Source organism: Lissotriton vulgaris, chromosome 1_1, assembly GCF_964263255.1.
Source record: "Lissotriton vulgaris chromosome 1_1, aLisVul1.2, whole genome shotgun sequence".
In the NCBI taxonomy this organism is placed as follows: Eukaryota; Metazoa; Chordata; class Amphibia; order Caudata; family Salamandridae; genus Lissotriton; species Lissotriton vulgaris.
In genome coordinates, this window is record NC_141685.1 from 153,892,986 (window position 1) to 153,965,074 (window position 72,089).

Here is a 72,089-nt window from a genome sequence, read left to right on the forward strand (position 1 = left end):
TCTCGATTTTACCGAGACACAAGATGGCGGCCGCTCCAGACTGTTTAGAATGTTTACAGACACCCAAGAGCCAATCAGCTTCCTGCGCGCAAGTCGCATGTCGCGCCTGGAGCGCACCCCGGTGCGCGCACCGGAGAGCGCCTATAGATATATATATTTTTTTGAACCTAAATTACTCAAAATCCACTGCAGCACATATCTTGAGACATAGCAAAGGCACATCGGGCTACCAGTCCCTTCAATTTTGCCAAGTTTGCTGGAAATCCATTCAGCCGTTCGGGCTAAAAGTGAAATCGACCGCCCTATGGAAATTAACATGGGGAAAACGCGTTTTGGGACCCCCCTTTTATCTCGGCCCCCGCTTGACGTATCCCCCCCAAACTTTCAAGGAAGGACCGGAGCTCGACGAGGCCATTTTCAGGAAATTTTCAGGCAGATTCGTCAACCGGTGCCAAAGTTATTCCAAATAGAATTTTGAGATTTAACATTGAAAAAAATCCTAACTATAACTACCTACTGGCGACCGCCAGTAGGTAATATATATATATATATATATATATATCTATATATATATATATATATATATATATACATTTTAACCTATAAGTCACTCCTATGGCAGGCCTCGAAAATCCTGAAGGCAGAGTGCTTGGTTTTGTGTGAGAGGGTGCCCTAGCATGAGCTGAGCCCCTCTGCAGCTTTCGGAAACCCTTCCTTATAGCTGTTCTATGATACAGCCATGGTCGGCAGTCAGAGATGTGCGTTCTATGGAACAGTCATTGACGCCAATTAGTTGTATTATAACTAGTGAGGCCTGGGTGAATCATTTTACAACTATTTACTGTGCCCCACCGGAATCTGAATTGACTCCTATCTCTGGCGACCCTAAACCACTAGATATTGACATTGCCGAGGTAACGGAGGCTATAGACCAAAGTCTTGGCAATAAAGCGCCTGGTCCCAACGGGCTGCCGATAGACTTGATTAAGTGGATCCCGGCATTCTGGGCCACCTTACTTTTGAACATTTTTAATAACCTGATTTAGTAAGGATTCCTGATACATGGGCCAGAAGCATATTTGTACCAATTTGTAAAAAAGGCGACAGATCACTACCGTGTAATTATCGCCCAATCTCCTTAATAGACAACACCCTTAAAATATTAGGTCGAGTTCTTTAGTAGAATTCCACCCTTCTAGAGGGAGAAGACATGTACACACTGGTATACCCGGTAAATGTTTAAAAGAGCCTCAGCATCACAAAATGGATCCTGCTGCCACAGACACGTGTCTGACCTCCTGCTGCTGGACGAAACTCCGGCAGGGTAGGCCTGGTCAATAGGTTTCCTGTCCAGGGAGTTGCCTGCACCTCCCCAGACAGGCTTTAGTGTATTTGGGCAGGGTGGGTTGCATTCAGTGAATGCTTTTCAGACACTGCCTGGGGCACACAAAGTGGCCCATGCATTTCCCAGTTCAAACCGGTTGCTGGGGCACTCAGCCCCAGCTCTGGCGTGAAACTGGACAAAGGGGGATGGGAATAGCCACCCCTCCCCAGGTCCTCCCATAGGTGGGACCCTAGAGTTAGTCCAACCCCTAAACTTAGTATAAATATCGGAACCCAGTCACTGAGACTTTAGATTACCCTGGACGAAACTCTGAAACATATATCTTGGATTTGTGACATTCCATATCGACTGGAAGATGGAAGAAATCTCCCTTAGGATCAAGGAATGACTCCCCTGTTCAAACAGTCACCAAAGAAGCATCTTGCCGGTCTGCATTTTCAAGGCTCCTCACGGATCCCGAAGAATCTGTGACACAGGACACAGACTTCCAGACATTTCCTGAAGTTGTGCATTGGGCTACTTGTAGTCCAAGCCCTGAGCACCTTTTGCTTTGAAGATTGTGGGCCTACACTCCACGAGTGTTCCGTGGGCCCGCTTTCAGCATTTCCGCTCAAGGTGCATTCATGATCCCTAGTCCGTTGGCTAGTGGGTCCCCCTGAAGGAATCTACTTTGTTTCTACGGCTTCCCTGGTTGCCCCAGATGTGCCCTGACTCCCCTCCAAAGGGTGAGTTCCTCAGACCTTGCTGGTCTGCACCGAAGCCAATCTTGTCATCTTGTCATCTTGATTGGGTTGCTGTTGCCAAGGCTTGTTAGGTTCAATCCAGATTTGTTGTTTGTTTCTTTACTCCTGGGTGGAGTAAACCGGAGCAATGAAATTCTGACATATCAATTTCACTTATGATTGGTGATCATAACTAGCTCACTCTCAATAACTCACTCGCTAACTCTCTCACTCTCACTAACTAAATCTCACTCTCTCTCTCACTAACTCAATAACTCTCTCTCACTAACTAACTCACTCGCTAACTCTCTCACTCTCACTAACTCTCTCACTCTCTCTCACTAACTTAAAAACTCTTTCTCACTAACAGCCTGATTCATGTACATGCCGTTTTGCGTGTCCCTAATAGCGAATCATAGCGAATCGCTATTGAGGACACGCAAAACGGCATTTATGTAGGAATTGCTACTTAAATAGCGATTCCTACATGTTCTTTATTTGCGAGTAGGAATTTGCTACTCGCAAATACTCCCCAATCATTCCTATGGGCCAAGAGGCCCATTGGAATGAATGGGGATTTGCGAGTAGCAATTTGCTACTCGCAACTGAGATAGCGATTTTAAGGGTGCCAGGGGTGTCCAAAGGACTGCCCTGTAGCACCCCTAAAATGCACTTTTGGACAGGTGTTGCGCACACACATGTCCAAAGGACATGTGTGTGTGCTACATGCAACTTTGAATGATGCTTTTAAAAGCATTTTTCTGAGTTTTTGCTATTTACCGACAGGTCTGACCTGTCGGTAAATAGCGGCCCCAAAAGTCCAAAATCGCAATTTTGTTGTGTGTCATGAATAGCATTTGAGGAATCTCTATTAGAGATTCCTTAAATGCCATTCCACGCAAATATGCGAATTCTTACATAGCGATTTTTGCATTTGGTATCATGAATACCAAATGCAAAAATCGCACTCGCTAAGGGCCAGATTCTGAGAATCTGGCCCTTTGCGAGTGCAATTTACCTACATGAATCAGGCTGTAAGTCACTTGCTAACTCTCTCACTCTCACTAACTAAATCTCACTCTCTCTCACTCAATAACTCTCTCTCACTAACTAACTCACTCACTAACTCTCTCATTAACTCTCTCACTAATTTTATCACTCTTACTAACTCTCTCAATTTCTCACTATCTCTCACTAATTAACTCACTAAATCTATCACTCTCACTAACTAACTAACCTTCACTCTCCTGTTATTTATACCCACCCCTTTAACAATAAACACCATAAAAAGCAATGATTAGAACAGGCAGATACAAGTTGCCAGCATTCAAACATAAAAAAACCTCAAATCATTACTTCTAATTAATAGTTTTTTTATCATTGTCATTTTGTTGTACATTATACATCATAAGTAACAAAAATGCTTCCCACACTTCTTTATTATAACATTTCAGCATACTGCAGACTTCTGCACAACACAGCTTAAAAACTAACACAAACTCAATATCTCTACCTTAACACTTATTAGTTCCCAAAGGCAAGACCTATTGGCTATGCCAATGCTTGTTTTCTTTATTCCAGCAGCATTACTTCTAGTGGGTCTTCTAGTGTCACCTTTTGTCACTATTGAATTAGCTTCACACATTCCCTTTATTGCTGGGTTTTGAGACTCTTCACAGCCTGGATCCAGAGCACAAGTCACCATGGGGCTGCTGCAGGAGCCTTGCTGTCACTGAGGGGGCGTGCCTAAGCACCATCATTTGCATACCCAGAAGCCTCTGCGGCAAACTCCCGATTCATTACTACAGGCGACACAGGCATCTGTTTAACAGCAGAAGGAGCGCGTGTAGCTGTGCACCAAGAAAAATTCATGAGAGCGACTGACACGTCACCGGTGTAAAGTCACCCTACTAGTAGTAAGTTATATTTTTTGTCGTGAATGTGCGAACCATCCTCAACTGTAATGTTTCAAATGAACTCGTTTTCGCTGTTCACGCGCACTTCGTGGGGCCGTGAGAAGCGGAGCTTTCATCAATTTTTTGAGGGTTTCTACACAAGAAACTCAGGGCCTCATTTATGAAAAGTGACGCATCGCTGCGTGAAAACAGCGATGCGTCACTTTTCACTGCGCACTCCTTGCGACACCAATGATGCGTCATATTTAATGTATGACGCATCATGTCGCAAGGACTTACAGATACATCAGTATTTCTGACGCATCTGTAAGCGCAAAAGTGACGCATTGCTGGAGTGTGTCACAAAAGTGACGCATCTGCAGCAATGCGTCCTTTCACATGGGGAAAGCCCCATGTGAAAGGGCTTGCGTCAGTCTTACGCCTGCTGTGAGGCAGGCGCAAGATTTTGACGCAACCGCATCCTAAAAGTGACGCAGTGAAATCTCATAGATTTCACTGCGTCACTATTACGAGGCTTTTTGCGGGGGAACGCCCCCTCTGCATACATTATACCCGACGCAGGTATAATGTGGCGCAGGGGTTCAAAAAGTGACGCATCTACCTAGATGCGTCACTTTTTAAATATGGCGCAACAAGGCGCATGTTTTACGCTGCAGATGCGTCACAAAAAGTGACGCATCCGCAACGCAAAACTGACGCAAGACCTCATAAATGAGGCCCCCAGTACTTTGTTAAAATGTGAGTTTACTGGGACGATTGGGCCTCCTCGGCCGCTGAGGAGAGGTGGAACCCGCAGGCGCCACCGGAAGGCGTCACATGGTCACGTGACGCAGTACGAGGCGCCTGCGCGAAGGAGCGGGAGGTGCAACGCTCCCTCCTGTCGCTAGAGGTCGGGAGGCTCGAAGGAAAGAGTCAGCGCATCATTCCTAATCTGCATACCCACAATCCTGTGCGCGCTTCATAATGCTGCTTTACTCTCATTCTAAATGCAGGGCTCTTTGTGGCATTTTGAACACTACTCGTCTAAGGGAAGTTAATGGGTAATTAGCTTCTAAGACAGTCAAAGTTCGGTGGGATGGAGCGGACCGGCTGCCTGCTCGGGATGTCGCACAGCTCCTGCCCTTCATTGTACAGATGGGATTGTTCCTGGGCTGGTTGCTTGGCTGGGTTGTACCACTGCTGGCCCGGTAAAGGGTGAGGATCGGCCAGCACCTGAGGAGCCCTGTTACACTCCCGCTGGCTCTCCATACAACTATATCGCTCTTACATGCCATCTGTTTTTTGCATGTTTCTTTCTAGGACTTCAATTAATTGGGTTGCTTCGAAGAGGCTCCATGTTTGTGTTTTCGCCAGAACAGTTTCAAAGACTTCTTCAAATAAACCCAGACTGGAAATCTTACAGGCTTCTTGATTTAGGAGATGGAGAAGTTACGAAGAAATCTACGTAACAGAGATGACGCAAACTATGATATGGCAACTTCAGAAAAAAAAGTACAGGGGGCCTCATTTATGAAAAGTGACGCATCGCTGCGTGAAAACAGCGATGCGTCACTTTTCACTGCGTACTCCTTGCGACACCAATGATGCGTCATATTTAATGTATGACGCATCATGTCGCAAGAACTTACAGATATGTCAGTATTTCTGACGCATCTGTAAGCGCAAAAGTGACGCATTGCTGGAGTGTGTCACAAAAGTGACGCAACTCCAGCAATGCGTCCTTTCACATGGGGAAAGCCCCATGTGAAAGGGCTTGCGTCAGTCTTACGCCTGCTGTGAGGCAGGCGCAAGATTTTAACGCAACAGCATCCTAAAAGTGACGCAGTGAAATCTCATAGATTTCACTGCGTCACTATTACGAGGCTTTTGCGGGGGAACGCCCCCTCTGCATACATTATACCTGATGCAGGTATAATGTGGCGCAGGGGTTTAAAAAGTGACACATCTACCTAGATGCGTCACTTTTTAAATATGGCGCAACAAGGCGCATTTTGTACGCCGCTGGTGCGTCACAAAAAGTGACGCACCGGCGGCGCAAAACTGACACAAGGCCTCATAAATAAGGGCCAGGGTACTTGAAATAGACGAATGGCAGAACACAGGATTCCAATATGATGCAATCAGCTGCTTGAATCTTCTCGATCGCTGCGATCGACCTGTGACTTTATTGAAAGAAATCCGAAATGTACTGGAGCCAACTAGGGGCCGAGGCATTCTTGCACTGGCTCTTCCCTTTCACCCACATGTGGAAAATGATCTACCGCAAGCTGGAGACAGAACACCACCCACATGTGAGGCACCTGAAACAGCAGAGGCTGAAGATGCGGATGAAGCAGTGCTCTCATTCACTTGCACGTGGGTCATCTCCAAATTCAAGTGGAAAGTGGAAGGGGACTTGGGGGTGATCCTTTTAAGCAAACATGTCACCATTTCAAAGGCCAAAATAAAGATGTGTTTCCTCTTAGTGTGGCTGAAGGACATTGGGGCATATTATCAAGGGAGTTTATCTCCGCTTTTTTGGCTTTAAAAGCCAAGAAAGCGGAGATAAAATTATCTTCCTATTACCAAGCTGTCGCTAACACCAGTTAGTGTCAGCTAATAGGAGATAGCGACCATCTTGGGCCCCGCTTTGCATGTCAGTGATATTTATCACTAATGACATGCAAAGTGGGCGTGCCAAGATGTTAGCGACTGGAAACAGTCCCTAACATCGCTATCTCCTATTACCAATTTTTGGAGATATTCGCGCTAAGCGGGAATATCTCCAAAAGCTAACACCTGCCCTGAGCAGTTCTTAGCCATGTTATCCAATGGGAGGTGGATAACATGGCTAAGAGCATTTGCTCGATAATGCATGAATATCGCTGACTTTTCAGTGATATTCATGCATTTCGGCCGTTTTTTATCGCATTTGCGATAAACCTTGCTAATAGCAAGGTTTATCTGCGATAAAAATCGCCGATGTGCGGCGATAATTTTTGTCTCTAAACAAGTTAGAGACAAAAATTATCGCTAGTTGTTGGTAATATGCCCCATTGTTTTATACGGAATATTCAAACCCAAGAATCATCATTTTTATCAGCTCGCACCCCGACAGTGCAGACTGCGCTCCCGACAAGAGTGGACATATTTTTTATACTTAACCGCACTATAGATCGTAACCAAACAGAATCAATACAGTGGATACAGTGCGACAGATTGCTTTTTCTTTCTTTTTTTTTTTTATTATGGAAAACAAGTGAAGACTGGCACTTACTTCAACGCATTGTTGAATATATAGCGTTTTGGCGAATGTTCTTCCATGTTACAAAGTAGTATTTCTGATCTTCATTCTCAAGCACATGTTTTTAATTATACCAATAAATGTTTTGGAGACGAGAAAAAAAATAATAATTTTCTTTTAGCCATTTAGGAATGTTTGGGAGCGGCCGCCTCGCAATTCACTGGGCAATAAAAACAACAACAGAAAAGTGGGGAAGAAGGGATGGAAATCGATTGACCCCGCTCCAAGTCTGCTGGAAAGCGTATTTCAGAGATCTGGGGGCACATTTACAATAACTGCTCCATCCCTTTACATTCGCAGGGGTGCGCCAGTTATTGTGCGCCACGGCTTCGCCACCATGAATGCGCCGCCACGGGGCAAAAACGGCACAGATGCGTGACGCATCTGTGACGCGTCTGTGCCGTAAACGCAGCTCATTGCTGGAGTTGCGTCGCAAGCGTGACGCAGCTCGAGCAATGCTCTGGGGGCCCTGTCTGTCCAATGCTGCGTCAATCCTTACGCCTGCTTCAAGCAGGCGCAGGGTTTTGACGCAGCATGGACGTAAAAGTGACTCAGTATTTCACTCAGCCACTTTTAGGAGGCGTTCCTGCACCAGAACGACCCCCTGCGCCTGAACGGCTCCTTCTGGCGCAGGGCTTTACAATGTGACGCATCTCCCAGATGCTTCACGTTGTAAATACCCCGCACCATGATGCATCTTTTGCGCCGCCGCTGTGTCACAAAAGTGACGCAACGGCGGCGTAAAAGAGGCGCAAGGGGCTTGTAAATCTGCCCCTTACTCTGCAAGGTGGAAATGTAACTTTTTTTGTATAAATGAGGAGGCATATAATCAAGGGCTTATCGCCAAGCTAGCAGCCAAAGTAGCGTGCTAACATCCGATATCACCAATTTCCCTGCAATAGCAATCGCAAAAAGCTTCGCCAAAGATGAAAACCGTCAAATTGCTAATGAGATGCAGAGTAGGCGTTCCCGTGCAAAAAGACGTGACAACACCACTTCTTAACATTCTCAACGACCAGCCAAATCCGCCATAAGAACACAAAACATGTGATAAGGTGCGATAGCAGCAGGAATTTAACACCTGCTCTTACCTGGTGTAATGTCAGACGACAACCTGAACAAGACAGGGAGCGAGAGAGAGAGAGAAAGAGGGAGAGAGGGAGAGAGAAAGAGAGGGAGAGAGAGAAAGAGAGGGAGAGGGAGAGAGAAAGAGAGAGAGAAAGAGCGAGACAGGGAGAGAAAGAGGGAGAGAGACAAAGAGAAAGAGGGAGAGAGGAAGAGAGAAAGAGAGGGAGAGAGAGAAAGAGAGGGAGAGGGAGAGAGAGAGAGAGAGAAAGAGGGAGAGAGAAAGAGAGGAAGAGAGAGAAAGAGGGAGAGAGAGAAAGAGAGGGAGAGAGAGCCAACACTGAGGACCCAGGCCTCACTGCTCACCTGCTACCATCGGTGTGTGTCCAACCACGTGCCGGTTTAGACTGCAGTCCACCAGGTCCCTTATCTGAAACAGAGTCCAGAGTCATGAATGGCAGAGTCCATACAGTTGCACACGCCATCATCGCTTGCCCGCCCCTGCGCACACTGGCTGCTGCACCCCAGCCCCTCCCACCGCCCAGCGATAATTGCACGCCCTTGCGCATCCAGGCCTCACTGCTCACCTTCCGACACCGGCGGGTGTCCAAGAGGGCCCACCACGCGCCGGTGCAAGCTTCAAGCCTGGGGCCCGTGCCCATGGCAGCCTCAGCATCATGCACCCCGCACCACAGGCCACCAGGTCACACACTTGAGTCTGGGTCTTGATTTCGCAATGGCAGAGATCATATCAGTGCACACGGCATCATCGCAGGCTGCACACCTGCTCAGCCCTTTAGGTCCCACTACCTCTGTTTGCCCTAGAGGCCTTGCCACGTGGCAGTAGACCCGCACTGCCCGCTGGCTCAGGCCTACACTGCAGTCCAGCAGGGCTCACCAAATCCTTACCAGTCCAGACCGCCAGGATGGGGTATCATCGCAGGATGCACACCCGCTTAGCTCTTTAGGTGCCCCTACCTCAGTGCACTGAAAGTCACCATCCCGAAGCAGTGTGCCTGTGCCAGCCGCAGTGTATCCAGTGCCACCAAGTCTGTGCCCCACAAGTCATGGACCCTTTATGATTGAGTCTCGTGGTGCGGACACCATCATGTCACCTCCGGCACTAGGGAATGTGATGTGGTAGGGCCCTAGTCCCTCATGCATAAATAATAACCACACGGATACGCCCAGATAGAGAGTGGAAATGGTGTCCAGCACGTGTGCCCTGCCCTTTTAATTGGCAGGGTCACATGTCCTGTGAAGCATGTCCCGAATGGGCGTGGTGTGGTTGTTAACTAGCCATGAGGGAGTGGCTGTGACATGCTGACAACTAGACCTGTGATCAGCAGATCCCTACAGGGAAGACCTGGGACATGAAGCGTTGTCGCCACGCCTGTGGGCGTAAGAGGAGTGGGCTGGCTTGGCGTATGCCAGTCCAACGCAAGGGTGTGAACAATGACCCCGGGGCTCTGGGCGTGGTTCCATCCTGGGCTGAACAAGGAAGTAATAAATGTGTGTATCTCTGTTTTAGTGCCGCGCCACCCGGACCGCAATTGGCCATGTATCTCCCTGTGACCCAAGTCCCACAACATAAGCAACATTGACGTAAGGGGGAACTACTGACCCTACATTCATCCATACTTCCACACGTGAAAGATCATAGACATGACACATCTGTGTGAATGTGAATGTTTAATGCACATTCAGTGGAGTGTTGCAGCTGGAGCAGTACAGTGCGATGCTAACCCCACTGTACATTGATGGCCCGGGGAGGGCCAGCAGAGTCATTTAGGAAATGACAAGTTCATCAGAAGAGAAAGAGTACAGTCCGCAGTCTGAATGCTGTGTCATTGGTGACCAAACAGAATATGGCAGTCCATGTCGAGGTCCAAGGTGAGTGTCGCAGAGTGTATCGGGGGACAGTGGAAGGTGATGATGCAGAGGGCAGAACCAAGCACAAACCAGCCATATGGCGGAGATGAATGCTCCTGCGTCCTGCTTACCACGAAGGCAGATTCATCCGCATCTTCATCCTCTGCTGTTTCAGGTGCCTCACATGTGGGTGGTGCTCTGTCTGTCTCAAGCACTGGGTGGCAGTGATACCTCAGGGGCTGGAGGTGGAATGTCTGCCACACTGTGTGGCACGGACACTTCAGGGGGCGGAGATGTGGATGTAGTCGTAGCAGCAGCATATATCATCGCAAGGCCTTGAGGCAGCAATGTCATGAGGAGGGTGTTTAGGGCAATGAGGATCCCAGATACCTCTCGCTGGTGTGCAGCCATGGCAGCCGCTCTTTCCCCCTGCGTCCGCTTCATGGTCTCCTTTATCCTCCGCATGTGTGCCAACTCCCGGTTGACATCGCTAGAGCCACTCTGACTAGACAGTTGTTCTTGTCTCTGAGTCAGGACTCCAGCAATGTCAGCCATGGATCATTGGAGGACATGGAGCAGACTGGGGGTGTCCGTTAGGGACTGTGAGTGGTCCCTGATGGGACTTAGATACCCACGTATGGCATCTAGTATGGCTGTCATGCGGTCGAACCCCGCCCGCACCTGTTCAGCCAGTTTCTCCTGGCACCCCAATACACGGCGTTGGAAGGCCAGGTGTTCTTCGTGGGGGTCCTGGGAGGCAGCCGTGGTGCCGCCTGCTGAGTGGTCTGTGCAGGGGGTGGGGTCTCCTAGATGCAGCTGGGCTGCCCTGCTCCTGGAGGTGGGGTGCGGAGGCTGTCAATGAACTCTTGGATGGCGTCGATGTCGAAGGATTGGTGGCCCTCTTCATCATCAGAGAAGAGAGGTTCTGCCTGCTCTGCAGAGGTGTTGGTTTTCCCTCTGCAATGTGAAGGGGAGATGTAGTTTAACATTGTGTTCACATGTATGTTGATGCATGTTGATGTGCTCTGCATGTTATGTGTTTGTGCTGCATTTTGGGATAGTCACCCCTGCAGCTCTGATTTTGCTGCCCCTTATCCTTTTCATGCGGTGTGCCTTTCACTTCTGTGCTTATACAGTGCTGAGATGTTGCAGACTTGGGTACATTGGTCTCTTGATGGGAGTTGGGGGTCTGGGACATGGTTTGTCTGCAGATGTGCTATACTTAGTTGTGCATTTGTGCCATTGTGCCCATCTCTAACGTCCCCCCAGTCCCTGGTTGTTACTCATCCTGGTGCTGTTGTGTCAGGTCATGTTGAGCGGTGTCCGGTCCCCCAACTCCTGCCACCGTCTCCCCACTGATGACGGTGGACACCATTTCCTCCATCTCGTCCAGCTCCTCCTGTGGCGTTGGACTCCCAACTCCAGCCTGCATTGCTGCCTTCTGGTTGTTAGCGAGTTTCTGCTGGGTTTTGCGCTTCACATTCTTCCAGCGCCTCTTAACCTCTTCCATTGTCCTCTTCAGCACTCCGACTGCATTCACCTTGTCCACGATGGACTGCCATATTACATTTTTTGTTGCCAATGACGCAGTGGAGGTGAAAAACTGTTGTTGATGGTGTTCTACCACCTCCGTTATCAGAATCCTGTTTGCCTGCGGACTGAACTGCGTCTTCCTCTTCTTCTTGTCCTTGGCCTTCCCTGACCTGAGATCCCAGGCTGGTCCTCCGGGGGGCTTGTGGGGCTCTGGTTTTCCTCTGTACTTGCTCCGGCTACCTCGATAGTGCTTCGCTGATGTTTTGCTTTCGTTTGTATGTTTTTTTCTACTTTTATAGTGATTTTTCCCACCTGCCGTGTGTGACTTGCAGGCCCGGTGAAGATTATTGCTGATTTATTTATCGCGGTTGAACCCATCGCAACTTCATTTGCATTGGGGTTTACATTTTTATCGCCGTCCTGGTGACTTTATCGCGGACATTTTACGCGTTATCGGGAGCATATCGCATGTAATCGCCGTGTTGGAAATAGAACGTTAACACAGAGTTATTTTCCCATGAAGGACGGCGATATGAAACATTGCGATAACCGATTTCGCCGATGATTATCACACGTTTTTGAGAAGATCCCCCTGAGATGCGAAGAGATAAGCCCCTTACCAAGAAAATGGACGAGGACATGAAGTGGGCTGGACAAATGGAAGACCTACCTAACCCAACTGATAGAGTACCAAAGCGAGTGACTATCATGAACGCAGCCAACGTGGATGCAGAGGACAGAGGCAGGAGGGACCTACCTCTGGCTCTAATGAAGATAATGAATGAATACAGTAAACAAATGCACGGCTCGAACTGGGCTCCCCTGCTGCACCTCGGTTAGACAACATAAAGTATGCACTCTTCACACTCTTACAACTCTCAGAGTTTCAAGATTTATTGCCAGTCACTTAAGGAAAGAACATTTTACTTTAACATTTGATCTACGCCCGGCCTTTAAAGTGTAAGAGGTTAAAGTGTGCAAAACATGTTGGCAGAAGAATCAGGGGATGTCCTTAGCAGACTAACACCAGCTGGACAGGGTATGGAAAGGAACAATGTGCAGGCACAGAAAGACCTGAAATGTGTGTTGCTGCCCCACTGACATCCCTGAGTGCACGCACAAATAGCTAAAAAGACTGGGCTTCATTTCTGAGGCTGTGCGTCACTTTTACGCCACCGGTGGGTCACTTATTGTGACGCACCAGTGGCGTAAAAAATGCACCTTGTTGCGCCATATTTACAAAGTGACGCATCTAAGTAGATGCGTCACTTTGTAAACCCCTGCGCCGCATTATACCTGCACCAGGTATAATGTATGCAAGGGGTCGTATTGACGCAAGAAAGGGTCGTAGAAGTGACGCAGTGAAATCTATGAGATTTCACTGCGCCACTTCTAGGACACAAATGCGTCAATTTCTTAAGCCTGTCTCACAGCAGGCGTAAGACTGACGCAGGCCCTTTCACATGGGGCTTGCCCCATGTGAAAGGACACATTGCTGGAGTTGCGTCACTTTTGTGACACACTCCATCAATGCATCACTTTTGCGCCATACAGATATGTCAGAAATACTGACGTATCTGTAACTCCTTGCGACATGATGCGTCATATTATAAATATGACGCATCCAGCATGTCGTAAGGAGGGCGCAATGAAAAGTGACGCATCGCTGTTTTCACGCAGTGATGCGGCACTTTCATAAATGAGGCCCACTGTACATTTGAAGGAGCAGTTTGCACAAAATGTATCTTATTGTGGTAGGCGGGTGGATTGGTAGGGCAAATGATCTTGACAGTAGGGGAGATGTGTTTGTTAAAAACAAGGGGACCCCATACAATAGAACCTGGGGTAACGAGATGCTTTGGAAGAACAATGGTTCGAGGTAGGCCTCAAGAGGTCCTTAGTAGGGAGTAGAACGGAGAGCGAGTACTTAATAAGTCGCTTGGGAGCAGAAGTAGTAGGTACAAGTAGGAGTATTTTATTTTACTCTTTGTTCAAGGATATACATAAATAGTCATACTGTTTTTCAGGTGCTCAAGTGAATAGTGTAGTGCAGGAAGTGACATAAGTGATCAAAGTGAACGGACTGTCACACAACAACAACAAGGATAAAAACACAACAATTATGTACAGATAGAACGAGTGAAATTCCTTGGGTAGGTCGACGGCGTTTCGATCTATATAGCTTTAGATCATCATCAGGACAGATGAGCCTCCTGAAACTATAAGAATTTCAATTATAATCTGTTTCCTACATGTATGCTTAGCTGGCATTCCTACATGTGTGCTTTAATTTACAGATAAATTTGTGCTCCCGGGGCAATAAAATTAAATTAAAGACATGCACATGTTCAATTCTTATCACATGCGCATTTTGGTGAAGAAAAAATTAGAATTAAACACCGGGCTCCCACTTTTTTCATTTAAAAGGGGTCGTAATTTGAAAGACCACTTAGTGAGAGCAGCTAGCAACCCGACCGTTGATAACACAATTGAAACCAGACTGAATCTACCACGAGTCCTAGGACATTTCAAATGTAATAGGTGCATGGCATGTGAATTCACCACCAACACTAAAGTATTCGAGTATGGAAGCGTTAAGCACACCCTTAATTTTTTCACCAATTGCAATTCAAAAAATGTAATTTACAGTATTGAATGCCCATGCAAACTATTATACATCGGACAGACGACACAACAAATAAAGACCAGAATATCCCAACACAGGAGTAGGATCCGATGCAAGGTGACAACGGCCCCGTTGGTGGAACACTACCTCGAATTGGGACACAATGAAAATGACATGAAATGGCAGGTCATTGACAAACTGATGCCTAATGCCAGAGGAGGCAATCAACAAACAATACTAAATCGCCTGGAATGTAAATGGATATTCTACTGTAAAACAATTGAGAGAGGACTCAATTCACTTGATGAATGGAACATGTGTACCTGAATCACACCAAGTGAAGTTTTATTGGAATCCATTAAGCCATGTATTATGTTTACCAACTGACCAAGCTGCGATGGTACCTTCATGTATGTGATGAATGAATGTTTTTTCCAAGACATGTACTGAATATTATCCATTTATGATTGTGTAAATTGCAGCCCATTATAGATTATCTCTTTAAAACTTAAATTCTTACTTAGAATATTGTAATTCTGGCCCTTCACGATTAATATCTATCCCATTCCTCGTTTAATACTCCTTTTAAATCCTTCCACGCAGGTGACCATCACGAACACTCTCTCCTAGCGCATGCTCGCAAATAGTCCCCACTGCGCACGCTCCGTATGTAACACTACCGTGCTTGCGCGCGCATCCGTTTCCACACGCTGATAATGGTGGACCGGGCGTTCACAAAGTTGTGAGCAGCCACGGAAGCGGTACTCGGACCCCCTTCTCCTGCCGAAGTCCTGCCAGAATTAAGTAAGTGCACCGCCAACCACGGGGCAACGCTTGGCGGTTTGAATCCCTTTTCTAGAGCCACGCATTTACCAAATTGTTTTTTGCAGTTTCAGGCGCCTATATGCTTTTAATGCAATAGCGACGAACGCACTAAGCGGAACCCCTTCACACTAACTCGGAATTTTTTGCCTAATCCCTCAAGTAAGTAGCCTTAACCTAATTCAGCCCAGTAGCGACCGACCACCAGCGATTTAAAGGTCCTAACTAAGTGTTTTTTTCCACTGTATAAGCTCAAGTAGGACCCTCGTCCCAGTAGCAGTGACTGAGCGCTACTTGATTTCCATTACTAGAAGACCGTTTGTTTAAATACAATGTAAGTCAAAGCCAATATGGTTATTCTCTAGCCTTTTTACTAACTGGCTCTAGTTTTAATCCCCTGACCAACCCAAAAACAAGGCTTCCTTAACCTGGAAAGAAGGTTAACTAGTCTATCCCATGTTTAATGTATTTTTTCATTACCTGCAGATCCCATTGAGAACAACGACAGTCAATCAGCTGTACTACCAAACAATCATCCTTGCCTAACTAAGCAAAGGCAAGGTATAATATAATTTAATTCACTTTGTTAAAAATAACTGTGCCAAATAATGCATGCGCTTATATATGATCATTGACTAAAATAAGCGCCACACACCAAGTTGAGGTTAAACTATATACCTCCTCACTGCATCTTAATTAAATTTTTTCTTCACCAAAATACGCATGTGATAAGAATTGAACATGTGCATGTCTTTAATTTAATTTTATTGCCCCGGGAGCACAAATTTATCTGTAAATTAAAGCACACATGTAGGAATGCCAGCTAAGCATACATGTAGGAAACAGATTATAATTGGAATTCTTATAGTTTCAGGAGGCTCATCTGTCCTGATGATGATCTAAAGCTATATAGATCGAAACGCCGTCGACCTACCCAAGGAATTTCACTCGTTCTATCTGTACATAATTGTTGTGTTTTTATCCTTGTTGTTGTTGTGTGACAGTCCGTTCACTTTGATCACTTATGTCACTTCCTGCACTACACTATTCACTTGAGCACCTGAAAAACAGTATGACTATTTATGTATATCCTTGAACAAAGAGTAAAATAAAATACTCCTACTTGTACCTACTACTTCTGCTCCCAAGCGACTTATTAAGTACTCGCTCTCTGTTCTACTCCCTACTAAGGACCTCTTGAGGCCTACCTCGAACCATTGTTCTTCCAAAGCATCTCGTTTCCCCAGGTTCTATTGTATGGGGTCCCCTTGTTTTTATCAAACATTATATGCGCAGTGGCTACACTGCAAGGGTATCACTCCTTGAGTGGTTTTTTTCTTAGAAACGCAAAAAACTAGGTCCATTTATCCATATAATGTCTATAAATACAGCCGTTACTTACACAGAAGAATACATCGCCTCAAAACTTGCAGGCCCTTCACTGTTTAAAGATCCCGTAAGCAACCCTAGTGCACCTACAGACACAGCCAGTGAAAAACTTGCCCAACTAGAACATCTTAAGAAAAAACATATACGCACAGAACTTCATGCTCGAATGCTAACAGATTACCTACGAGCAGAAGTAATCCCAATAGGCCTTCAGGTGCGCAACGTACCAGCTATTTTCATCCAAGATCCCAAATTTAAACTAGGCTTCTCCCATATAGGTACAACGTGTTCACGCCACTGGATGGTTCTGGGCATTGACACCGCCCTTGAACATAGCAAAAAAGAGCTAGAAGAAATCGCAGCTTTAGAACAGGCAATCCGTGATTTAGATAGCCTGGCTGACGCCAAATCAGCCTTAGAAAAAATAGACCGCACTATTAAGGATTTTGAGAGCTTTGAGCATCATAAAAAAACAACAAAAGTTTCTAAAGATATCAATCAATATAATAAAGAAAAAACCTACCCGTACCTTCGGGAGGACTACTTCACTGCGGGTCCATCAGACCAGCAAAGAGTTCCCACCGGATCGTGGGGAAGGTTCAGAAACCGAGCCCCAGTAACATTCTCTAAATCCTCAGCAGAATCAGAAGGCTCGGAGGGTGCAGAAGGCCCTGGGACCTCCACTGGTGCAAATCCCCATTTTTTAGGGAGAGGCCAGTTGAGGCACACAGACCCTCCTCGGGGGAGAGGGAGAGGGAAGACACGCCCCAAACCCAGGTACAACTTCCCCCCGGGGGAACGCCAGACCAGGAACAGATTCTACCAATGGGGTTACCAATACTAGACATGGAACCAGCAACTATTAACAATCCTGAAACAATACCAATACCCAATCTGTCCCAACATCAATTAAATTCACCAGTAACTAATAACAATCCTGAAACTATACCAATATTCAATTTGTCCCAACATCAATTAAATTCAACAGACATAGCCCTGAAAAACCAAATTGGTTCAATATCCAAGCCGAAATCATGCAATTTTTCAGGAAAGTAAGATTGCAAACTTTCTTTAAGAACCGTGATGGCCCAAACAGGAATGACACTACAGGCTTACGCCCACCCTCCTCATTTCGTCCATCCAGTGGCACCATGCCACCAGAAGTGCTCACCTTTGAACACTTAGTGCTACGCGATCTGGATAAAATAAAGGACAGCTATAGATTTACACCTTACAACATCAGCAGGGAGGAGAGAAACAGCCTGATTAAACTCAAACAGAACAACGACATTGTCATAAAACCGTGTGACAAGGGCGGCGGTATAGCTATCCAAGACCGCGCCTTATATGAAAATGAAATCCTGCGCCAGATTAACAATAAAGATCACTACGAACAACTAAGAGGCAACCCCATTAAGAATATAAGTGAAACTATACTTAGTGTCACCCAAGAAGCACTTGAATCAGGATTTCTGAGTAAGAATGAATTTCTATTTCTAAATAATAAAAACCCACGCACCCCTGTGCTTTACACATTGCCAAAAGTTCACAAGGACACGGAACGACCCCCTGGAAGACCCATACTGTCAGGATGTGGGTCAGTTGTAGAACCCCTGGGTAAATATATTGATTTTTTTATCCGAGACATGGTCCAGGATACTGCCACATATGTTAAAGACACTACACAGCTGATCAATCTAATTGAATCACAACCATTCCACCCTGATAGTGAGATCCTAGTGACTCTAGACATAGAGTCACTGTACACCAACATCCCCCAGGAGAAAGGAATTAACGTAATCAAAAAACATCTTAACAAGCGTCCGGCACCTCATCAAGTTCCTACAGAATTTATAGTAAATCTTCTGGAAATAGCTTTAACCAAAAACTATTTCTTATTCAAAGACACCTTCTATAGGCAATGCAAGGGCACTTCCATGGGGGCTGTTTTTGCCCCCAACTTTGCGATTATTTTCGTGGATGACATAGAAACTAATATCATCCTAAACAACACAAATCCCTTTCGCAATCAAATAAAGTCATGGCATTGATACATTGATGATGTCCTCATGATTTGGAGGGGTGATGAAGAATCACTAGAAAATTTCTGCAGATGGCTTAACACCTACCAAACAGACCTTAAATTCACCCACTCACATGACAAACACCAAATCGACTACTTAGATGTGACCATCAAATGCGAAGAAGAACAACTATACACCACACTATTTCGAAAACCTACGGAACGCAATACCCTCCTACAATACCATAGTGCACACCCCAGGGCTCTGAGGGATGGATTACCCTATGGTCAATTCCTGAGAATCAGGAGAAATTGCAAACACAAAACAGATTTCTTCACTGAAGCCGAAGTCCTCTGCAAAAAACTAACGGCAAGAGGCTATCCTAGAAAATTGTTAAGAAGGGCCATGAAGAGGGCCTGGTACACACACAGAGAACATTTACTTGAACCTCACCCCAAGGACACCACTCCTAAAATTACTTGTGTCACTACCTTTAATACAGCTAGCAACAAACTCACGAAAATGATAAAGAAACATTGGAATGTACTAGACCCTTTAGAATTAAACACCGGGCTCCCACTTTTTTCATTTAAAAGGGGTCGTAATTTGAAAGACCACTTAGTGAGAGCAGCTAGCAACCCAACCGTTGATAACACAATTGAAACCAGACTGAATCTACCACGAGTCCTAGGACATTTCAAATGTAATAGGTGCATGGCATGTGAATTCACCACCAACACTAAAGTATTCGAGTATGGAAGCGTTAAGCACACCCTTAATTTTTTCACCAATTGCAATTCAAAAAATGTAATTTACAGTATTGAATGCCCATGCAAACTATTATACATCGGACAGACGACACAACAAATAAAGACCAGAATATCCCAACACAGGAGTAGGATCCGATGCAAGGTGACAACGGCCCCGTTGGTGGAACACTACCTCGAATTGGGACACAATGAAAATGACATGAAATGGCAGGTCATTGACAAACTGATGCCTAATGCCAGAGGAGGCAATCAACAAACAATACTAAATCGCCTGGAATGTAAATGGATATTCTACTGTAAAACAATTGAGAGAGGACTCAATTCACTTGATGAATGGAACATGTGTACCTGAATCACACCAAGTGAAGTTTTATTGGAATCCATTAAGCCATGTATTATGTTTACCAACTGACCAAGCTGCGATGGTACCTTCATGTATGTGATGAATGAATGTTTTTTCCAAGACATGTACTGAATATTATCCATTTATGATTGTGTAAATTGCAGCCCATTATAGATTATCTCTTTAAAACTTAAATTCTTACTTAGAATATTGTAATTCTGGCCCTTCACGATTAATATCTATCCCATTCCTCGTTTAATACTCCTTTTAAATCCTTCCACGCAGGTGACCATCACGAACACTCTCTCCTAGCGCATGCTTGCAAATAGTCCCCACTGCGCACGCTCCGTATGTAATACTACCGTGCTTGCGCGCGCATCCGTTTCCACACGCTGATAATGGTGGACCGGGCGTTCACAAAGTTGTGAGCAGCCACGGAAGCGGTACTCGGACCCCCTTCTCCTGCCGAAGTCCTGCCAGAATTAAGTAAGTGCACCGCCGACCACGGGGCAACGCTTGGCGGTTTGAATCCCTTTTCTAGAGCCACGCATTTACCAAATTGTTTTTTGCAGTTTCAGGCGCCTATATGCTTTTAATGCAATAGCGACGAACGCACTAAGCGGAACCCCCTCACACTAACTCGGGATTTTTTGCCTAATCCCTCAAGTAAGTAGCCTTAACCTAATTCAGCCCAGTAGCGACCGACCACCAGCGATTTAAAGGTCCTAACTAAGTGTTTTTTTCCACTGTATAAGCTCAAGTAGGACCCTCGTCCCAGTAGCAGTGACTGAGCGCTACTTGATTTCCATTACTAGAAGACCGTTTGTTTAAATACAATGTAAGTCAAAGCCAATATGGTTATTCTCTAGCCTTTTTACTAACTGGCTCTAGTTTTAATCCCCTGACCAACCCAAAAACAAGGCTTCCTTAACCTGGAAAGAAGGTTAACTAGTCTATCCCATGTTTAATGTATTTTTTCATTACCTGCAGATCCCATTGAGAACAACGACAGTCAATCAGCTGTACTACCAAACAATCATCCTTGCCTAACTAAGCAAAGGCAAGGTATAATATAATTTAATTCACTTTGTTAAAAATAACTGTGCCAAATAATGCATGCGCTTATATATGATCATTGACTAAAATAAGCGCCACACACCAAGTTGAGGTTAAACTATATACCTCCTCACTGCATCTTAATTTAATTTTTTCTTCACCAAAATGCGCATGTGATAAGAATTGAACATGTGCATGTCTTTAATTTAATTTTATTGCCCCGGGAGCACAAATTTATCTGTAAATTAAAGCACACATGTAGGAATGCCAGCTAAGCATACATGTAGGAAACAGATTATAATTGAAATTCTTATAGTTTCAGGAGGCTCATCTGTCCTGATGATGATCTAAAGCTATATAGATCGAAACGCCGTCGACCTACCCAAGGAATTTCACTCGTTCTATCTGTACATAATTGTTGTGTGTTTATCCTTGTTGTTGTTGTGTGACAGTCCGTTCACTTTGATCACTTATGTCACTTCCTGCACTACACTATTCACTTGAGCACCTGAAAAACAGTATGACTATTTATGTATATCCTTGAACAAAGAGTAAAATAAAATACTCCTACTTGTACCTACTACTTCTGCTCCCAAGCGACTTATTAAGTACTCGCTCTCCGTTCTACTCCCTACTAAGGACCTCTTGAGGCCTACCTCGAACCATTGTTCTTCCAAAGCAGTAGGGGAGATGTGGCCACCACTATGGCTCAGCACTCCTTGCTGCTGACTCAGGGAGCTGTAATCCATCCGTGTAACTTTTTCATTAGTAGATTCACACACCCTGAGCTTTGGAGATTCAGGAGTGATCCACCGACTGCCAGTGGCTAGGATTTTCTGGATTAAAATGGACAAAAACTAATGTCAGATATTACACCTTTAGATAACAGAAGCGTTTCCGACGTCATTAAAAAAATACTGTTCAGGGCTTAGTATGTCAATTAGGGATGGACTGAACTGGGACACCAATGGCACAGAACTGGATGGTGCCTCGGGCCCCAACTGTGCCACATATCACTTTGAAAAATGCATTTTTGTGCATTTTCAAAGCATGTGCAAATTACCATCAACTTGAAGTTGAAGGTAATCAGCGTTTTCTAAATGCACAGTTCGCATTTAGGCTACGCGCATCGGCATTAGGGAATGACAAATTGCAATTTCCTGAATGCATTCGCCATATAGGTAATTTAAAAAAATTGCAATTACCTAATTTGCAAATACAAAGCCTTTCATGCCTCAGAAAAGTCCTTTTTGCCCTCGCGAGGGCAAAGATGCTTGATGCATGCGGCTCTTGGTCTTCTAAAGCTATATCTCTGGGGCTTGACCTGTGTGATTTCCGACAGGTCCATTGAGAGTGTTTTAAGTAGCTTCAAATGTAATTATCCACAACATGATGTTCAGAAAAGCAGTAAACTGAATGTTTTCATATGTGCTTGAAGTGAAATTCCCAAAACGTGCGCACAGAAAATACCAAGAGACAAAAAGGGGTTCCAATTCCCCAAATAGCAAAGAAAGCTTTGGGGATTTATGGCTAGGTTAACAAGATTATAAGCTCTTCGTAAGGAAGAAAGAAAGGAAAGAGGATAAAGGCATTCAAGCAGCATGCACGGGGCTGCTCGATCCAGAGGCAATACTCCATGAGAGTTAACTTGACCCTACCAGGTAGGCCGCTCCCCCTCCGCACATCACCGCCTGTGTGTCCCTGCCCCAGCCGCCACTGCTGATGAAGGTTGAGACCCTCCTCAACCCGCAGGCTACCACCTGTGCCTCATTCCTGGTGGCCAGTGGTAGGCCATAGGTTTGTTCATCTCTGCTATGTTTCCGCTATTTATTGTATTGTATTTACTGTATTGCCTTTATTATCATTTTTTGTGTGCCTGTGACTGCTGTTCTCTTTCTTCCCCTGCTGCCGGTACTCGATCTGCACTTCTTCAAAAACCAAATCAATGATGATAATGATTCTGAGTAAGTCGTCAATACTGGCTTAAGATCTAAATCCTCCTTTCTCCCACCCACACATGCGGTACCCCCACAGGTAGCCACATTTGAGCAGGCGGTGAAAGATGACATCGAAAAGATCTGGACTTCTCCGAAGAGTGGTCATAGCAACTTTCAGGAGTAGAAAAACAAGCATTAAGAGCCCTCACACAAGATCCCTCGATAGTCATAAAACCCGCTGACAAGGGTGGTTCCATCGTGATACAGGATGTAGATACCTATAGGACGGAATGCTTAAGACAACTGAGCAACACTAGATCTTATCGACCACTGGCGACTGATCCTACCACCAGATTGTCGAACGAGATCAAGACTCTGGTGGAAGAGGCTTTGGCAGAAGGCTGGATAACTCCCTTAGAATCACAATTTCTACAGACACAACAGCCCACCATGCCTTATTTTTACACCTTGCCGAAGGTGCATAAGCCCCAAAGGCCACCGCCTGGGAGGCCGATCATTTCTGGCCAGGGATCACTACTTGAGCCACTCTCTGCTTTTGTGGATCATTTCTTAAGACCCATAGTACACACTATGCCCACGTACCTGAAAGATATCACAGACGTATTGAGAGCTATTCAAACTATAGAATACCATCAGGAGACAGACTATCTGGTCTCTATGGATGTCGAATCCTTATACACCTCAATCCCCCAGGATGAGACCTTGGACACCATCAGGTCCATCCTAGAAGGGCGAGATCTCGACTCTAGCACTCCGGTCCCCTTTATAATGGCCCTAGCCACCATTGCCATGAAAGACAATTACTTCAGGTTTGAAGACACAATCTACCTCCAAACCTCGGGCACCAGCATGGGGAGCATTTTTGCTCCTTTCCTGGCTAACACATGTTCGAACAGTCATCTGTGTTAACAACATCTAACCCCTTTTTCACATCTATAGTTTGGTGGAAGCGCTACATAGATGATGTGCTGGTGGTATGGAGAGGTGACCTAGACTCAGTCCTACGCTTCCATGAGTGGTTGAACTCTCAGAACAGATTCCTGCGGTTCACCATTGAGATAAGCAAAGAGAGCATTGCATTCCTGGATCTCTCCATTTATGTCACCCCAACTGGCCTGGAAAGTGAACTCTTCCGCAAACCCATGGTAAGGAACTCGCTTCTATTGTACGAGAGCCAACACCCTAAATCTCTGCATGACAACTTATCGTTTGGTCAGTTTCTCCGCCTACGGCGAAACTGCTCCACCCCGGAGACCTTCTCAAACCACGCAGCTAATTTGTCAGACCAACTGGTAGAGAGACACTACCCCAAGAAACTTATCATGCGCTCTCTCAAGCGTGCTACGAATAATAACCCGGGAGGCACTTTTAGAGCCCCGGATTGCAAAGCCCCCCTTGAACCATCTGACATTTGTAAGCACATTTAACAGCAGGTCCAATTGTGTCCAGAATACCATCAGACGACATTGGCGTATCTTGAACTGTACCAATGAGAAAATCGAATATCCTCTATTCGCTTTTAAACATTCAAGCAACCTACGTGACCAACTAGTACATACGCGCCCCAAAGAGTCACCTAAAAGAGAGATTGGGACACTATGGGACCTTCCAGCAGTGACCGGACATCACCCGTGCAGGGCTTGCTCGGTCTGTCCTCAGACATGTAAGACAACCAGTATCGATATTGGTACCACCCGGCCATGGGAGCTAAGACACTTCACTAATTGTAATAGTACCAACCTTATCTATCAACTGACTTGCCCATGCAATGAAAGGTACATCGGAATGACCACAAGAAAGGTCCGCACTCTGATGCTGGAACACAAAAGCACCTTTCGGTATAAGAAAAGTGTCTCCAAATTAACTAAACATTTCATACAGACTGTTCTTGAAAAACCTTTCATTCCCACCCACGTAAGTGATATATCAAGATTTTTGTTCATTAAGGAACAAAAATGGGTTTACAAACTACATACAGACACTCGAGGGCTGAATGATGAGATTCCTTGGTTTAGCCTTCAGTAATTCCATCTCTGTAAGGAAACCATTGCTGTGGACTTCTGTCTGAACTAAATTTACAATGCACAGAGGTATCTGGTCAACCTGGCAGCAGATATAAGTTGGATCTTGTTCATAGCATTGGGCCCCTACATAAAAACGGGTTACATATATACCTATCACTGTTTGACTGCCCACTTTTGTAGCTTGATACACAACCAGCAGTGTCTCCTTTTTCTGTATGGATGATTTACCCGACTGATGATCATATTGTGCTGCTACTTTCTTGGCTAGGTACTACTGGTGACTTTACTACATTTACCTTATTATACTTCGTTGTATCTGGTAGCTGGGGGACCATGCATCTGTTGGGCGTGACCACTCGCCTTTACCTCAGTTGCCTTCCGTTCCTTACGTGATTTGTGGTTGACAGTTTGTCTGCTGTACTTTTAGAACTACTTTTTTCATTGAAGTGATGTCACTTTGTAGTTCTTCAAATTTCTATACAAGAGCCATGATTTTTAATATTACAATGTCAAGAATTGTTGGGGTACACTTGTTGTATTCATTGAGCTTTATGTAACTTTCAAAAATAATCCTAGCCTTGAGACCCGCGCTACGTTGTGCCCCCTCGTTCTGCGCCCCCGCGACCTAAGGAACTACAGACGTCCATGTTATGACGTCATTTTGTAGTCCCGCTAGTATCGTGAGAGGACGCGTCTCTCTGCTAGCCCGAGCTACCGGCTCGGTTTAGTTGTTCACTTTTCTTTTGCGCTAAGGAATTACAACTCGGAATGCATGGGCAATATCTATGGCGTCTCCAGGTAGGGTTGCTCAGCCTAATATACTGTTCGTTTTACAACTATAAAAGGAGGCGTTTTTTTCGATGAGTAACCTATACTGATTGGCTACATATGGATGCTTTGGACCAGTCTTAAAGGCTGTACCTGTCCTGTTTGTTGCCTCCCCCTGACTCAGTGCCGGCCAGAGGCAACGACGGACAGGTAAGCCACTTGTATGGCCAATCCCTTTGTTTTCTAATAAGTGGTTTTTAAAACATTTTGCAAGCAGGTTAACCTCTCAAGGGTGTATTTAAAGGGGTTTCACTGCTGGACATTCATTATAAAGGGCTATTTTACCTAAAATCTAACTATGGCCTGTTGAACTCAGCACCACATCATAGCTGCTATATTGGAGGTGAAGTGGTCTGTGCCTTGGAGTATTGATCCTTGGGTACTGGACTATGATAGGTAGTGAGGTCTGGGGGTAAGCTGCATGATACACCTGTGCCATGTATATATAAGACAGAGCAGGATAGACTTATATATTCTCTCTGCTGTATTTAAGGTCAGGTTCTTTTACGTCTGCAGAGCGGGGTCTCACATGTCCTGAGCCAGGTCCAGGAGAGGTGAGGTCTGTTCCCCGGGCAATCTGGGTGAGTAGATAATGTCCTTACAGTGTAATATTTTGGACATGCGATCATTTACAATCAATCCTTACAGCGGGGTCACTGTGTGTTTTTTCTACTGTAGATGTAACTTATATACCAGGTGTCACTGAGGAGAGTTAACAGACGTCGGATATATATCCTTTGCTGTTATAGAATGATACTCACGATTGTTTTTTGACATTTTTGCTTTGGCACATTATTTGCACTATTTGCAGTAGCATTACTTTTGAGAACAGAGGCCCTGAAGAAAGCCTGGGTCCCTTTTTCCCATTAGGCTGAAACATGTTGGCCCCTTTGCAGATATTTGGTTAAACTGCTATGATATTGCGCTGTTCTTGTTTTTAACAGGAAGAGACCTTCCCTATTAAAAATTTCCTCTCTAGGCTCTCTATCCTATTTTAATTCACCACTCTTTATTTTCTGCACTGCACCAGATTCCATCAGATCAATACCACATGGTCCAACAGTGATTGTGGGTCGGAACCCTTATCCACCACAGGGTACAATCTTTGTCTCAATGATCCAGAGACACACGACACTAAGGACGACCAAATGATAACATTGATCATCACAAGTCTTTGATTGGAATCCTATAAAAGGTTTTTTTGATCTACAATCACTGGTGGCCCCTGCTTTAGGTTTTTCGTGTCCTGTCAGAACTAGTTAGTCTTGACTCTAACCAGATGTACTATGTTAGACGTCGGGTTAAGTAAATAGGATTTTCCACAATACTGTCCTGTAGTGACCCCTAGGTTTTCTTGTTGTTTGGTACTTGATCTGTGACATTTTTTCCTTCTGTTCGCCTCGATGTCCCAGTGTCTCTCTGCCCGGTTTTACCTTCTGTACCCCTCGCTGTCTCTGTGTCTCTCTGGCCGTCTTTGCCTTTTGTTCCTTAAGCTGCCCCTGTAACCCTCTGCCCTTTTTTGCCTTCTGTTCCATTTGTTGCCCCTGCATTTCTGTGCCCTTTTACCTTCTGTTTCACTCGTTGCCCCTCTATTTTGTGCCCTTTGCCTTCCGTTCCCTTAGTCGCCCCTCACCGTTCCCGACGCTGCGTCCCCTGCAGCCCGCCCCCTGACAGACCCCACCTCCTGCCTCCCAGCTTCTCCTCCCTCCCACCTCGCCATATATGCTGGCCGCTCCCCGGTGAGGAGAACGACCCTTGACCCTACCAGATAGGTCAACCAAGAACACCATCAACGTCTCGACCAGCACCAATGACACTCTCAGCACCGCCAAACACATGCATTTCCAGAACCACACAGACCCCAACTCCACCCTCAGAGGCCCCCTCGTCTACCGACCCCCACGACTCCGCCCCCAGTTCAGCGACTCCATCGCCGACTTTATCAGCACGCACACCCTAACCTCCTCTGACTACATCCTCCTTGGAGACCTGAACTTATGCTTGAGAACAACAACGACAGCAACTCCACAACCCTGATCGATAACCTCACCAACCTCAGGCTGAGACAACTCGTCACAACGCCCACCCACTACGCCGGCCACACGTTTGATCCCATCTTCTCCTCTAGCCTGCACGTCTCCTTCAGCTACACCATCAAACTCCTCTGGACCGATCACCGCTGCATCCACTTCACCTTCCAGAAACCCACCACTCACCACCGCATTCAACAGATCCCCCACCGCTGCTGGAGCAATATCACCGAAGACCAACTACATGCAAACCTCGCTCTCAGTCCACTCACTGTACCCTCCAACACGACAACGCTGCCCACAGCCTCAGACGCTGGTTTGAGGACTGCGCCAACACCCTTGTCCTACTGAAGAAACCCCCCCCACAGACAACAACAAGAGGGCCAGCTGGTTCACCCCAGAACTCTTAGCCTCCAAGCGAGCTTGCTGGAAACTATAGAAGAAATGGCACAGTGAACAGACAAGGACAGCCACGCAGCACACAAGGACGGCATCCGCAACCACCACCATTTCATCAGGGCTGCCAAGTGGACCACCTTCAAAGACTGACTCAACAACACTACACACGATAGCAAAGAGCTCTTCAACATCGCGAAAGGAACTCTTTAACCCCAGCTCCAACACCAACGACATACTACCGTTGCAAGCCATGTGCGACTCCCTCGCCACTTTCTTCCACTGCGAGATAGTAGACATCCAGGACAGCTTCAACACCCAGACAGCCCCAACAGACAGCAACACAACAGACTCTCAGCACATCATCGACCATGACCCCATGCTAGTCTGGGCCAGCGTGAGCACTGATGGCACCATCAAGACCATGAGCACAATCCACTCGGCTCTCCGTTAGACCCACTCCCGCACCACGTCTTCAACAAAGCATGCAGCTCCATCACACCCCACCTCCGCAACATCATCAACCTCTCCCTCAAGACCGTGACCTTCCCAGAGAGCTGGAAACATGCCAAGATCAACGTCCTACTCAAAAAACCCAAGGCAGACCCAACAGACCTCAAGAACCTCCGGCCCATCTCTCTGCTACCATTCCCGGCCAAGGTCATCGAGAAGATCGTCAACAGACAGCTAACTTGATACCTCGAAGAAAACAGAATCCTGGACCCTTCCCAGTCAGGGTTCCGCAGCAACCACAGCACCGAGACCGCCCTCATCGCCGCCACCGACGACATCAGGACCATGCTGGACCATGGTGAGACTGCAGCACTCATCCTCTTAGACCACTCCCTGCCTTCGACACCGTCTGCCACAGCACGCCTCCACGCCGCAGGGATCCAAGACAAGGCTCTGGAATAGACCACCTCCTTCCTCTCCAGCAGGACCCAGAGCGTCTGCCTTCCCCATTCTGATCCGCAGCCTCTGAGATTATCTGCGGCATACCCCAGGGATCCTCCCTCAGCCCGACACTGTTCAACGTTAACATGGCCCAGCTCGCAGACGTCACCCGACAGCACGACCTCAACATGATCTCCTACGCCAAAGCCAACTTCCTCAAATGAATGAAGTCCGTCGCCGACTGAATGAAGATCAGCCGCCTGAAGCTGAACTTAGACAAAACGGAGGTCCTCATCCTCGGTTTCAACCCTTCAGCCTGGGATGACTCCTGGTGGCCGACGGCACTGGGGGCAGCCCCGACACCCACCAACATTGCACGCAACTTGGGAATCATCCTCGACTCAGCGCTCTCAATGATCAAGCAAGTCAACGCCGTCTCAACATCCTGCTTCAACACCCTCTGCAAGCTCCACAAGATCTCCAGATGGATCCAGACAGATACAAGAAAGACAATCACCCAGGCTCTCGTCAGCAGCAGACTCGACTACGGACACACCCTCTACGCAGGAGCCCCCACCAAGGTCATCAAATGACTACAACGCATCTAAAACGCCTTGGCAACCCTGATCCTTGACGTACCACGCCACAGCCACATCACCCCCCACCTGAGAGACCTGCACTGGCTCCCCGTCAACAGGAGGATATCCTTCAAGCTCCTCATCCACGCACACAGGGCACTCCACAAAACCGGTCCAGCCTACCTCAACAGATGACTTTCCTTCTACACCCCCAACCGCCAGCTACGCTCTGCCGACCTCTCACTCCCCACCGTCCCCGTGTCCGAAGAGCAACCATCGGCAGAAGATCCTTCTCCCACCTCGCCGCCAAGACATGGAACACCCTCCCACTGAGCCTACGTCAGACCCAAGACCTGCTGACCTTCGGGAGGGCACTGCCTGTTCGATCAGTAGCGGCCCTCCCAGCGCGTTGAGACCCTCGCGGGTATGTAGTGCGCTTAACTAATTACTTTTTTAAGTTCAAGAAAATTTTATTTGATAATAGTAAAAGAGAAAGCAGGTGTCAGATCAAAGTACAATATGTTATCAAGTTAAAGACTCTGAGCAAAATAATACAATCATACAAATGCAAGCATTATAATAAAAGAAATCTGGGTACAAGATGAGAGAGGAGAAGAAGGCATAGAGAAAACATGTTAAGCATAAAATATGAAAAGCAGGAGAACATTGGAAGGAAATTAAAAAAAAATGGTACAATGAAGGATAAGTGGAATGTATCAGGCTGTTAAGGAGGTTTGGGGACTTCCTGCTGTGAAGGCAGAGGGTGAAACAAGCTTTTACTACATGAGTCCAGATAAAGTGTAACTGGAGTCCATAAATCCATGCGTTTAGCAGCCATACATGCCGGGAAAACATGAGCGGTATCTAGTCTATGGTTATGGCACACATTAAACCACCATGCCTTGAAGGAAATTTTGGAAAAATCTTTCCAGTTGACTGTTATTTGTTGGAAGGCAGCGGCAAGTAATAGGTCAACAATCTGAGGCTTTAGATCAACGTCATCCCAGCAAGGGGAGAGGCTACCCAAAAAAACATGTGTGTGAGAAAAAGGGATAGATGTGTGAAAAATTAAATTAATTTGAGCCCACACCTGTAGCCAAAAATTACGAACATGAGTGCATAAAAATAACATATGAAATAAATCAGCTTGTGGTGACAAACAGGACCAGCATGTGTGGGGAGTACTGGGGAAGCGTTTGTGAAGGTTAGAGGGTGTGAAGAGAAGTCTATTGAAAATGAAAAACAAAGTCTGAGTGAGGGTTGCTGCTCTGGAGGATTTGCGAAGTTTGGTCCAGATTTTGTCTCAGAAGGAAACCGACCAAGAGACAGACAAATCATGCTCCCAGGACTCCTCCACCTTAGATTTAGGTCTTGGAGTCTCACCAGCGTGGAGATATTTGTAAATAGCAGCAGCTTTTGATGCAGTGCGTAGGAAGGAATGAAGTGTGGAAGAGGGAGTGGATGAAGCAGGAGGAGGGCAGGCCTGAGAGAGGTCATTGTATTTCGTTAAGTTGTGTTTTTAAGCAGTTGATATTTGCGTGCAAAGGAAGCGGGTAAGTCATAGAGGGAGCGAAGGGTGTCAAAAGATAAGAAAGAGGAGTGAGAAAAAAGTTGGGAGATCCACTGCAGCCCTCGAGTATGCCAGGTTTTCCAAAAAAAGGGTCTGTCACGTATAAGTAAGGACGTGTTATGCCATATGGGGGAGGAGAGGAGATCAGCAATGGTAGTAGGAGGTGAATGGGTGGAAGAGAGGAGTATTTCAGTGGTAAACTTATGAATCGGAGTAGAGATAGAAGTGGGTTTGCGAGAGAAGGAGAGGTATTCAGCAAAGGAGAAGGGAGAAAGAAGGAGGCGTTCAAATTTGGCCCATAAAGGACATGGGGTGTCAGGATCTTGAGGCCAAAAAGAGGCTTGCCTCAATTGGAACGCCTTGTGGTAGGCCGGGAAGTCAGGAAAGTTAGCCCCACCTTCTGATTTAGGACGAATCAGACGTGCTAGAGACATCCGTGGTTTCTTTTTATTCCAAAGGAAGGACATTAGAATAGAGTTGATCTTTTTGAAGAATTTAGAGGGGACAGGAACCGGAATATTGGAGAGGGTGTAGAGAACAATAGGAGACAGCATCATTTTAATAGTGTCAAGGCGTCCCCACCAGGATAGGTAAAGGGGATGCCACTTGGATGTTAGATCCGTTAATTTTTGAATGCATTTGGACATGCACAGGGAAACAGTGTCTGGAATGGTGGGGGTAACATGCATTCCAAGGTACTTGATATTGGAAGGTTTCCACGTAAAATTAGAGGTGGCAACATCGGGTTTGAATGTGAATTTAGTCAAGGGGAGGATCTCACATTTGTCGTTATTAAGTTTATAGCCAGATATTTGGGAATAGGCATGGACTTCAGTGAGAAAGGCGGGAATGGAGACGGAGGGGTTGGAGACAAATAGCAAAATATCGTCCGCATAAGCAGCTAGTTTGATGTGGGAATCTGACAATTGGAAGCCCTGGATGGAGGGATTTTGACGGAGCTTGGAGAGGAAGGGTTCTAAGGCCAGGTTAAAGAGAAAGGGAGATAAGGGACAGCCCTGGCGAACACCTCTTTGTAAATTACAAAAGGAAGATATTTGACCATTGGCACAAACCGCTGCGCGTGGGTTAGAATAAAGTAGTGAAATTAAGGATATAAAAACAGGACCGAAACCAAACCAACGGAGGGTGTGAAATAGATAAGTCCATTCGACCCTGTCAAACGCCTTTTCGGCATCCAGGGCAATGGCCGCCAGAGGATGGGGTAAAAGGCGGGATTTAGAAAGAATGTTGAAGAGGAGCCTGGTGTTGTCAGTGATAAAACGACCTTTGACAAAGCCCGACTGTTCCTCACCCAGGAGGTCTGGAAGAAGAAGGTCGAGACGTGCCGCAAGAGACTTTGCAAAAATTTTGTAGTCAATGTTGACCAAAGAAATTGGCCTGTAATTTTTGCAATATTGGGGATCCTTCCCCTCCTTGGGTATGAGGCAAATATGAGCATCTGAAAAAGAGCCTGAGGAGGAACCCAGGGAAAGGAAGGTGCCAATAAGGGAATGGTGTCTGGGGATAAGGAGCTTTGAGAAGTAGAGAAAAAATTCTACTGTGAAGCCGTCCGGCCCAGGGGCCTTGTCTTTTTGGAGAGTTTGAAGTGCTTTGAGTAGTTCTTGTTGGGATATATCAAGTTCTAAGTGAGAGAGGTCAAGTGGAAAATGAGATGGTTTTTGAATGGAGGAGAAAAATGTGTCTAGAAAGTGGGAAGAGGGCTGAGTCTCGGAAGAGTATAAGGTCTTGTAGAAAGTAGAGAATTCATTGAGGATGTCTGCGTCTGTGTGTTTGAGAGTTGAGTTGGTGTCGTAGATCGACTCAATGTTTAATTTATTGTGTTTCACCTTGAGATAATTGGCTAAGATCTTGCCAGCCTTATTTTTGCCTCCATAGAACTTGGCACTAGATTTTAATAAGTACAAGGATGCATCGTCCGTGGATTTTTTGTTAAATTTCATCTTAGCGCTAACCAGGGCGGTTAGAGATTGCTGAGAGCGGGACGTGAAATAAGAATGCTCCAATTTCTTAATATCCAAGAGGATAGCCTTAGTAAAGTCGCGAGCAGCTCTACGTTTTTTAGCAACATAGCCAATGATGAAATCTCTTGCCGCCGCTTTAAAGGCACCCCAAATGGTGTGTTTGGGGACAGGGGAGTTATCATTTAGGGAGAAAAATTCATGGGAGAAGGAAGTGAAGGAGGTAGTAAATTTAGGGTCTAGGAGGAGAGAATTGTTGAAGCGCCAGCGTTTAGGGCCTATCGATTTGGGTAAGAAGTCTAATTGAACTAATGTGGGGGCATGGTCAGAAAGTAAAATTGGACCAATTTCCGCATGGGTGAGAGTTTGGACAATGTTGTGTGTAATAAAGATGTAATCAATGCGGGATTGGGAGTGGTGACAAGGAGAATAGAAAGTAAATTCCTGAAGTTCTAGATTACATAGACGCCAAGCATCAGTGAGTTTGTGTTGGGAAATAGCTCGAGAGAAGGATTTATGAGATTTATTAGGGACAAAGTGTGCTTTGGAGTTCCTATCCAGAAAGGGATCTAGGGGCTGATTGCAATCTCCTGCCAGCACAAAATTATCATCCATGAATCTGGTGATGTGTTGGGAAAATGAATGCCAGAAAGTGGGATCACCAGTGGTAGGGGCATAAACATTTAGGAGAGAAATTGGAACATTCTTAATAGAGAGTTTGGCATATATCCATCGACCCCCAGCATCCGACTCCTGAGCAAGCAGGGAATGAGAAAGAGCTTTGTGGCATAAAATAGCAACACCATTACGTTTACCATCTCCAGGAGAATAATAGACATCACCCACCCAGCTTCTCTTCAATTTGACAGATTCTTCAGCAGATAGATGGGTTTCTTGTAAAAAAGCAATGTCCACATTCAAACGAGAGAGATGAGACAGAATTCTTTGACGTTTGATAGGGGAGTTGACGCCCTTAACATTCCATGTGATTACCTTCAGAGACATATCGTATCAGAGAAGAAGAAGAGAACAGAGGAAGAAAAGGAGGGGCAAAGAGGACCCAGAAGAGTAAAAAAAACAAGAAGAATAGGAAAATCGATGAAAATCAGTGCAGTATAATAATGAGTAAAAGGATGAGGAAAAAGGAAATAAGGTGAAGAAATGGAAAATAGAAGCAATCGATTTGAAAAAGAGGAGAAGGTAGTCCAAGAAAAAGTTAAAATAGCAGGAAAAAGACAGTAATAGTAGAGCATTCGAAAGGCAGAAGAGAGAGACACCTGTGAAACAGAAGAAATTAAGGAACATAAAGGTGAGAGAAATACAAGAAGGGAAGTGAACAACCAGGCGGAAAGGGAAAACATACTTACGAAGGGTAGAAATGGGGAGGGTTGATCACCAGGGGGAGGATGCGCGAGAAAATGGATGAGGGGGGAGCGCCAGGCAGAGGAAGCAAACGTCCAATGCAAACGAACCAACAGGTCGGGGGAAAGACGCCAGACGTATTATAAAACCTGCAAGGAAAAGGGAGGGAGAACAATGATGAATGAGACGAATGACAAAAGATGAGAACAAAACAGTAATAAACGACAAGAAAGTGTATAAAGAAGTAATAGTAAGCAATACTAATTAACGAACCGGGATACAAGAAAAATGACAGGTGAGGGAGAGAAGAAGAAAACTAGAATCGCTGGAAAACATGACATGAACAAACAGTAATACAGTCAACTGTGCACAATAAGCATGCAGATTAATTAAAACTTCAATGCTGCGTCAAGCAGAAATCATGGCGGGAAAGCTGATGAGGAGCTGGAGAAGTCCATATCAGGAGCTTGGGTAGCGTTCAAAAAGCTTCGAAGACGAACAGGATCCTCATATGTCGTAGTTTTGTTGTTGTAGGTCACTCTGAAGAGGCAAGGGTGGAAAAGGCCGTATCTGGCTCCAATGGCACGAAGCTCTGGTCTCATATCCAAGAAGGCTTTGCGGCGAGTAGCTGTGGCTCTTGCATAATCTTGCGCAAAGAAAAGATTGGAGCCATTGTAAACGAGGTGAGGCACGAGCTGCTGTGATAACTTTGAGGAGGTCAGTATATTCTAAGAAGTACATGATGACACCTCTTGGTCGAGAAGAAGGAGAGGAAGCAGAAGGGGGACGGCCTAGCCTATGTGCACGCTGGATGTTAAGCGTAGTACCTTCAGGCAGATGAAGAAGCTTGGGCAAGAATGATTTGAAGAAGGCAATGGGATCAGTCCCCTCACAATTCTCCGCCAAGCCGTAGAGACGAAGGTTATTGCGCCTGTTTCGGTTCTCCAATTCTTCAACCTGCTTTTGAAGAGATGAGATTTGAGATTGCATGTGTGGTACCTTAGAGGATGACTCTTGGAGAGAAGTTAGAGAATGTTCCACTGTAGACACCCTGGCATCCATCTGAGTCCAGTTGTCAGTAAGAACCTGCAACTTAGAAGTAGTTTCTTCCATGAAGGGTCTGAGGGCACGGATCTCTTCCAATAATAGCTCCATAGAGACAGCCGATGTGAACCCTGATGGCGATGGAGGATCTTTTTTAGGGCGTTTCGTCGTAATTTTCCCTGGAGGTTGGATAGGCCGCTCCGCGTTAGACTGCGACATTTGAGTAACAAGAGCTTGAGAAGTCTCAAGGTGTGCCAATGCAGAGAAAACTTTTGAGTTTTTAATGAAGACACAACGTGGAGTTTTGGAGGTGCGAGGAAATGCCTTCCTTTCCATAAAAATGAGGCAAAAAAGAGTTGCTGGTAATAGAAAAAAAAAGAAAAAGAGAAAAAAAAGAGTCCAATTATATTCACTGCTTATCCAGAGGCAGGAATGAGTATGCGGTGGAGCTTTTGACTAGAGAACTGCACAGGATGCAAGGATGCCAGGGGATCAGGAAAATGGGTATGGCAGCGACCAATTCGCTATTTGAAGGAATTAACACACTGATGATGAGAACAGAGAACCATCATGGCGATGAAATATAGATGAATGGCACGTTGTGGAGCAGAGGGGGTCCGTCAGGGAGAGGATATGATGAATACAAGGATAGCAGATAAAGGAGAGCGTGCAAAAACAGTGCTCAAGACTGCCCAAGTTGTATTTAGTCTTAATTATTATTATTATTATTACATTTCTTATATAGCGCCAGAATCGACCCCCGAAGGGTTATCTCCGCGCTTGCCTTGGGAACCCGTCCTGGTTTTTCCCTGTGAGATAGCCCCTACAGGGCATCCCCAAGGTGAAAGCCAGGCATCCCGCCGCCGGGGGGCCGTTGTGGAGATTAAGCAAGCTTAATGCCCAGAGTTGCAGAGTGTGAACCCATGATTAGGTCAGGCACCGAAGCGAGAATTATCGAGTCCGTGGACATTTGACTTCAACACCCTGCCGCGTCGGGAATCGAACCCTGGTCCCGGGTCTGACCTCTGCTTCCGGGTCTGCCTGCTCTAACCAGTGAGCCACACTTCTCCACGTGTGAGCGCGTAAAAAAGCAGCGCTTGTAGCAAAGAATTGGCTTAGTCGGAATGTAGAAGCAGGATACTTGAGGAGAGAAAAGTCCACTTGCACAAAATGGCCGCCAAAAATATGAAAATGCGAAGTAAACTCGCTAAGATTCGTTAAAAAGCAGCCTATAATGTATGCATGCAGCAGTGAATCATATATGCAGTAGATATCTCACCAGGGAGAGTTGGTATAGCGTAGAGGTTGGTGGGAGACTCGCATGGCCCTGAAGCGGGAGCGCCGCAGTCCGCGCTGCTTAACTAATTACTGATTGATTGATTGATTGAACTTGCAAGAAAAGGATGGGCATGTGCCAACCATTAACCAATTGTAGGCTATGATTTTGGAATGACACAGACATAAACCAATCCGAACCAGTGGGATGTGTCAGATCCCACAAAGTAAACACAGCAGATCACCTGGCAGCTGCGCTGCCTAGGCTCGACCTAAGAAAAGAAGGAGGGATGGCAATAACTCACAGCCGAGACAAAATAGTAATCTTCACAAGAAGCACGGCCGCCTAGGGAGACAAGCATTTACCATGCAATAGGTCAATCGTTTGAAGAGTTTGAGCTATAGGCATTGTAAATGACAATACTTTTTATTTATGTGTTGGTTTTTAAAACATAAATTAAAGGCATTGTCGTTTATAATGCCAGTAGCTTAAACTCTCGCAAATGCAAGACCTATTGCATTGCAAATGCTTGTTTTTAGTGTTGGAGTCCACCAGTGCCGGTATCAGTGGGTTATTGATTATCAGAATGGAGGGAGCGTAAGGGCATGGGAGCAATGCCTGACGACTTAGGCCGTCCTATACCCATTGCACACAATCAGTCGTGGTAACATCTGTCCTTCTGTAAGGGTGGATGATATAGTGCCGTGGATAGGGGGTGCGATGTACCAGGTTTCCCTTCACCACCACATGCGGTTGAAATTTGATGGGATATGTCCAGTAGTGGGCACATAGAGCCTGTGCACATAATGCATATAATAATAATAAAGTAATTTGTAAAGTGCCTGGCTACACCAACTGGTGTGTCCCTGCACTATAGAAATGGTTATAAGCAGTGTCTGTTCCTCTGAGCGCGCAGTGCTTCAAGTGGAGCGCGCACCCACAGCACGTCCCAGGAGATAATTTGTGCCGGTGCGAAAAATGTTAATGGTGGCTCCTGCACTTGCTGTATTTCCTCCGTCATGAAGTGCGGCTGAGGGCTGTTGGTGGCCATTGTGAAAATATTTGTTAATTGTAGCGCCGTAATGCGCTGCAATTAACATCAATATTTTCACAATGGCCCACAATCAGCCCGCAGCCGTGCTCCTTTAAGAGAAGAAATTCAGCCAAAAGCACGACTTGTGATGTCTTTAAGGATAGATCACACAGTCTAAATGTTGTTGTTTTTAATATTTACAGTAAACCCCTTGACGAAGAGCTAAACAAAGCTCGAAATGCATTGGGAACATGATTTACTAATACTGAGGATGTTTCATGCAAACTTCGTGCCTCAGAAAAAGGCTTGGAATGGCATATCTGACGCATCAGAAACTTTCCTTGCATAAACAATCGTCTCCCTTGTGACAGGAGAAGGATTTTGTAATCGAATGAAATTATGGAATATCAACGATAAACACACTCTTGAACTCTTTTGTGGTATATTGGAGAGCGTCATCGTGAATCAGCTGTGCGTCCAGTTAGAGTGATACTCCCTCTAAGTTCATTATTCTTACAACTGGTAAAGCCAGGGGCCTCATTCATGAAAGCCTTGCGCCACCGGTGCGTTACTTTTTCCCATGTTAAAAGTGAGGCACCGGCGGCGCAAGTCCTTCATAAATAAGGCCCCAGGTTTTTAGGCATCTGTGGAAGATGTTCTCAGATTTTTATGCACGCAGCAATGGTAGCAGAGTGTTCCAATACAAATAAACTTTATTCGGTTACACAAAGGCAGCCATGGAAGTTAACATTTTACAATACATAGAAAGATTCAGACATATTAAAAAACAGCATAAAAAACAAGCCCACTCCAAAATACTACTCGATATAAAGTGCGAGATGCCAAAAATATCAGAATATACAAAGCTACTAATTCATAAAGAGCAGACGCCCCATAAAACATCATGAAAGTTAAAGACTGGGCCTGCTTTCCTTTTACACCTTAAAGAAAGCTAGGGTAACATACTGTGAAATGCCCGTGGACCAACGGCCCACACATTATACATCCATACAAGCCCTTGATTTCATTGTAGATTTTAGAAACTCCACAACAAAGAACAAACAGTCATCATTCAACAGTTGTAGGTACAAGAAGGCTGGGTGAACTTGTCAATAGAGGTACCAGGAAATGTTTCAGTGGAACAGAGTAAAATTTGCAGAGGAACATAAAGTGCAGCAAATCCTGTGGAGACGAGCCGTCGCAGACACAGGACGCTACCACGTGACCTCTGTGACAGCCCTTGGGTCTAGCCAGCAAAAAATGAAACAAATTTATCCTGAACCTGGTTAGAACTTCTCGTGAGTGGACAGGGACCCCCAGAGGTCGGGCTCCGTAAGTGCGGTTGTTTTGAGCATTATAAACCTGCGGACATTTACTGTTTTGAGTTCCTGCTCGTCCCTATCCAGTACAAATAGGCTAACTTTACTGACTCCACATCCCTCTTGGTGATTGTTTCAGGCTTATGAAATAGCTCTACACGTCCTATCTTTTCCAGGCTTCCCAAGACTCCCTCAATATAATGTGAGTGAGATTTAGCTCAGGATTCAGCCAGCATTTAAACCAAAATACAATAGGGCGCGAGGCTAGAGTACCCCACAAAAACGGAACCCCAAATTCTTCGCGGGCCGACAAATTAGAAAGGCTTTGAGGGGCGCACATCAGGCGCTTTAAAAATTTGTTCTCTGCCACCTGTAAGGGGCTCACCATAGTGTGACCCCAGATTTCACTCCCGTAACTGGCTATAGCCAGGCTTTGTGCCTGATATACCTTTAACAAGGCACCTATTGGTTTCCTCCCTATCTTTGTGAAAACATTAAATTGCCGCATTAGCCCTGATCTGAGCCCCCCTGTTCTTAATGATTTGAGGCTCCCATTGTAACTTATCACCCAGGAGAACCCCTAGGTATGAGAAAACATTTGTACAGGCGATGGGGGAAGAGCCAACCCTAAATTGAAGCCTTTTTTTTGGGCGTAGTCCCACTTGCATAACGTACGATTTCGAGTGGTTGATAGCCAGATCCCAGTCGGACATAAAGCTAGAAAAAGCCTCCAATAAAGTTTGGAGGCCTAATGTCATCCTCGCTATGAGGACAGCATCGCCCGCATACAGTAGAACAGGAAGTCCACAACACCCTACATATGGGAAATCTACCTCAAGGTTACTGAAGACTTTGTCCAAATCATTTATATATAAGTTGAATAAGAATGGGGCCATTATACAACCCTGTCTAACTCCCCTTTTAATGGCCAGGTCCCTGGTAACCCTGAGATCCTGCGAGAACCTGACACTGGCCTTAGATGACCTGTGCAGATCTTCCAGGCAGAGTGTTCCCATTTTTTGCTGCCAGATAGCCAAATGAGCCTACACGCATCCTTGCCCTTTTGATTTTCGTTACTTTGAGCAGATGTGCTCCTGTCGATCTCAACTTCTGAGTAGGTTTGTAGGGGGTCAGGAGATCATACAGGTAGCTAAGACCTTTTTCCTGTAGACTCTTGTGACAGAAACATAAAGCTTTAAAAAGAATTCTTTTACTGATTGGCATCCAGTGAAGGGAGTCCGGGGCTTTCGTCGCTGCAGCCCGTCTAGGTAGATTGAGAACTAGGCGTACCACTGAATTCTGAATCCGATGCAACCGTTGCAGGCTTTCTTTTGATGCTCCCAAATATAGGACATTCTCATAGTTCAGCTGCGAGGTCATCAGAGTGTGGACTACAGTTTTCCTTGCCGAGGCGGGAAGGATGTCCAAAGTTTTCCTTAGCATTTTAAGGGTGACAAAACATATAATGTCATATCTGGGGCGTCTAATCCACCCTGCCGGAGGGGCAGGGTGAGGACTTCTCATGCTATCATGGGCTGTTTCCCAGACCACGCAAGTGTTATTAATAGTGATCTTAGGCGCTTTGGGAATTTGGAGGATAAGGTCAGGTTGCCAAATTGATACAGGAATTTTGACAGAACCACCACCTTGGGTATTGCCAACAGTCCCGAGAGGGAGAGCGGTGGACAGTTGCATATTTGGAGTCTGTCCTCTAGCCAGATGACCCTACCGTAATTTTCTGTCCAGAGGTCTCCGCTGTCGTGGCTAAGTCATACCCCCAGATATTTGACTGGTTCCGTCACCCATGTTAGTGAGTATTCCGATTCAATTTGTGGGGTGTTTTCCGTGACTTAGTCCAGTTAATTTTGAAGCCCGACAGTTCCCCGATGTGTATGACCTCCCAGATAACCGCTTCAAGGTTTATATGGGGTTCTAGAACATAAAGGGCTATGTCATCTGTATACTCTGAGACCATCACTCTGCGGAGTCTGAAGTTAAGCCCTCTGTGCACGTGGTGTTGTCGTAGTTGGGCTGCAAGTGGTTCTATTACCATGGCGAACAGAATGGGAGAAAGAGGACATCACTGTCGGGTACCTCTTGGAATGGGGCTGATGTCATTCCGTTAAGGTGTAATGGTACAATCGGGGACTGATATATCAAAGTAATGAGGCGGATGAACTGGGGGCAAAATCCTAATCGCCCGAGGAGACCAAACAGGAATGGCCACTCCAGGGAATCAAACGCCTTTGTGGCACCTAGGAGGGTGGTGCCCGCCGCTAATGTGGGCTCCACACTTTGCTTGAGTGTGAACTGTGTTCTGAGATTATGTGCTGTCGAATTGTCTGGGACAAAGTCTGATTGGTCGGGGAGAATTATGTCTGGAAAAATGGGCCATTTTCTATTGGAAATCAGTTTAGCTAGGATTTTGTTATCACTGTTAATCACTGACACGGGGTGATAAGAGTCACATAAATGTGGTGATTTCCTGGGTTTCGGTATGGAAATGATCATTGTTTCTCTCAAGAAGGGTGGCAGCATTTGGGCCTCTAACGATCCTTGGTACATAACTACCATATGGAGGACTAGCAGGGTGGCATATTCTTTATGAAAAGAGGCAGGTTGGCCGTCTAGACCAGGGCGTTTGTCATACTGGAGAATGCGGTTGACTTGCAGGACGTCCTCTTCAATGAAGGGTGAGTCCAAGTACTGTCACCTCACATCGTCAAGCCACAGCAGTTTCATGGAATCAAAGTATTCTATTAGCATTTCCTCAGGTATCTCTTCCGTAGTATGGTAGAGATTAGAGTAGAAGGAGGTCATCGTGTCGAGTATGGCCTGTGGGAAAATCTGGTTTGTTGATTGCTCATCCTGGCGTTCCGTAATATAGTGTTGAGCTCTAGGCCTGCGAAGCATGTCTCCCAGGAGTTTGCTAGCACCTTCACCTTCACCTTCCCTGTACTGTCTCGCTTAGGATTTGTGGGTAAATAGTGAAGTTAGCGGTGTGCTTCTTCCTCGTATTCGGTGAGTTTCTCTCGTATTGACGCTAGTGTAGCACGGGATCTCATGTCACAGAGTAGCGTTTCGAGTTCACGCAGATCTTTTTCCAGCAAGTCTGGAATGGATTGCTTTTAGCACCCCAGTCTGCTTTGTGATACAAGCCCCTCTTACCACAGCCTTGAAGGCCTCCCATAGTATCTGGGGGAAGCTGACTGAGCCCTCATAGACTACAAAAATATCTGTGATGGCCTAGTGTATTTCAGCCTAGAATACCTGATCACACTGTGCGCCGCTGCGTGTGGTGCCATGTGAAGGCACAGTTTGAGGTCGTAGGAAGGGTACGCTCTAGAAGCACTGGAACATGGTCAGACACTGTCCAATGGTGGCGTCTCATGGCTGTTGCTGTTGACCATGAAGTCACGTCTCGGGTGGTCAGCCAGCAGTCTATGCGCGACTACGCTTCATGTGCTAATGTCACTCATGATCCCTACATACGTGTCCCGTTCTTATATCAACATACATCGTTTATGTTGAAATCTTGCATTAAAGCATGTGCCATTTCTTTAGGATGGGGCCGCCGAGCAGCTCATGATCTCTCTAGTTCAGATCTAGGATTACATTAAAATTTCCCCCCCGAGGTTATGGCTCCGTGGCCCATTTTCACTATTTGGTGCCACAGCTCAGTGTAAAAGTCTGGGTCAGACGCAGTCTGACCATGTCCTCGATCCTTTTCCTCCCAAGGTCGTGGTGGAGTTGGGTCGAGGGGGTGCTCTGTGGAACACCAATTAAGCGCCGCAGGAATTTGTTTTCTGCCACTGTTAAAGTGTTCAAATTGGTGAAACCCCATAATTCTGATCCATAAAGACATGCACCCAGCACTTTCATGCCATAGATCTCCATTATTGGCTGTATTGGTTTTGTGAATGAAGATTTGTGCTTTTGGGCTATTTCCCCTGCCAACTGGTTACATTTTCACACTACAGAGTCCATATGAGATCTCCAGTTCATGTTAGCATTCAAAGAGATACCGAGGTAGGTGAAAGCATCCACTTCTTCCAAAAAGGCCCCATTGTGAACCATTTTCCCCTTGAATTTCTTAGAGGGATTCAGATTCATAAATTTAGTCTTAGTTGTATTTATTTCCAAGCCCCGAATCCGGCAGAAATCACCAAAAGCGTTTATTGTCTTTTGTAGACCACTAGGGGTCTGCGAGACCAGCAGGGTGTTTTCTGCGAACATTAGTACTGGAACTCGCTTCCCGTCTAATAATGGAGCATCCGTCGGAAATTGCTTCAAAAAGTCCACTATGCCATTAATGTAGAGGGAGAATAAGGTGGGGGCCAGGACGCAGCCCTGTCTCACGCCTCTCTCAACAGGGAAGGATTCCGTGACCTCTCCCTGGGCTCCCCACCTAATCCAGGCATAATTGTTCTCATGGAGCCTTACAAGCAAAGTTAGTAATTCAGGACTTATTCCGAAATCCCTTAAGACATCCCAGAGTTTTTGCCGGGGAACTAAATCAAATGCTGACTTCAGGTCAACGAAAACAGCAAACAGAGGACCATTTAGCAGGGTTACATTTTTCCAGTATATAGTTAGAAAGTGGAATACCTGATCGACAGAGCTGGTTAAAGGGCGAAATCCCGCTTGGTATGGGGAAAGGATGTCCTTATCAACTATCCAGGCTTGTATCTTATTTTGAACCATCCTGCCCATCAGTTTTTGGGCGCAATCGATGAGGCTGGTGGGCCTATAGTTGCTTGGTAGAGCCTTGTCCCCTTTTTTTGTAGACTGGGATTATTTCTGCTCCTTTCCATGTTGCTGGTATCTTTGCCCCTTGTGAAATGGCATTTCCAAGCCATACAAAGTATTTACACCAGCTATCCCTGTCCGATAGGAAAACATCTGCCGGTATTCCATCGATTCCTGGTGCCCTGCCTCTGGTCACTCCATCCATTGCCTTTCGGCAATTTCTCCGGATCAGGCGTAATTGTAGTGATGTGGCAGACTACAAAAAAGAATCTACCATCCTTTCTAGGAATCTACTTGACAGAGATTATCCGAAAAGAGAAGTCCCTAAGGCAAACACACGGGCCAGAAACAACAACAGAGAAGCCCTACTGGAAAGACTGAAGAAAACACCTGTCGAGAACCAGCAAATCACCTGTGTTATCACTTTCACCCGCCTATCAAACAAAATCAAGAGCACAATCAAACGCCACTGGGGTATCCTTAACACAGTCGATATGAACCTCGAACAACCTAGATTCGCATTCAAAAGGTCACAGAACGTTAAAGACATCCTGAATAATACAAGACCTAAAACGACAAAGAAATGCACTCAGCAGACCTTATGAACCTACCTCCCGTCACTGGCCATTACCCATGTGGCACATCTGGGGTATGTAAATACACTACACCGCATAAATCCATACAACTCTCTGACACTTTCAAGTGGGAAATCAGGGGTCACACTAACTGCAACACCACCCACTGCATATACATGCTGACATGCCCATGTGGTCTACAATATATTGGGATGACAACCCGCCCAATCAAAACACGTATCATTGAACACCGAAGCAACTTTCGCTGTAAGAAAACCCACACTAAAATGTGTAAGCACTATGTGGAAAACAACCACAACGCGGACTTATTGAGGTGGGTGGTGCTTGAATCCAGTCCTAACTGCCCCAAGAATGCCTTATTCCGGAAAGAACAAAGGTGGGTCCTCTCTTCTGATAAACAGGGACTCAATGAGGATATTCCTTGGCACTCCCTGTAAACTAGTCACTGACTGTCCCGCTAACCACCAGCTTTTTAGTATGCTCTCATCCATTGCTAACCGTCCACTTCCCTTGTGCTTATCTGCCAGCCCAACAAAAATTCCCTTTTAATGATACAGCGAACTTCAGTTCGGCCGTTAACTCCAGATACCATCTAAACCATTGCACTATGGCTGACACCATCCTCTTACTTAACACGTGATCCACTAAGTGGGCGTAAACTGACGCATCCTTATGACGCGGCCACCTATAAATAGTACACGCCCCCGAGCGTCTTTACCTATTCGAGCTCGGCGGCGATGGGTAGGTGAATCCGCACGGACACGGGAAGTTTGAGGTAAGACAATCCCCTCCCAACCAACCCCTGGTTACCCCTGCAAACCCACCGCAGAAGTCAACTTGACTTGACCCCTTCTGAATCGAACCTTCCAAAGCTAACAGGTTCATCTTCTCCCTCAGCCAAAACTGTAGGCACAACCCTGATGTACCGACTCGCCGACTACTCATGTGGTAATTAATCCCCGACCATTAGGTGAGTCAGGAGTCAGCATTGTACCACCATCACTGTTGGGCCCTCCACATCCACAGTCATGGGATTCTCTCCGAGACTGCTGCTGCGGTTTTTAGTACACTGTTTTTAAATGAGTTTTCACCACACCATTCCTTTCACGTACATAGTGTGTAAGAGTGTTCACTATGCACTGCACCCTGCGACATCACAGGCATGTCTTAGCCGTGCGAGTAGTTCTACACCGCCGCTAACATACTGTATCATGTTATTGTTCTGGCTCTGACCTCATATGCTTACAGGAGAATTATAAATATGTTAACCTTGTTCCTTTTTCTCCCCTGTTTAGGCATAGGATTAACCATTGAGGTAAACTATACCCACACCTAACACATGACACCAGCATGTTTTTCTTTTCTTTTTAGCTCTCACCATCACTAGGTCCTGAAGAATCGCTGGAAACTTTCCCATGCGAGAAACATGTCGACCAACCCTCACTCTAGTCTCTTCTAGGGTTACGCTACCTAACCTGCCGTCACCCAGCGAGCTAGACTCACGTTTTTAACTGCAGTAGGGGGACCCCCAGAATAAAGTGTTTTCCGGCACCCCCTGCTACATTTTAATCACTTTCTCCAGGAAACTTACTGCCCTAACCCACACACCCGCACTTCACCAATAGGCTGTTGGACAAAAAGATCTCCGCCAAAGAGCCCCTCTCTGAGGTGAGCCCGTCGGGGATTGCACCGCCTCCCCGACGCGGAGCAACACCTATGATGGAGCATGATACCCTTTTGGGTGTGTGAGGCAAACACGTCCAACAAAATGGATGTCCAAATGTGTAACACACACACCTCCGGTCACACCAGTCTCATTTAATTCCTCACTTTCTTTAGGAACAGTTCAGCAATCTCCTTTGTTTAACGTGTAATTGACACGGGCACAAGCTGACACTGGACCTTCCCCCTCCTTGGGTGGTAATTGGTGCCCGACTGATCGATTGATCACCCTCCCTCCTCCTTGACGACTACGTCTCAAGATGGGTCATTAATTGCTCCTGAACTACTTTTTCCAGGACTTTGGCTGGTTTAGGTACCAGGGAAAACGGGGCGGTAATTTTTAAAAACGTGGTGAATGGCTCACTATTGGTTACCACTGAGTTTTGGACAGTGCAAACCAGAGTAGGGAAAAACGTAGAGTAAATGTCTAAAATTTTATCTTGAAATTGTATTGTTATTTATATAGCGCGGTTGCTGCCTAGTGGGCGTCCAAGCGCTGAAGCATGAAGACAGAACTGGGAGTAATGGAGAGGATTAGGATTCGGTGGATCTAGCAAACAGGTAGGTTTTCAATTGTTTGCGGAAAGAGAGTAGGTTTGAATTAGTCCGGAGTTGTAGGGGGAGTGAGTTCCACATCTTAGAGGCGTTTAAGGAGAACATCCTTCCTCCGGTCCTGGCTCTCCTTACTCTGGGTAGCACGGCCAGGAAGGCCTCCGTAGATCGAAGGATGAAAGAAGTCCGATAGTCCATTGCAGAGTTTCTGAGTTGGGGGAAACATGCTAGATAATGCGAATGGTTTAGTAAAATCTTTCACTATTTAAACAAGCCTTTACAATGCAATAGGTCTTGCATTTGTGAGAGAGGTATTGGCACTGAACATTAAGTATGGGCGAATTTTGCGGATTTGCGATCCGCAAATTCGCGCGAAATAGGCAAAAAAATATGCGAGTTTGCGAAAAAATTCATGAACTCGCGGATTTGCCCAAAAGACTGTTTCCCAGTGTCTACAGTGGCTAACAGTAAGTGCTACCTCATTGGGTAAATGTATAGTGCTTTTCCTACACTACAGCTGCGTAAAGTGCCAGAAGTGTTGTCTCCAGTGACCATGTGTGTGTTACTATGCCATCGCGCCGAATGGTGCAGGGGTCCCTTGAGTGAGCTGTCCTCATAGTGGGTAAATGGCGGGAAGGCGGTGCACACAGCTAGTGTGTGGGCGGGGCCAAACGGGCGGGCTTCTATGTGAGTTAACATGCCTCTTGTGTGTAAAAAAGGTCAGAGACCGATCAGAGCAGCAGATGAGGAGAAAAAAGCTCCTGGACACAGGAACTGCATGGGGATTGCGCTCGTGAAAGTCAAGGATGCAGAGGCCTCTTTCCAGCATCACAGCTAATTTTCGACGGTAGATATGGGGAGAAAACACACCTGCCCAGCCTCGACAAAGCTCATAATTGTTTTTGGGCTGATGAATGCGTTACTGAACTTGAGCTTCAACTCGGACACCTGCTGTAAGTGCTTCCTGTTGAGGTTTAAATTTTGTGACAGGAGCATCGTGTCAGAATGAACCCTGCCCTTCATATTTATCCAAGAAGACGCCACCATTTTGTGCGATATCTCTACTCACCTGGAGTACTTTCTACTGGATAATCAGTAAGTGCTACCTCGTTGGGTAAATGTATAGTGCTTTTCCTACATTACAGCTGCGTAAAGTGCCAGAAGAGTTGTCTCCAGTGACCATGTTTGTGTTACTATGCCATCGCGCCGAAGGGCGCAGGGGTCCCTTGAGTAAGCTGTTCATAAAAAAAATTAAAATCCGCCGGCTCGCGAGTTTGCGAATTTTCGGCAATTTCGCAAGATTCGCGGATCACGAAATTACCGAAAATCCGCAAATTTCACGAGCGTTACGGATTTTTGGCCAATGCTTACTGAAAATTACAATGTATTTTATCTATGTGTTTTGGTTTGGAGTGGAGTGGATGTATGTGGTTTGGAGTGGAGCTATTTGGGCTGAATTGGAATTCTTAGTTGTGGAATTTTATGGGGTGGATATGTATGGTGTGCAGAATATTTATGTAGTGCAATTATGTCACATGTTGAATACGTGGGTGATAGCTGTATAGAATAGATAGAAATTAAGATATAGAGGGATAGGTATTTTATGCAAGAAGTGATGAAGGAACTCTAGATGGAGTAGCAGAAAGTGTGTGAGGGAGAGAGAAAGAAGGGGAGAGCATGCTATAGATGCATAAAGAGGGAGCACCAAGTGGCAAGAAGTGTTTTAAACAAGTTACCTATATTCCACTTCAACCGCACCAGTTAATCTAACCCTAAAACTCCCCCCACTTTTACAAATTGCGCCCTCTGCTTACACAAGCCCCAGATGCTCACTTGTTAGGGTGTAGAATTTGTTTGTTTTGAGCAGTGCCGAAAGGCTCCAAATCCCCCATTGTACCGCTAGATCAATTCCAGGGCAAGTTTCTGCAGCATTGCAGCACCAAGAAAGTGCAAGGAATCTGCTGAACGGACCTCACTCCTAGCCCGCCTCGAAAGTGCACTCCCACCAATGTAATTCTGACATTGGACGTCTAGCCAGTAAGATGTGTACCTTGTTCCTTCACTATATGGCTGTTATTGATGCCTGCTGCCAAAGTATAATTAGAAAATATGCGTCTATATTTTTTATAACTATTTATATGAATCCTTTTTTTCTGGTTTAACGACAGGTATTTTGTATGCAAAAAAAAGTGTCATAAAGCAGAAAACTCTGATGAATAAATATAAGAAAGTTTTAATATGATTGTCTAAATCCTATTCATGTTTTTTACGTATGCACTTTTCCTGCTTTAGTGTTTTTTGAAAGTGAGAATATTGGCAGTTTTAAGATGACGGGGTTTATTAGCAAACCACACAGTAGGGTTTATTCTCCAAATAAGCTACAAACATTGTGCAGCTGGGATGAGTTTAGATCTAATCCGGGCGGGAGGAGGTGGTGGTGGGAGGGCAGCACGGTCGAGATTAAGTGAATTGCAACAGGCACAAAAGCTTAACATGCACCCTCAGTGTAACACAAGCATGTAAAGGATTAGGAACACAAAACGAATGTAAAGCACAGCAGACTTGAAGTGTGCAGTGTGCTGAGCATGAGGCACACAAAAAAAATAAGCGAGGCAGACGTGAAGTCAGTGCCGCGATGAACCAGGAGAACAAAGGGCAAAACAGAAGACTTATAAGAAGTGCTTCTGGCAGTCAGAGTAGAGAGCACGCACCCACGGTTAAACATGAGCTGGCAAGAAATAAAAAAGGAGTCCCCAAAGGAACACATAAACACCTAAAGCATAAGGATACAGTACTTGGCCGGTGCTCCATGGGAGGAAACAAAAAAGAACAAGATATACAGGATGCTATATTATCAGATTGCTTTTGGATGAAAACAGATTAAGTCAGCAGAGGATCACTGAAATTATCTCTTTCTTGGCAAACCACAATCTAAATCAAACAATATCCAGGTTAGTGTGGCACCTGGTGAACTGGATCATGTCTAAAGGATCATAAACACAGAATGTAATCATGAAACATTCCTTTAGTTTAACATTTCCAGTATGTGTTGCATTGATTGCATTTTTATAAACAAATTAGCCCAATGATGCAAGTCACCGAACAGGGTCAAGCAAAAGCCAGTCTTTCCTCACAGGCAAAAGCTGTGTCAAACAATCCAAACCATTATCTCTACAACAGTAACACCTGAAGGAAATGCAATGGCTGATAGACCATCATTCAGCTAGGAAAGGTGCAAAAAGATACTGTCCCGCTACAGCTGGGCACTCAGAGACATGGCTGCCTCGTGGAGAAGCAATACAAATCTGGTTAACGCTGTCCTTTTTCTCAATGCTGGTTGGTCTCACACTCCAAATATGGCCCAATGACAGTCATGTGTTAATGTTTTTATTTTTTGTTACCTTAGTCTTTTTAGCTCATGGAAAAGGTGGCATAATGGGATGGGGTTAATGAGATTTTCTTTTAATACTTCTTAGTTCTCATGATGCCTAAATCTAGATTTTCACTGATTGCCGTGGAGATGGACTAGATGAGGCTTTTTAGCTAAACCTGTTATATGTAGAGCACGTTGAGAAGAATCAGAAGTAAAAATGCCTCCTCTCACCAACTGGACCAAGAGACAGGATTTCAGAAATACAGTGCTTTGCATGGACTCATTTAGACTCCTCGAAATGTCCAGTGCTAGCCGAGGGCAAGCAGTTCTTGTTGCAGAAGTTAGCGGGAACGTTGCAATGAACTACAGTGTGCGCAGTTTATCACAAGCAAAACGGGCAACATCCACTATGCAAATAATATGCGTTTCATTTTTGGTTGAACTGACAGAGTACATAAAGTGGTGAGTAAGGGAAATAATTTACGATTTTTGACCCCCAATCACATTTAAGAAAGTACAAGGCAGAAAAAAAACGTATTAATGCATGCAACTGTACTGAAGAAGTGGTCGGGCTTCAAGGAGCCTTCAGGGGGGATGTATGTCATTACGACGCGGTGTTTACACCATGCTACCATTTTAATGCAGTTATCACAACGCAAGTCATTACAACGACTTGCGTTGGAGGGCACTGTATTGTGTATTATTTTAATTTTCTATTCCAACTCCAGCCCACGTAACAGTAGGGAAGGTGTTGGAATCTAGTAACGACTTGCGTTGTGATGGCTGCGTCGTGAAGGCCCCGTGGTGTAAACACCGCGTTGTGAAGGATGTTTCCCTTCAGAGGTCACTCAGGTGCCAATGTTTGTTGGCAAAGTACACAGATTGCCAGCTACACACTTACTTAAATCCTCTATTTTTGAGGGAACAAACCATAAGAGACTTCCTGGTTCGTACGGGTACTTCACTCTAACCCTTTTATTATTTATTTATTTTTTGTCTTTTTTAATATCGATGTATGAAAGGGACACCTTATCGTTTTGTACACCTTATATACAATTATTTACAATTCGCAATTATTTACAACACAAACACATATACATAACTAGTTGTATTATACAAAGTGAATTGCTCTGATATATATACACTCAAATATTCATACTACGAAGAAAAAATCATCCGTAATTCCATAAAGACCAGAGTCAAAAGTATAAACTTGATGACAATCATAAATCAATGAACTACAGTTAAATGTAGGCAGTTCAAAAAAGGAAAAATAGACTTCAAATTAATTCATTCAGTCCATTCGACCAATAAATGGCTAATCTTTTTACGCCAACGCGTTTCGAATCCGGTATGTCAACTCTATGGATTCTCATCAGGGCTCTGTCTTAATACAGGATATCTGCAAGTGTATAAAATAAAACTTGTTTTAGCTACATTTCTGACAGTTGTTTAGCTTCCAACTACATTTAACTCGTATTCCTCTTATTACCTGTTGAACCAGCAGCCGCCGGTCAAGGGTAGAGTATTAGTTCTGACTGAGTTTCTTTTCTTTTCGGGATCTAAAAACAAATACAGGTATCATGACCTGTTCTTGCTCACTTTCTAAGAACAGAATGGGGCACATGTGTTATAAACATACCTTACTGGATCATTCTCGTGATCCTACGTTTTCACCAAATGGGAGTTAATTTTCAGTCTTGTATTACAGCCTGAAAATAATGAGAATAACGTTTTACGCGCTTTTTATGCACAGACGGAGAGAGTATGGCACTCGGTGCTCTACTCTGCATACCTGCTCTGAGGGATTCCTCGCTAGGGCTGTTCGTGTTCTAATCGGTTGCTCGCAGTTCCTAAAGCAACTGTGACTTTGTTTCCTGTGACAACTCTCCTAGTCACGTTCTATGCAGTGAATTAAGGGATTTAGCTTCATGCAAAAATGCCATTCAATAACAATGGGGAAGATATAGTTGCTTAGATGAATTTAAGAGTTACTCTGGCAGATTTACAAGCCCCTTGCGTCAATTTTTAAATGTTAAAAGTGACGCAAAAGTGGTGCAAAGGGCTTGTAAATCTGCCCCGTCATCTCCTATCTATCGGACCGTTGAGAAAGTTAAAACTTTCAGTACAATTGCTTAAAAAAGCTTAAAATTGTTTAGGTGTTGAAAGGTGCAGTGAAACTTGAAGATGGGAGAGTGCGGAATTTATGGCATGTGAGTGAGTGCAAGAGAGTTAGCGGACATAATGGTCAGGAGTGTGGTATGCATGACACTAAGTGAATACTTGATGGGTGATGAGGTGTGTTCAAGGGTTGAAGCAAACGCTAGGGTGAGTGAGATGTGAGAGTACTTCAAAGTGCGAGAGACAGTAAATTGCGTGGTCATATTAAAGAGTTTGTGATGGGATAATATTACATTTTAGTTATTTACAGTGTGCATATTTATTTCCTGGTAGTTGGTGTTCTAATGGGGAAATGAGCATGTGTCATTTATCTATTGTTGTTTTGTTGTGTTTGTTATTTGTATTGAGGGGAAGGTGTGTGGGACATTGGAGTGTTGTGAGTGGAAGGTTGGTGAGGGACATGATTGGGTATTCGAATAAGAATATTGGGGCAGCAGTTGGCCAGGAGTAGCTGTTGTGCTGGGGCTTGCTGGCATGGCTCTCTATGTATGAGGAACCAGGAACCCATGAATAAACACTTTGGACCTCATTTATGAAGCCCTTGCGCCACCGGTGCGTCACTTTTTCCCATGTTAAAAGTGACGCACCGGCGGCGCAAGGCCTTCATAAATAAGGCCCTTTGAAGTTAATATTACCTATCGGAGGAGGAGTCGTCCTTAACCAGCAAACGCTGCAGAGCACATACCTTGTCCTTGGTGCCAGGAGATGCAGGGACAGAATGAAAGGTATGGGTGTATCAGTCACAGGGTTTTTACAGTGTTTACTTACACGCATCAATACGTAAGACTTGAATGATGGATTCGGCAATATGGTGGTATAATAAGAAATATGCCTGTGCTTGGGCCTCATGGTATAATCCCCTTGTTGCACCATGAATGATCAGACCAATGAGATCATCTTCTGAGCAGCTGTAGTGCCCCCTGCCCTCTGTGACTGAGAAGTGCAGTCTGTCTCTGGCTATTGCCCTTCCATTTCTGGTGCTTTGCAGCAGTTTTAAGATCTTCTTAGAGTTTCTTGTTGCTTAAATGGGTGTAACTTCTGATATTCATATGTTTTTCCTCGTCTTGATTGCTTGATTTTGCTTTTGAGTAAGTATCACTCATAGCCGTTGAAATGTCACTCATAGTTACACTGAATTTATTAAAATTTTACTCATAGCAATCTGAAACCCTCAGCAGGTTGTGCGTGGGTGAAGGCCGGTGATTTCTGGATTTAATGTGCTGTTGCGGCAACTTAAAATAAAGCTGATGCCTGGAGGTGTCTGACTCTGGTCAATCAGCCCGTACGAACAACAGGCAAGGTGCTGCCTCCAGGATCCATGTCTTGAAAATTTACTGACAGAGACACCTGCCCTCTTATTGATTGATTGACTGATTGATTCTCCACAGGGCACCGGAGTTCCTTCATTAGGAGGCACTGCAGTGTGTAAACATTACAACAAGTGAGAAAGCATGCTCTACTAGCACAGCGCATGCCAGTGCGATCGCTCAGGGCTGCGCAGCTGAGTTCCTCGAGCACGGCTCCTGCAGTGTTCCCCGAGCGCTATAATTGCGTGACTAATGCATTTTAGTCTATTGATGTGGACACCAGCAGTAAAATGTGTTAGTCTCACTCCTGATGCGTGGTATTTGGAAGGGTAGATGCAGTTCCCCATTGACTTGCATTGAAGACGCTGCCATGTCAGGCGGAAACAGCCTTCTTGGCTCAAAAGTCGGGACTGTCCTGTGTGAATCGGGTCTGTTTGCACGTATGCACACGAGTATATTGTGGAAGTACCCTAACCCCACGGAGCCTTTGATCGTTATTCATACATGATAATTAAGGCTCCCTGTTTTCCGTTTTTACGGATTTTTACAGATAAATACAGACAGAAAACATTGTGTTTTCTGTCTGCATTTATTTGTAAACATGGATAAATACAGAAAATATGCTTCTTTTCAGCGACCCTTCGTGCTATCTTTCATGAATTCAGCCCAACAGCTGAGCTGATGAAAGCATGGAAAATTAAATAACTGGATGACATTTCTTGAAATAACTGCATTTGTTAACATACATTTGGGGTATAATGCTAATATTTGCCAGTGGGTGTACTTTTATGTAATATTTCGCAACTCAAATAGCTAAAACACAACAGACATCAAAGTATGACTGTGGGTCTATCATTTCAATAATTATGGAAATGTACAGTTTTTCAACTACATTTATACGCAAAACACAAAATAAATATGGATAAATACAGACGGAAATGTTAAAAAAATAAATACCATAAAACCTGGAGCCCTAATGATAATAGACCCGATTCAGGCGGGAGACTACCGATTTTTCAAGCCACAAATGCCTTTATTTTAGCCGTCTCTTGCCTGAAATAGCATTTTCTACAACAGAAGTCAATGGGGGATTTATATTCTCCTGATTTTCTATTTTAAATCTCCCCCTCCCTGTCTTGATATGTTGCCTGTTTGATTATTACTGAATTTTGAGACTCTTCACAGCCTGGATCCAGAGCACAAGTCCCCATGGGGCTGCTGCAGGAGCCTTGCTGTCACTGAGGGGGCGTGGCCAGCCACAGTCATTTGCATACCCAGAAGCCTCTGCGGCAAACACCCGATTCATCAGTACAGGCGACACATGCGTTTGTTTAATAGGAGAAGGAGCGTCTGTACCTATGCACACACAGGCATTCATGAGAGTGACCAGCACGTCACCGCTGTAAAGTCGCCCTACCAGTAGGAAGTTATATTTTTATGGTGACTGCGCGGACGGGGTAAACCCTGCGGCTGGGCCTTCGACCTCTGGCTTGTCCGGAGCAAGGCTGCGCCAAAGGGAATAGGAACCTGGGTGAAGGGCTGCTGCAGGGCATTTGGAAGCTCCTTTTCCCAGTTAGGATGACCATCGCCAGCCGTTCCTGAGAGGGAGGGGGGAGCCGACCCCGTCGAGGAGACCCTGGCCGCGAGCCAGGCAGGGTCATTTCTGCGCTTCGGATCCTCCGGCCACAGTTTTGCATGGCGAGAATCCTCTGGCCACAGTTTTGCACCAAAGCTGACCAAGGATCACCGGCCACTAGGGATTGAGGCCTCGCCCCGTGCCCCTGACCCCTGCAAAGTGCCCCCACATCTCCGAGGAGAGCACACACGGACAGCAGACGAGCCCGCTTTGACCCCCTGCATCGGTGAAGGAGGCTGTCGGGAGGCTTCAAGATTCACCCTGCAGTACCACCTTTTGTCCCAAGAGGGCCGGAGCAGTGAGGCTTCAAGATTCACCCTGCAGTACTGCCTTTTGTCCCAAGAGGGCCGGAGCAGTGAAGCAACTTTGAGGTGAGTCTGGGTCCCGGTTCTTACTCGGAAACTAGCTGGAGGCACACGCGAGAGAGGAAGGCTTCTTCCCCTTTAACACCGCGGGGCAGGAAGCTCTCCCTCTACCCGCCTGCAAACCCACCCCAAAAAGCAGTGGGGACTCGCAGCACCACCCGAGTGCACCCCGGTTTGAGGCGCAGAAAAGCCCTAGCCTCCATCTGGCGTGGACCTGTTCTCTCCCAGCCGATCACTCGGGATTCCTTGGTCATTTAAGGTCCACGCCCCCACATTCCTGCCAGAGCGCTCCTCGACGGCACCTCGGCTCACATCTGCCTTAAAGCGAGTGGTAGACAGGCACTGCATCCTTGGCACAACAAGTGAATTTTTGAACACTGACTTTGAACTTGGTGTGAACTTGTGTGGGCAACTACGGGTCTCGGTCACAGAGGGCTTAGAGTTACAGCACAAAAAATGTTGCCCTAAGCACAGGGAGAAAGTGCACAGCTAAAATGGCGAAACAAACGCTCCAGTATGGGGAGCTTGCCATTAAAATCGAAATAGAGGAAGAGTACAGAGGTACTAAGGATCTAGAGTATGTAGTGAAGGAAATACTTGAAAAAGTATTCAAATGTACTGCTAAGGATTTAAAATGTGTGCAGCAAAACAAAGATAGAGGTTTTTTTGAAATTACGTTTTTTACAGAGCTGAAATATGAAATTTTCTTACAGGGAGTGTCACTCATGTGTTCACATGAGAACCTCAAGGGGGTAAAAATTACTGCTATGGCAGCAGCAAAAGAGGTGCCAGTAATTGTCCATATGTATAATGCCCATGTGTCTACATGGGAGATTGAATGTTTTTTAAATAGGTTTTGCGCAAAGGTGAGGGGAGGTATATTACAGAGAAATAAGTTTGGAATCTGGAATGGCAAGAGGAAGTTTTTTGTGATACTTAAACCAAACCCTGCTGGGGGAGTGACCCACCTCCCACAAACCTTTGCATTGGGCCCAAACAGAGGCTATTTAAACTACCCAAGCCAACCACAATATTGTAGGAACTGTTTAAGATTTGGTCACCTTAAAGAAGAATGCAAAAATGAGAGTTGCAAGTTCTGTGGGGACATAGGCCACAAACACACCGAATGTAATGCCCCCAAATCATGCAACCTATGTGGATCCAAAGAGCACCTTTATAAAGCATGCCCAAAGCAAAGATTCTCATATGCGGCATCTGCAGCTGCCAAACATCACCAGCCAGGGGATAGTAAACCTTACGCCGCAGTACTGGCACCATTAATCTTCAAGACAGTGAGTGATGGAGGCACCGGGGAAACACCCAACACAAAAAAACAAGTAATACAGGTTGAACCTACCCCTACCCCACAGGCAGAACAGGAACAAACCAAGGAAAGTACACAGGTAGTAGAGGAGACTCAAGTGACAGAAATAGTGGAAAGTGAAAAAAAGTTAAAGGGATGTCAGACATAGACTCACAAGTGGAAGACAGGGAAATAGATTCAGATTGTACTCTTATTCCTACAGATATATATAACATCATCAAAGAAGCCAAGGACAGGGCACAGGAAAAAAGGGAAAGAGAAGAACAGACCTCCTCAGAAGAGGAAACAAAAACCATCGAGGGCCAAATGCAGATGGTTAAAAAAAGAAATAAAATCAAAATTAAAAAACAAACGGCGGACCCAAGTGGTCCGGCCGCAACAGAACAGAAAGAAAATAGGAAGAAAACTCTACCAAGAGAGAACTGCTCAGGGTCCAGGTATAGTGTACTGGGGGACCTCTCAGACTCAGAAGACCTAGGATATAGCTTATTCTCACAAGAGGTAGGAGTAACCCCCCACAAAGACCTTTTTCTACAGTCCCCATACTTAGGGGGAGCAGAAGAAATTGGCGGGCAAGAGACGCAAAATAGTGAAAGCAATCAGCAAATATGTGACAGCATCTGGTCGCCATTGAGCTTTGAAAATGTTCAGGTTTAACATGTATTGTATATCGTGCAAAGTAATCACCATTGCAAATATAATGTTTAACATCATATCATGGAATGCCCGAGGTATGGGCTCACAAGTGAAAAGAGCGTCAGTGTTTGAGCTCTGCAAAGTACAAAAAGGGGACATTATATGTTTACAGGAATGTGCAATCCCCCACTCCACGGACTACAGTCACATATCCAAATATTGGGAAGAAGGCCCCTCCAAATGGTCTGGGGGTGGAAACAAGAATGCTGGAATAGGCATTCTCATAAAAAGCAAAGAAATGTCAATCCTTGATACTAAAATCATACAGCCAGGCAGGGCCATGATGGTCACCATACAATACAGAAACACCACCTTTAAGGTCTGTAATATTTATGCACCAACCGACAAGAATGAAAGAATGTCCCTGTTTGAAATGCTCCCACTTTTTATTGCAGGTGCAACCCCAATGGTGTTAACAGGGGATTTCAACTGCATCATAAACCCCACAGACAGATGTGGCAAGAAAAATTGTTACGAAATTGATAAGTCTGCAAAATGTCTCAAAAACATGTGTAAAGATTTGCAACTGTCAGATACAGGGGCAAAATCAGGGTCAAAACAAAGGTTCACATGGGAAGCAGAAAGTGGCAAAGTCAAATCAAGAATTGATTTCATTTTCACCTCCAAAAATATAAAAGCAAGGAATTATGAAACAAACGAGAGTGGTATGTCAGACCACAAAATCTTGAAAGCAACCGTTGAAATCTCAAACATGTGTCAAATGGGGAGGGGTGTGTGGAAAATGAACACCTTGTTATTACAAGAGAAAAATATATGTAAAAATTACAGTGATATGTACAACAACTTAAAAACCAGAAAGGAAAGTTTCCCATCCTTAGCAGAATGGTGGGAAGAGGTAAAAAAACAAACAAAACTTTTTTTCAGAAAACAGAGCATGATCAAAAGCAAGGAAAAATTTCAAAAATTTGATGAAATACAACAAAGAATAATCACGCTAGAAAACCTGGAAAGGGGTGGAATGGAAGTGGGGAGGAAAGAGAAAAAACAAAAACGGAACTGAAAGAATGGCTGAAACAACGAGGGAAAGAACACATTTTTAACTCCAGGGTCAAGGTCTTTGAGGAAGATGAAAAGTGCTCAAGGTTTCTTTTCAAAAAGGCACAGCAAGTGCATAAGGTAATGAATGAACTGAAAGACACAAATGGACAAACACAGAAGGGCACAGAGAAAGTAGGGAAAATAACAACAGCCTTTTTTTCCCAATTGTACAAAAAAGAGCCATCAGATATAAGTGCATGTGAAGATTTTCTAGGGTCTTTGCAGAGCTCTTTATCCCAAGAGGAACAACAATTTCTAACCACCCCCATTTCAGGAGAAGAACTATTCCAAATCATTCAGGAAGCCCCAAAAGGATCAGCCCCTGGGCAAGACGGCCTTCCATGGGAGTTTTACAAAACTTTCTGGGGGCTTATTGCAAAGGATTTTTGGAGTCTGTTGAAAGAATGCTTGGAAAAAAATGTTTTACCCCCCTCCTTTCCACAGGGCATCATAAAACTGCTGGAGAAAAAGGGGGACAAGCTGGACATCAACAATTGGAGGCCAATCACCCTCTTGAATGTGGACAGTAAGATCCTAAGTAAAGTCCTGGCAGGAAGATGCAGAAAGGTGCTGGCCTCCATCGTGCACCCAGACCAAACATGTGCGGTCCCAGGAAGGAAAATCTGGGACAGCTTGACCATTATTAGAGACACCTTGTGGTTAGCGAAAGACAGGGGGAATCCACTAGCTATCTTGGCCCTTGATTTCCAGAAAGCCTTTGACTCCCTAAGTCATGAATACCTTTTCAAAGTGCTCAGGAAAATGGGATTCCCAGAAGGTTTCATCAAAACTATTGGCTTAATATACACTGGATGTGAAAGCCAGGTCCTTATAAATGGTACACTATCTGAGGGGTTCCACATTGAATCGGGGGTCAGACAAGGATGCCCCTTATCACCGGCACTCTTTGTATGTGCAATTGAACCTCTCCTATGTGCCATCAGGAAGGACAAGTGCATAACTGGCCCTCTGGTACCGGGCAGCCAAGGCAAACAGGTCAAATGTGTAGCATACATGGACGATGTCACCATTGCTTGCACTGACGCTAGATCCATGAAAAGAACTTTCCTTATAACCCAACTCTTTTCCCTAGCAGCTGGGCTACAGGTGAATGTGGAGAAAACACACTGCATGACGGTGGGACAATGGGACAAACTGTCTCAGCTCCCAGTGAAACCTTCCAAAGACCCAGTAAAAATACTGGGGATTCTTTTTTCACAGGACATGAAGGGAGAAATAAACTGGGAGAAGATCCAGACAAAGCTCAAGCAGAAAATGGCGCTCTGGACCACAAGAAAACTTTCCCTGGAAGGGAAAGTCTTGGTGCTGAAAGCAATATGTCTACCAATCCTGATGTTTATTGCCATGATTTTCCCTCCATCATACAGGTGGAAAAAAGTGACACAAAGACTTTTTGCAAACTTCTTTTGGGGGTCAAAAATTGAAAAACTAAAAAGAGACACAGTTTTTAAACTACCCACAAAAGGAGGGAAAGACCTGCCAAACCTCCATGACTTCCTGATGTCACATTTTGTTAAAAACATACTGGGGAATGCAAAGAAAGACTCACATGTGGCTGCCTACACTCTGTTTGCTACAAGTTTCATCTTATCAAGAGAGGGCATATGTAAACTGGACAATACAAAGCCTTTTTTACTAGAACCACCCCCTGCGTACAAAGGCATCAAACCTTTCTTCAAGAAGCTGGAAGAGAGGCAAATTCAAGCGAAGGACATCACACCCCAGATGGCCTTAAGCAAAGAACTGAAAGAAACAGACTCAGTGACAATGGTAAACAACTTATCAGAGAAGCAATCAGGGAAGGTTTGGGAGATGGTGAACCACAAAGACTTGACAAACTCCCAGAAAGACTTGGCATGGATGATGGTATCCAAATGCCTACCCGTGAAACAATTCCAACATGCAAGGAAACTGGCAAAAACAGCAAGATGCCCAACACCAGGCTGTGCAGCAGATGAATCCCTGATGCACTTCATTTGGAACTGCGGTGGAGCACAAAACATGTGGAAGGCAATGGGACAGCTCATTAAAGAATTAACAGGACAGGCATCCCTGTCCTATGAACTGGTTCTATATGGGTTGGGCATGAATTGCAATGCAAATAAAGAAAGGACACTATGGAGAATAATAAACTGCGTGAAAGAGGCGATGTGGGAAAACAGGAACCTTTCCTTGTACAAACACCAAGCAATCACGGAAAAAGAATGCCAAAAACTTGTTTTCACTAAAATGTTCTCTTACATGTGCATAGACACCCATAGATTTGGACAAGAGTGGGCAAAGGAAACCTGGAAAATCAGGAGTTGGTCTGGATGGGTAAAATGAGAAATCTTGATGGAAAACCACCAAAGATAGCCTAATGCGCTTCTTTGAGAATGGTTAAATGTACAGCACCCAAATATAAGGGACTGCTTAAAATGTAAACCTGACAAATAATTTTAAATAAAGTATATTTTTACAAAAAAAAAAAAAACGCGCACTCCGAGTGGCCGTGAGAAGCGGAACTCGCTCCAATTTTCGAAGAGTTTCTGAATAAGAAGCTCCGTAATTGGTTGAAATGAGAATAACCGCTGGCGGTTTAGGCTTGTTGAAGGGAAGAGCCGCCGCTGCTTTCCTCAGGAAGGCGTCACAACGTAACGTGACGCTGAACGAGACGGCGGGCGTAAAGTCACGTGACGCAGACAGGGCTCAGTGCGTGAGGACCGACGCTCGCCTGCGGGAGGTGCACCGCTCCTTCTTGTCGCTAGAGGTCGGGATGCTGCAGGAACATTCAGTGCGTCACTCCTAATCTGCATACCCACAATCCTGTGCGCGCCTCATAATGCTGCTTTACTTTCATCCTAAATGCAGGGCTCTTTGTGGCATTGAAAACGATAAAGAGCGGACGTTTAGGAACGAAGGGGCCAGAGTATCAGTCCTCAAGTAGGAAGGCACGAATCTAGGCACACTACATTTCTAAGGGAAAATACTGGTTATTAGTGTAGTGTACTATAGACTGTTGTTTTCGAAGCATTGGCAAAGTTCATAATGTAACCTTGAATTACACATTTCCGATCGGGCTGCTGCAGGAGCCCTGTTGTCATTGGAGGGGGCGTGGCCAACTACAAACATTTGCATAACCAGAAGCCTCTGCGGCAAACCCCAGATTCATCACTACAGGCAACGCACGTATTTGTTTAATAGGGGAAGGAGCGCCTGTAGGTGTGTACAAGTGCATTCATGAGAGCGACCGGCACGTCACCGGTACTAAGTCACCCTACTAGTACTAAGTTATATTTGTATTATGACTGCGAGGAAATATCAACTATCTACCAACAAAATAGAAATTGACACTCCGTGGGTCACGCGCACCTCGAGGGGCCGTGAGAAGCGGAAGATGTTGAAATTTTTGGAGGGTTTCTGACTAAGAAGCTCCGTGATTGGTTGAAAATGTGAGCATGAGGGGGTGGAGGGCGGTCCGGCCTCGCTGGGTGGAGGGGAGCCCGCTGCTTCCCGACGTCACGTGAGGCAGAACGAGGCGCCGGGAGGTGCAACGCTCCTTCCTGTCGCTAGAGGTCGGGAGGCTCGAGAGGAAGAGTCAGCGCGTGTACACATGGTGACGGAAGACGTCACGTGACGCTAAATGAGGTGTCGTGCGTAATGAGTGACGCGCGCCTGCGCGAAGGAGCGGGAGGTGAAACGCTCCTTCTTGTCGCTAGAGGTCAGGATGCTCGCGAGGAAGTGTCAGCGCTCACCAGCACTCTGCATACCCACAATCCTGTGCGCGCCTCATAATTCTGCTTTACTTTCATACTTAAAGCAGGGCTCTTTGTGGCATTGAAAACAATAAAGAGCGGACAGGCTCCGTGAGGTTAGGGTACTTCCACAATGTACTCGAGTGATTACCCAACAACAGACCTGAGTAACACAGGTCAGTCCAGACTGACTTTGCAGCTTCGTCCATACAGCAATGTGTCTCTCCTTGCCAAGTGCCACGCATTAGGAGTACAAGTTTTCAACGCGGGATTTGGAAGTATGGAGTTGTTTCTGAATTTGTCTCAATCTATCCAGGATGGCTTTAAATAATAGATTTTAGATAGAAACCACTTTTTTTTGGTCAATTTCAAAAGATTTTATTAGAAGAATATAATAAGTGCAGTACAGATAATTTTATTTGAAGAATTTTGTAAATACAGTACAGATATAGTGATGGCAATGTTGGTGTCACCAGTGAGGTTAGAGTAGGGTCCCGCGATCAATAGATAGACAGTGTCGCGAGCCGGGCATACTTGCAATTGGCATTGTGATATATCGCCCTCAAAAGCGAAGGAGGAAAGTAAAGAAAGAGAGAAGGAGTAGAGGACAGGGAGGATGGCGCAGACAACTTTCATAGTCTTCATTCTGGGAAAAAAAACATGAAGCCGGTAGGATCTGTCGTCAGCCTCAGTCTCTTTGACACTTATAGGCAGATTTACAAGGCACTTGCGCCACGTTTACGCCGCCGTTGCGTCACGCAACGGTGGCGTAAACGTGGCGCATCCCTGCCACTCATTTACAACGTGACGCATCTAGGCAGATGCGTCACGTTGTAAAGCCCTGCGCCACATGTTAGCGTTCCGGCGCAGGGTGGGCGTTCCGGGGCAGGAGCGCCTCGCAACAGTGCCTGCGTGAAATCTACAAGATTTCACACAGGCACTTGTGCGACGCTGCTACGTCAATTCCTGACGCCTGCTTGAAGCAGGCATAAGGACTGACGCAGCACGTTAAGTATAGGGCACACTCGAGCATTGCTGGAGACGTGTCTCGCTTGCGAAGCGACTCCAGCGATGCAGCGCCTTTACGTCACGAGATGCGTCAAGCATCTGCCTACTCTTGCGCCACGTCGCGCCGCATTGTAAATGCGGCACATCCGCCGTGACGCAAGGGTAGTTTTGCGTGACGCATTTGTCTGGCGCATCCCTGCTGATTTACAGAGATGCGCCAGACCTCATAAATATGCCCCTTACGTCTTTCATGCGGCGACTTGATTGTGGGTGGTGGTATCGGTAGCGCACCGTGTTTATACAACCTGCAAAGACACCGATAGTTTTAGCCTGAATTGTGAGCTTTCATGCAAATTGTGAAACATTGTTCAATTTATGGGCATTCTGTATTACAAATGAACTGGAACTGCTATTTCGGCTGCTTTCAATGCATTGAGGGTCGAAGTTTTTGGTACACTAAGGGGCGGATTTACAAGCCCCTTGCGCCACTTTTGCATCACTTTGAACATGGGAAAAGTGACGCAAAAGTGGCGCAAGGGGCTTGTAAATCTGCCCCTAAGTCTTTGATGATTTATCAGTACATTTCCTGAGTATGACGGATCGTGAATTGAATTGTGACGCCGCCGAGCTGGACCCCACTAGAAGAGGCAGCAGTTGAACTGATTCCACTGCTTCCACCCTTGCTTGCTTCCTGGGCCCTTATTTATGAGGCCTTGCGTCAGTTTTGCGCCGCCGGTGCGTCACTTTTTGTGACGCACCAGCTGCGTAAAATATGCGCCTTGTTGCGCCATATTTAAAAAGTGACGCATCTAGGTAGATGCGTCACTTTTTAAACCCCTGCGCCACATTATACCTGCGTCAGGTATAATGTATGCAGAGGGGGCGTTCCCCCGCAAAAAGGCTCGTAATAGTGACGCAGTGAAATCTATGAGATTTCACTGCGTCACTTTTAGGATGCTGTTGCGTCAAAATCTTGCGCCTGCCTCACAGCAGGCGTAAGACTGACGCAAGCCCTTTCACATGGGGCTTTCCCCATGTGAAAGGACGCATTGCTGGAGTTGCGTCACTTTTGTGACACACTCCAGCAATGCGTCACTTTTGCGCTTACAGATGCGTCAGAAATACTGACGTATCTGTAAGTCCTTGCGACATGATGCGTCATACATTAAATATGACGCATCATTGGTGTCGCAAGGAGTGCGCAGTGAAAAGTGACGCATCGCTGTTTTCACGCAGCGATGCGTCACTTTGCATAAATGAGGCCCCTGTTGTTCCATCCCTGAAGGGTCTTCACTTAAACCTTTCCACAGACTGTTGCGAGTCCCCATAGGGCCCACTGTCATTTTCCCCTGTGGTAGCCTGACTACACATGTTGTCCGCTGCTTTTGCTTTGCACACGTTACGAGGTAACACGCTTGTTTTTGTGCCTTTCTGTTATTTTAGAAATAGGCTGCACATGTTTTATTAGCCAGCTCTTCTGCTGGGAGCCAGTCTGAACGTTTCGTCCAAGGCCGAGACTTGCCATTTTCAAAATAGAGAGAAGAATTTCTAGCAGGTGAAAGGTCCGGGGACGAGCTCACCAGCTCTGCACAATTTGAGATGCAGACCAGCTAACGGCAAATGCCAGGTATGACGCGCAGTATCATCCGAGAGATCACTGATATATTATTGTGAGGCCAGGCTTATGCAGATGCACTGTTAACCATGATAGGCTTTTCATTGGGTACGGTTAATTAGTGATGCTAATTACACTACTAAGTTTTGTTTGCTTTCTAGTTGCAGCACGGGTGCTTCATAATAGTGCACAATAGTTTCAATAGATATTGTAAACTGTTCTTGTGTCTTATTTTTGTTTATTATGGACATGCCGGAGTGAGAGAATGAGAGGTGATGACCTGTTACCGTGGGTCCCTGAGGGGACTAGAGTGTTGTGTGCTAGGGTGCCAACTTACCTGTTACTCTGGGAAGTTAGGAGGGCAAGTGAGTCACTATGGGCTAGTCTGGATTGAGGCCCAGAGGTACTGGTGTGGTATGGTGACTCATTCCTACATACTGACGTTCTGTGATCCCAGGCACAGTTCTGGTCCCAAACAGAATCCCTGCAACAATACCAGCACCTTACATCACAATATCAATAACAATATGCATTTCATATGTAATGCCTTTACCAGGAGGAGGTCATGGTGTATGGTTCTAGTGCCAAGGAGCATCAGTCAATCCCCGAGTCTGGGACCTGGAGGAATCCGGGTCTGATATCATCAGCCTTGACAGGGGCTAAACTCAGTGTACTCGTTCGAGCTCTCGCACTGTGATTGTACCCACTGGTTGCACAGTAGTGAGAACTGAGTGGGAGCACTTCCTGCTGCCCTGCGCTCTATGTGGGCTAGATGCATGCCAAGATGCTTCTGTCGTCCCTCAGAGTGGACGCAGCTTCCGCAGCACCCTGACCTCCGTCAGTCCATCAGAGAGGCTCTTCCTTCACCAGCAGAAGCTTCTCCAGCCACAGATATTTTTTGCATCAGTGACTACCCCTCCGTTTCCAGCTGAGCGAGGTCCAGATAAGGCTTCCGTGTGCGGAATCTACCACTTCAAAACAGGAGGTTTATGGGGCACCTTGGATCAGAGAAGTATGAAGGTGCTGCCCATACTAGGACAAGGAGAAGGACCCCTCTATGAGGACGGTATCTATCCTGGACCAGACCCCCTGTCTGAGACCTCATGGAGGACTCATGGGGGACTGCTCAAGGGAGACAGCCTGACAAGCAGCATTGTGGCTCGGCTGCAGCTGTCCATCGGAGGGTGAGGGCAGGAGACCCATTTGGTCGAGAGTGTAACGTGATGCGATCTCCGCTTCCACACCTACGCGTTGGCTCCTCCTCTCCTCGATGTAGCCTACATTTCCTGCCCTCACCCTCCTATGGGGCTCTTGGTCCCATCCTTAGGACTTTAGTTACCAAGGCCACCTCGCAGTGGAGTGTGATCCTGCTCACTCCACACAGTGTATACCCTCTCACCACAGTTTGGTAAGAGTGGAGCCCGCAACATCTCTCACTTAGGTCCTGATGAATGCTGCGGACCCTACTGGGCCACCAGGCAGAAACATGTCAACTCTTTGACATCGGTGGGGGGACAATTACATCCCAAACACACCGACCATGTTTTTAAAACACCATATAGATGCAAGCAATATTAAACTTAATTTGACATCTGTAATGGTTTTTTAACTCACTTTTTTCTCTAAGGGCCCCCACTTAGAATAGAAGTGCATCTTTGTCTCCAGGTATATACCCGCCATCTATCAAACTGAGGGACATAGCATCAAGACTCGGCAATATAATTATCGCCGCTTTTTCGGCAGGAAACTAGCTAAAGTGGCGATAAGGGGCTTGATAATATGCCCTTGTGAATTCCCATAGAAGCCCAGGTTAATACCAGACCCTGGGCGTCTTTGGGAATTCACAAGGGTACATTATCAAGCCCCTTATCGCCACTTTAGCAGCAGTTTCCTGCTGATAAAACAGCGATAATTTTATCGCTGAGTCTTGATAATTTGCCCCTGTAATGGCTGGATTTTCTGTTTAGATGGGATCAGCCCCCAGGGGCCCCTGTGACCCAGCCAAAACGTACTCACCTTCCCTCCTCAGATTGTATTCACAATGAATAGATATACAGATATATATATACAGGTCGCACCTAAGGATGGGGAATGACAATATATGTATGTACGGATTTTCTACAATATCTTATTCACATCAGTTGGTCTCGCGGCCACCCCGACCTAGACCGTTCTACCCTAGGGCAGATCTGACACACAATCCGGTGTGTCTACACATGGGCCTGCAGAACCCAATGCTCCCTTTTCCAAACTGTTCGCAATCCTGCGAAACTACACACTAGTTCAACCTCCTAGTGTTCTCACTTATTCAAGCCACAATCCAGTGGGTATACACACTGGTAATCCTCCCCAGTGCTCTCATTAACGCCGCATATCAACGACGACCACATTCCTATGAACAGTTATCAGGATAATATCTCAGTTACCTACTTGGAATAAAACTACAATAATAACTTTGAATATAGTTCCAGATTGAATAGTGTACTCCCTGCTCTTGGCATCAAAGGTCCACTCACTCCCTCTTTATTCGATCACCATTTACCTGATCGGGATTTCTCATCCGTTCACCTAAACAGCTTTCGACTAGGAATGCAGTTTACCGAGATTGAACATGAACACCAGATACACAGTAATTCTATATGAATTAGGGTATTTATTAACAATAGACACAAATCACATTACTATGCAACATAACTTCTGCAAGAAAAGGGTAAAGATTAGAGTGCACATTCTAGTTAAGTTAGACAGAGATCACCTTATTAGTGGGAAGTCTGGACTCGGCAGTCATCTAGGTTCCCTTCTCGTCTCTGTATCCTGGCTCGCCTTGCAGTCACCCTCAGCCGTCACAAGTACACGTCTGCACCGCTAGGCTCAACCTCGTCTGCTTCCCCTCAGGACACCGGAACCTTGCTGATTATTAGCTACCGTCTCTCTCTCTCTCTGTATCAGTGCGCTCCGCGCTACTTCTCGTTCAGTCTTTCTCAGAGAGTTTCGGTCTTAAATCTTTCTCCGACTTCAAAGATGGCGACTTGTCCACCATGAAAATGAGTAATGGCAGAGATGCTAACGGCTAGATGCCGCCTACGGACTAACTGACAAACTGACTAACACCTTCGCTAATATCAAAGCCCGTTCCTTCATGGAAATTCACGGCCAGTAACCTGCCGCCCACCAAATTCTTGTACCTCCCCGTACCAAGGACACTTTCCCAGCCGGCCGGCCTGAAGTTGTGTCTTCGGAGTGGAGAAAAATATATTCCTTCGATAAGGGTCAGCCTGAACCAGTTCTCTCCAAGCGAACAACAGCTTGAAACTAAAACATTACACTTCACCTAGAAAGCCTTCTCGAGCTACCAGGCAGAAAGCAAAATGGAGTCTGTCTCGTTTAAGGCCTACGGAGCCCACAATATGCATAGCTCCATGGAAAATAGCCTAGCATGTTAGCAAATGAGCAAATCATGACTAATACTTATATATCTATCCCCTAACTTAAATTCATAAGCCTTACTCTAAGGAAAATGGTACGAAAATGCCCTAATATATGTAAGACAGGGTCCCTGTCTGTCGGCCTAAACCCTATGCTATGGGGGTGATAGGCTGGAGTCACTCTCCATCATTCTCCTTCTCCAACGAGCTAGCAAAAAGGCAGCCATAACATTACACCCCTTGACTCCAGTCTATTAACCACAAACTAAATGGAACTAACATCGGTAGAAGAATAATATGAAACAAAACTAACTGATCTACGACCCTTGCTAAGTCTAAAAAATTGCAGCAGGGAAGGGATGCACTGAATAAAGCAACAAATAGCTATTAGGACACAAATAGCGACAATAATCCCCCCTAAAATCTGTCGTAGGGAATGCATGTCAGGGAGCCAATTAAAAAGCCAGTCAAAGAAACCCTGATCAATATGTTCTCTAATTTCTGCAGTCAAGTCGTGGAGTTTGTCAATGTGGGATTGGATAGCTTTAGAATGATCAGACAAATTAAAACAGCACAGACCTTCAAAATCAGAACATTCATGTCCATGTTTTAGCAAAAGATAATCAATAGCAGCGCAATTCTGTAAAATAGCTCTACGTTCGCCCTGGGCATCTAATAACAGATCAGATAAAACAGTAGAGGTTTGGTTGATGGATTTAACCATCCAGCAGGCCATCTTGCCGATTGTTTTGGCATTATAAACGGCCAATGCAGGCACTCCAATGATAGAAAAAGCTAAACCAAGGTACTCTGATCTAGAATGGAGATGAACAGAGGAATCACAATCTTCATGCAATGACATCGAATCACGTACAATACGGGAATGTGAAGTAGGATGTGAGGAAAACATTAGCAAACTTAATCTAGTGATGGCACATGGGCCACCAGAAATATTCGCAGGAATATAGGGCCAAGATGAATTCCCACAGGAAAAGAGCCATCCAGCTGGCAATAGCATTGAACGATAATGGCTAGTGGCTACTAATAAACGTTTACATGTCATATTATTTTTAACTGAAAGACATGAATTAGGAAGTCTCTTGGAACATAACAAACGTTGATGAGTTGAAAAAGTAGTAGCGGCTTGGAGCTTCAGCCGCAAGCACTCAGTAATAGCTTTAGGGTCACAAGTCATAATGAAGCAAAGGTCTCCAGGGGTAATATTAAAAGTAGTGATTCGGGAATGAATAGGGACATCGAGGTCTGGAAGAGTAGTACATGAGGGACAAAATTCATGTGCCGCGAAATCACCCAGAATAACATTAGGTCGGGCATTAGATATATTAAAAATATGGCGAAGAGTTTCGGTGGATGCAGGGACAGCAACCAAACAGGTCGCTAAAATGTCAGTGACGCTCTTCATGGGGGTAAGGCAAAAATGCGGAGAGTTCGTCACCCGCCTTGCGAGTGTAATCCAGAAATTCGAAGATTTCTCCCACGCGGACCGCGGGGCTCTTATTATTCCATCAACCGGCGTCGGTGGATCCTCTCCTCTCCCGGCGTAGCAAGCCAAAAGGAGTCCAACGCCGACACATCCTGCAGCAGCAATCCAAAGAATGATCTGAAAGAATACAAATACAGGCCTTAATCATTCTCGTAAGTAACATTTATCAGCTGGGACAGCTTCCCAGCCATCTTTCCCTGGCTTCATCACCAAAACGGTGTTGTCATGACCGGTCGCAATAATATCAGCCTGTTCAGGAGGATTTTTAGGCGATTGCACCCATATTTTAGCTCCAGGAAGATCAGACGATCCGAAGCCTTTTTGTCCTCGCACAGTTAGCAACGTTGGGGCAGGGCCTTTTTTGATCTCACCACTGAAGACAGGCATAATCAGTAATTGAGCAACACGGTCAGACTTTTTGATGAACAAATCCGTCTCACTGCTATTAAGCAGGAGAACCTTAATCTCTCCCTGGTAATCACTGTCAATTACTCCTCCGAGTACTTGTACACCTTTCAGGGCCAGGCCAGATCTAGGGGCAATTAATCCAAAACTACCGGCAGGTATACAGACACCAATGCCAGTTTCAACAATGATTCGATCTTTTCCTGGAAATTTTGCATCATTTAAAGCATGCAGGTCGAGGCCTGCGGAACCTGGGGTTGCTCTACATGGAGCCAAAGCACCGGGGGTAATTTCCCAGTACATTACAGTATTTGATATAGAATTCGGTTTCGCATCAACATGTGGAGGAAACAAACGCATCAAAGGAGATTCAGCATGTAACAAAGGACGATTATTTAAGATTAACAAAGCTTGAAGTAGGACATCTCTCCACTGGCTGTACCGGTCATCAGTCAACTTACGCAACTGTTCTTTCAACAAGCCATTCATTCTCTCAATCAGTCCTGAAGCTTGTGGGTAATATGGAATATGAAACACCCAATCAATATTATTTTCCGTACAGAATTCCTGCACCAATCTTCCACGAAAGTGGGATGCATTATCTGATTGAATCTGGAATGGGACACCATAGTACAGAATAATTAGCTCCAGGGTTTTAATTGTATTCACTTGGGTAGCATTCTTGCAAGGGAAAGCGACCAAAAGGCCACTATAAGTGTCAACCACTGTGCAAATATATTGACAATTTCTGCTCATAGGGAGCGGACCAATGTAATCAATCTGCCAAATTTGGGCGGGCAATTTACCTCGATGTAAGTGGCCTCGAACAATCTGAGGCACCTCTTTTTTCCTAGCATGCTGGCAAATGGGACAATGTAGAATGACATCTTTTATTAAAGAAAAGGGAATATGAATTCCTCTATCGGCAGCCCACCTGCTAGTGGCTTTCTCTCCAAAATGTCCTGCTTTCTGATGGGCCCACTTCGCCAATCCCGCCAAATCAGAATCCTGCATGTCAACCACTGCCTCAGAAATTTTAGACTGTTCATCTGCAATATTATGACAAAATTTGTCAAGGGAGTCAATTGGAGTATGAGCATCCACGTGAAAGATTGTTACAGTACTCTGCGGGAGCAATTCCCAAATTTCTTGCCACAGCTCTTTACCCCACAATTCCTTTGAATGCAATTCCCAATTATGAGAATGCCATGTTGGCAACCACACCGCTAGTCCATTTGCAGTGGACCAGGAATCAGTGAAAATATGACATGTACCAGGTAGTTCCTGTTTCAAAACTTGGTAAACTGCATAGAGTTCAGCATATTGACTACTCTTACCATCTCCAGTTGTGCTTAACAATTTCTGTGTAATCGGATTATAAGAGACAGCTTTCCAATGTCTTTTGTCACCAATGAACTTCGCAGAACCATCCGTAAACCACACATGTTTTCTATCCTCCGCGGACAGATCATCAAATGATTTACCCCACTTCACGGGAGACTCCTGCACTACGGGAACCGAACACTCACTTTCAGCCTCATTGGAGGGCGCCTGCGCCACTCGCTCATGTAAAACCGTCACACCTTTCGGACCCACACGTGCCCTGTCCTGAATGTACCATTTCCATTTAATCACACTAGCCTCCTGAGCATGTCCAATTCGATGGGACTTTGGTGAACTCAAAACCCACTGCATAATGGGAATTTCAGGCCTTAAAATCACAGCATGGCCTAGGGTCAATTGCTCGGTATCCACCAGAG